General features: G+C 47.8%; 2 protein-coding genes across 3 annotated transcripts; one reads left to right on the forward strand and one right to left on the reverse strand.

Annotated features, from left to right (window-relative positions):
* Nucleotides 1–718: 718 nt before the first annotated feature.
* LOC309392681 (uncharacterized protein) lies at nt 719–27,351 on the reverse strand (the record flags this gene model as incomplete). Its single annotated transcript, XM_081954109.1, has 6 exons — nt 719–793; nt 1,746–1,784; nt 23,390–23,688; nt 23,799–23,919; nt 24,206–24,320; nt 27,269–27,351. The coding sequence occupies 6 exons, from the start codon at nt 27,349–27,351 to the stop codon at nt 719–721; spliced, it is 732 nt and encodes a 243-aa protein (XP_081810235.1).
* Nucleotides 27,352–33,490: 6,139 nt separating this feature from the next.
* CDK1 (cyclin dependent kinase 1) lies at nt 33,491–43,839 on the forward strand. Of its 2 annotated transcripts, none has more exons than XM_081955736.1 (8): nt 33,491–33,594; nt 34,627–34,681; nt 35,383–35,539; nt 36,897–37,020; nt 37,506–37,676; nt 38,702–38,865; nt 39,404–39,545; nt 43,496–43,839. In XM_081955736.1, exons 2-8 carry the CDS (start codon nt 34,645–34,647, stop codon nt 43,610–43,612), a joined length of 912 nt encoding a protein of 303 aa, XP_081811862.1. In that variant the 5' UTR covers nt 33,491–33,594; nt 34,627–34,644; the 3' UTR covers nt 43,613–43,839. The 2 variants fall into 2 exon arrangements, with proteins under 2 accessions (XP_081811862.1, XP_081811861.1); XM_081955735.1 differs by lacking the exon at nt 33,491–33,594 and adding an exon at nt 34,103–34,200.
* The last annotated feature ends 7,729 nt before the right edge of the window (nt 43,840–51,568 follow it).

The raw sequence follows: 51,568 nt of genomic DNA on the forward strand, positions 1-51,568 counted from the left end.
GTCTAGTGTGGAAATCAGAAACATAAAATATAAGCTCAGAATAAAACCACAAGACTAAAGCAAAATGAAAACAGCAGTTGTGCTTTTTAAAAACTCAAGCCAACCAAGATGAAGCTGGCTGCAGGGGAAGTCCCTTCCAAGGCTTTCCCAGGTGCTGAAAGGCAGCGGCTGCCAAGAGTGCTCAGGGGGAGACCCCAGACGAAAAGGGGTTCCCCTCATCTTAGATCCTTATGCAGAAATTGCTTCTCCTACCAGGGAGTACAACCATCCCCCCCACACACACAAACACACAATACACACAGAAACAGCCCCATCTTTCCAGGATTTCCACAGACAGCTTAAAAAAGGAAACCTAACAGTCTGCAACTTTAACTTTAGAAATAGATTTTATATCTTTGGGGCCCCTAAGCAGCTGAATTCGCCTCTCACTGGTTTGTTTCTCTTTTCCCTTTGGGAACACAGAAGGGATAGAGTGCTTCTGTGTGTTTCTTGTAGAGCAGAAGCATCAAGATTAAGCAAGATGCGTTCACCGATGCCTGCCCAAAGTTCAGCAGCTTTTGGAACGATTAAAAATAAAGTCATGTCATGACAAACGCAATAAAACTAAAGCAATTCAATCAAACGTGTGTGTGATGACTCGGGACGTGGCACAAAGGAAACACAGCCAGAGACCAGGTATGAGTCCCTTTATTGGCTCCAATTTTGCTCCCAATGTCCGTTACTCTCTGGCTTGGAGAAAAGCTCTCCCACAAACCTGCAGCAGCCTCTGGCTGTAGATACTCCAGTCCAAACGCTGTAAGCAGAATGACTGCAATCAATCACCCCAGCAGGGCAAGATAATGAGTCCAAGAAGTGAATAATTCCAACAAGGCAAGATAAGCACACAGAAGCACGGCAATGAATTCAAACAATCAAGAGGAATGCAGGCCGCAACTCTCAACACTAGGTGAATTCAGTGTTTGTTCCTGACCAATGCCCCTCCCAACTGCCTCTCCTTTAAGCTCCATCCCCAGGTGTGCCTTGTGAAGGGAATCAGGGTCCTTTCCTTCCTCGTAAGCCACGTAACCCACATTGCTCTCCTCTGTGTTCTTCCCTGCATGCCCTAGGATGAGGAGGGGCTGGGCCTTGATCTTCATTTGAACCCCCTCTCCCTTGTTCTGCATCTCCCCTGCTCTGCCCAGCCTGATTTTGCCCTTCCCCAGTTTCCTTCCCAGCCAACGGAGCCACTCTCCCGCTCTCTGTCAGCTGTTCGTCTTCCATCTCAGTGTCAGACTCCAACAGGGGTATGACACGTGTGTCTTGTGGTCAATCCCACTGGAAGGGCCATCTGGGAATGCAGGAGGAGGAGCTTGAAGACTGCCAAAATGGCAGGTGCAATGGCCTGTTTGAAACCTCACCCCCTTTTTCAGATGGAGATAAAATGGAGGACTTCAGTAAGGAGGTCCTTTTATTTATTTTTATTTATTTATCTAATTCTCCAATTATTCCTCTCCTGTCCTCTGTTATCGAGGGGAGATTTGGGCTATTCTTTTCCCCAGTGTATCTCCAACAGAGAATTTCTAATGGGAGTTGGAATATTTTAAGAAAGGCTATTTATTTCCCAAACCTCATCCACACAGATTGGCTCGTTTAGTGTAGACTTTCATTCACCGAGTGTGTACAAACTGTTCACCTCCAATACCAAAGAGTGAAAGCAGGGAGGCTGATTTTCCAAAGAAGCATTATTGATTTATTCATTGACTTACTTTTCTAGTGTTTCCAGGAGGATAGAATCTGTGGTAAACCTAAAACAAAGAAAGGGAGAAAGAAAGAAAAGAGCTTTAGTAAAAAGGGTGAGGTGGGGGGAATGAAAACCGGTTGTTAAAAAAGAACGCTTAAAGTCAGACCACTGTGACCCTCTGGAAATCCAGTGAATAAATCTTACACTCACAGGAATTAAAATGGCGAGCATCAACCGTAGCTCTAAAGTGGACCAGTGGACTTCAACTCCCAGAATTCTGGGAATTGAAGTCCACACATCTTAAAGTTGCCAAGGTTGGAGATCCCTGCTCTAAAGAGATAGGAAGATGGACTCTTCCAGGGAGCTCAAAGAAGAATCCATGGGCCCAATTCCTATCTGGGCTTCTCCATCCCTTTTCCCTTCGCTCCCAGTTTTCCCTTCAGTCCTTTCCTTACTCCTTGTTTAGTTTTTTCCTCAGTGCAGAATTACACCATAGATCCATCTGTACAACACGCATATCTCATAAACCCAGAGATGTCTACTTGTGTTTTTTTATAATGCAGAATGCACAAAAGCACCTTGAAGGATGCTGGCCTGAGGGGGCGTGAAGGATTGCATGGAACAGGTCACTTCACAGCCACTCCCTTCTTCTTAAGAAAGGGAGGCATCAGCGAGGGGACCTTGGTGTTCTTGGATCTTGGTTGTTTTCTTGCAGAGGTTTCACTGGTGATGTTACCTAGTATGGGTCATGAAAACATCTGCAAGAAAACAACCAAGCTCAGAGAGTACCAAGGACTCCTCATGTCAACCCTGAGCTACAAATATTCCCCTTTATTGGAGGAATCAGTTCTTTTTTTATTTAGTTTGTCAAACATGTAAAAGACAACAGGTATAAGTATGAATGTAAATATGAACACAGTAAATGGGTACGAATAAATGGGGACAGTAGGACAGGGACAGTAGGCACACTGGTGGGCTTACACACACACCCTTACAGACCTTTTAGGAATGGGGTGAGGTCAACAGTCTTAGGTTGAAATTATGGGGGCTTGGGGATGTAACAACAGAGTCAGGTAGAGCATGCCAGGCGTTGACCACTCTGTTGCTGAAGTTGTATTTTCTGCAATCAAGTTTGGAGCGATTTAGCTTGAGTTTGTATCTACTGTGTGTTCGTGTATTATTGTGGTTGAAGCTGAAGTAGGCATTCATGCTGCCAATATTTTTGTTCCTCCATTTCTGGGCTAACCCCAGGGATGCAGTTTCTGCCCATTCCTTGTTTGGAGGAAGGAGTGGAGGAAGAACAATAACTGCAGCAAAACTGAGATACAAAGCCCTGGACCGGTGCTTTTGAAATTCTGGCAAAGATGCCATGTGTGATGTCTTCTCACCTTCCAAATAATCAACCAGTTGTATGTATGTATGTGGTCGTCATGCCATAAAACAAAAGAATATTGGCGGAAAATTCAAAGGTAGCTGATAGAGATAACCGAAGAGGAAATAGAATTCAAACCAGAACTATTTATTTTGGTAATCATAAATGATAAACATAACAAGGGGGTAATCTACTTAAGAATGCATATTATTACGGCAGCAAGAATGGTCTTTGCCCAAAACTGGAAAAACAGGGACATTCCAAAAGAAGAGGAAGTAATTAGGAAAATTCTGATTTGTGCTGAAATGGATAAATGGACATGGGAATTGAAGAACAAAGACGAATCAGAATATTATAAGATCTGGGACAAATTGTATCGATGGTTGGAACAAAAAACAAAAAAAACCCAAATAAGCAATGACTAAGATTTATAGAATGGAGATTAGAATTATGTATAAAACTATAACAGTGAAAACGAATAAGATAAAAACAAAGCATCATGGTTGGAATTGCAATATTTTTATATTTGTAAATACGGAATAGATCAATTGTAAATAAGTATGGTGGTTATAATGTATAACTTTATATCTTAGTATGTATGGCAAAGACTTTGCCAGGACGGTTACACGGTATCCAATGTTTTAATCTGTGTTTAATTAAAAAAACTTTTAAAAAAAACAAATAATCAACCATTTGGAATCAAGAGGCTCAAGCTGTATTGTCAGCCTTGTGAGGCAGACCAGCCAGGATTCATGCCCATGGAAGCTAATTCTCCTTCATTGCAAGGTTCCATTAAATCTTCCACGTCTCAAAGAACCATTCTCATCTCCTCCTCCCCGTATCCTTTACAACCCCAAAAAACTAGGGAGGGCCCCTTCTGATCTGCTTGTCCCACCCACACACTTGCCAGGAACTGATCTGCCTTTTATCTGAGTGCTCCCTTGGCTGTGTCTCTTTGCTCTGCCTTCCCAAGGTCATTCCTACGTACTACCATTACACGTATAGCGCAGATTCTAATTAGGGAAGAAAAATACAACATGTTCTCCTTTTTAACAAAAGCTATTATGGGTGAGAGCTGAGGAATTTGAACTAGTTTTCTAAATGTAATGTTCTGGCATTCAGAGGCAAACTCAAGCAAGGATAATTGCATGGATTTATTTTTTTTAAAAAAATATCAAAGCATAAAACGCATCTGCATAAGATTTTCCAGTCTCTATTATAAAGATCATCCAGCTAAGTAGATTAATTTCCTCAGTTTCTCTAGAAATGGTTTAATCGATGCTGCGGGCATGGAAATAATCTTCAAGATAATCTTAGAGAAAGCTGTTCACCCACAACTCCTTCTTCATCTACTACATGCCACTAAGGTGGTCTGGTGATGGGGCCAGGGCCATCTGGGAGTTATGTGCTGCCTCCGGAGCCTCTGGAGTCTGACATCAGCGAGGCAGAGGAACAGGGGGAGGCTGTTCCCAGTGTGCGCATGCGCAGAGCTGCCAGGAGGCAAGAACAGTTCAGACAAAAGGGGTGACTCAGGAGTAAGGCTTGGAGATGATTGGCCCCTCCTATAAGACATAAAAGAGGAGCAAATGGACATGAGACTGCAGGAAGCAACTTTGTTCATTCTGGTCAGTTTAAACTCTGAAGCTCCATATTGACTCTGTGCTACTTGCAAAACTAATTGGCAATCAAGGGATTGTTTCAAGGGAGTTTCAAGGGAGATAAAAGAGAGTGCTTATCAGCCTTATCCCAAAAGACTGTGGCAGACTTATGTTGGACTCTTCACAAACTTTTTGTGACTCATTACAGGCTGTGAATGAACATAATTCACAGCCATTTAAATAAAAAGTGGGTTTTGGGGACTAAGCGTGTGATTTTTACTGTCTCAGGAAGCCTAGGTCAAAACATCAATATCCAGAGAAGCAGGGAAAAAACAGCACCGAATAACGGAAGGAACCCCACTTTAATCCAGGAACCACCAGGGAGAAGACCACAGCCCATCAAGACTGGAAAGTCAAGCTACTCTATATAAAACCCAGCAAGCTCCCTTTTCCCATGGAATGATGATATTGCTTGGTCTGGTAAAGAAATGTCTGCAGAAAAACAATCCAGCTCAGAGGACACCAAGAACTCTATCTGTTCTTCCCATTTTGTTCGTGATTCTCAAAGGCATTCTCACGTTATATTAATACATCGATATCAGCCAGAGACAATCCTTTGATCAAACTGGCATTCATTCAACTTTTTTCCAGAGACACCAAAGGTCCCTTCCAAATATTAATCCCACATAGAGTTAAATCTGAACCAGGGGTGAAATTCAGCAGGTTCTGACAGGTTCTAGAGAACTGGTAGTGGAAATTTTGAGTAGTTCGGAGAACCGGCAAATACCATCTCTGTCTGGCCCAGAGTGTGGTGGGAATGGAGATTTTGCAGTATTCTTCCCCTGCCATTCCCAGCAAGTCACGGCCATAGAACCAGTAGTAAAAAAAATGAATTTCACCACTGATCTGACCAGGTCCAGAGTGAGCCCATTGCAACTCCCTCCAGCTAGCCAGATTTAATGACAATGTGGCCACCTTTGGGCACTCCGAGATAGCTTGCCTTGTAACAAAGAGACCCCACTTAGATTCATTCATTCAGTGTTTTGTTTTAGTTTCATTCTTATCCTACAGCCACGATTGCCTCAGTCACAGCTGCTGTGAAGGTTTGAAATGTTTCCAGAAACTTTTCCATCTCCATCCTAAAAATCTTTTCCTAAATAACTGCAGCCTGGAGGGTGATTATCATCGGAGGAAGAACCGCCTCCCCAGAGATCAGAGACAGACTCCCACAGGCCATGACAACGGAATTGCTCTGAGCATCAAACTCTTCTGGAGAGTAACCAGGATTCCAGGATAAAGAGACAAGACACAGCCTTCTTGAATGTGTCTTCTCCGCCCTTTCACAGCTCCTAACCCTGTAGGGCTTTTGCTTTGAAAAGTTGCTGGAGAATATTATCCCGGGTAGGGTCACCTGTGGGTTTCCCTCATCCCCTGCCCTCCCCACTCCTGACCCAAGGCCCCTCTGGCATGGGAAGAGCTGCACCAACCAAGACTGGCAGCCAGCAGCTGCCGTGGGAATGCTCAAGAACCTCGGAAGCAGATCCGTGTTCAAAAAAGATGAGGAAACCCGGTCTTCCAAACCTATCATTTAAAACCCGCACAAACTGTAAATGTAGGCTGAATTCCCAACTGTGAAGCCATTTCTGAAATTTTATTATTTTTAGCAGGGCTGTTCCTGACCCCCAAACAACTTTCCCTTGGGAGTCTAAAGATAAATATCTGAGTTGTAGATTGAACACCCCACCTTAATTTCCCAGGCTTTAAATACTACTGTCATATTTCAGGCTTTCCCAAACAGATCTGCTAGCTGATCTATCAAAAGGTTCATAAGGATGGAGGGTAACTATGGAAACCTTGTACAACTACACATTTTTCCATGGCAACCAGGTCTCCATGGAATACTAATGAGTGACCATGGCAACAGCAAGTTAAAACGAGGATGTCTGGAGACAAAAATATTTCATGTCTCATTTATAGAGAAAAACTGATCTACTTACTTTATACAAATCTCCATTTCTGAAGCAAAACATAGAATCCATAACCCCACTGTGAAATGCTAAGCGCTATTTTAAGTAAAGCAGAGAGAAAAAATATCTCACTGCTGTATTAAATTAGACATTTCATATATTTCTGAAATCCTTTCAGTTACGGCAGGAGAAACGGCTCACTTCTGTGGAGCAAAATGCCTCCCATGTATGCTCCATAGGTGGAAGGTTGCCAAAGCATCTGTGGTCCAGCCTGGGATTGCAAAAGGTTTAAAAGGAAGCCAATTGGTCAATTGCAGCTGCCTGGACTCCAGCTATTTCCTGGTTCCACCCATCGCCATTTCGAACACTGGAATGGAAACGGAGAGGAGCAGCTGGCCCTTAGATTAACCCAGGAAGCAATTTGCTCCAAAAACAAAGAAAGAAGCTCTCCCCTCGCCACTGGTTCTGCAAACGTTAGCTTTGTCACCAACACTTTCCTTCCTTTCCATGATTTAAGATCTCCCTTGCTCTACTTATCGATTTTTTAAAGTGTCACAAATATATCAATCCATTCATTCATCTCCTATTTATTTTTAAAGGAACTTTCAAAAGGAGGCAGTTATATGGAGTTTCTTCAGTCCCTAAGCAGCTTGATATGCAGGAATGATCAAAGCTGCCCAAGAGGCTCCATGTTAGAAAAAATATATATACTGAACAGAATAAATGAGAACCTTTCCGGAATTCTCTGAATGCAACTGTAGACCTTCACCCTCAAGACGCAATAGGATTAGCCCTCTAATCATTTTACCACATGGCACCTGGGGAGATTACATCATCCAGCAAGAGTCAAACAAGCCTGGGACTCAAGACAACCTACAAAGTTACCCCTGCATGGCCCCATCTGACAATCAATCAAAATACATTTCTTTCACAGGAACAGGAAGCAGGTTCAAAAGCCCAAGAGAGGGTATAAATCTATCTCCCTCTCTCACCCATGTGCTCAATTGCCCAGGACCTCAAACCATGTGGTTGTGACCACCATGAAATCATCCTTCTTAGCAGCCTCCACATTTCCAGTGCCTTTTTCCCCACTTGGAACTGAACCCAGAAGGACATTTCTTCCAACACAACACAAGAAACTGCGTGCATCTTCTGTGCTCTTCGTCCAAGCTGCACAGTCAACACTGCTCTGATCTGGTACCATTTACCTCTCCCAGAAGCATCCAGTAGCCCATAAAAGCCAATATTTTTATTACAGATGTGCATACACTACCATATACTTCTTCTAAATTAAAGAAAGTCTTTTATTCATTAAGTGATACAGAGATTGATTCCACTGTAGGAAGTTAGCACCCACCCCTCTCCTAGAAGAATGAAATATCCTAGGAAATATTGAAAAGGCAGAATATTAAATTTCCCTGGATGAGAAATGGAGAATCATGTTTTTTAGGCAGGAAGCAGACTCTCTCTTAATAGTCCCCACCCTCCTCAATAGCCCGCAGCAGATGTCAGCACCTAAGAGGTAAAGAGCTAGCTGGGTCTATTCATAAGCAAATGCCCTCACCCAAGATCCAACAATGGTGGAATTAGCCCTCTACCCATCTAGCAACGGAACTCACCACATGGCACCTGGGGAGATTACATCACCCAAGCCTGGGACCAGGGGTGAAATTCAGCAGATTCTGGAGAACAGGTAGCGGAAATTTTGAATAGTTCGGAGAACCAGAAAATACCACCTCTGTCTGGCCGAGTGGGGTGGGAATGGGGATTTTACAGTATCCTTCCCCTGCCACGCCCACCAAGCCACGCCCACGGAACCAGCTATAACAAATTTTGAATTTCACCACTGCCTGGGGCACAGGCAGCCTACAAAGTTAGCTAAGACCCTCGCCCCCTGGGAGTCTGACAGCCAATGGGATAAATTTATTGTACAGGAACAGGAAACTCTAAGGCAGGGCCCAAGAGTTTGTATGAAAATATATCCCTCTCTCCACTCCATGTGCTTCTTTCTGCCCAGGATCTCAAACCACGCGTCCTGTCCACCATTAAAACCATCTTTCCAAGCAGCCTCCATATTTCCAGTATCTTTCTCCCCAATGGGAACTGAACCCGGATGGACGATTCTTCCAACACTACTAAGGTAGAATTCCATAAGACACCATTGGAAAAGATCCATTTCCTGAAACGTCTGTGTGGGACTCCCACCACCGCCTGGCTGCACACCTCCATCCCTTGGAGAGGATCATTCCTCCCACAACAGGCAAAATCTAAAAGTCAGGGCACAATTTTAAAAAATTCAACAGTGCTGCTGAACGTTGCAGGAACTGGGTATGTCTAGTTTAATAGAAAGAAGTACTAGGGGAGACATGATAGCAGTATTCCAATATCTCAGGAGTTGCCACAAAGAAGAGGGTGTCAAACTATTTTCCAAGGCACCTGAGGGTAGAACAAGAAGCAATGGGTGGAAACTAATCAAGGAGAGAAGCAACTTAGAACTGAGGAGAAACTTCCTGACAGTTAGAACAATAAATGAATGGAACAGCTTGCCTCCAGAAGTTGTGAATGCCCCAACACTGGAAGTCTTTAAGAAGATGTTGGATAGCCATCTGTCTGAAATGGTATAGGGTTTCCTGCCTAGGCAGGGGGTTGGACTAGAAGACCTCCAAGGCCCCTTCCAACTCTGCTATTATATTGTATTGTATTGTATTGAATCCACGAATTTGAATAGTAATGCCTCATGCCAGCAGTCGCTTCTTATGTCCTGCAAGTTAACGTTCTGCTTATTGGGTTAAGGACTTGCTTTCTGGAGTTGCTACATGAAGGTGAACCTATCCTAATTTGTTCCAATCCAATCCAAAAAAGCAATAGGCTGGTGTTTAGCCCCCCCCCCCTCCCAAATTCCCCCTTTGCCTCTGGTTCGATCGCAGCAAGGAGTTTTGCAGGTACAGATTCCTCTATAACAGGCGTATCAAACTCGATTTCATTGAGGGCAGCATCAGAGTTGTGTTTGACCTTGGGGGTCGTGGCCAGGGTGGGCATTGCCAGCTTGACATCACTTGTGTCAGGGGCGCCTGTGGTGGCCTGAGTGCTCTGCCAGTGAAAGCAGGCTCCTGAGCTCCGTTTTCAGCTGCCGCAGCCTCCTACAACCCTCTGCCAGTGAAAACAGAGCATGTGGCCCTCCCGAGCTCCCTTTTCACTGGCAGAGGGTTGCAGGAGGCTGCAGCAGCCGAAAACGGAGCTCAGGGGCCTGCTTTCACTGTCAGAAGCACCACGGGACGATCCTCTGCTGCTTCCAGGGTGGCAGTTGAGTGTGACACTCCTGCTCTATAACATCATGGCATTTTACCTTCTGCGGTTCTTCAGAGTGAGGGACAGAAAAACCCCTGGAGAAAACAGAAGTGAATCTCCACAGTTTAAAGCATCCACCAAGTTGGTTTTCCCATCTAGTCTCCTGACCAAAAGGAAGATAGAACACAATTACACCAATGAAGTTAGTGCCAAATCTATGGGAGCTGAAGAACCAGGAGAGGCCAACAAGGCAGGTTCAGCTGCTTCTCCCAATCCCCTCCTCCAGCTGGTCTCTGAGTGCTTGCATGAGACGAGGGCGCCCTCTGCTGTTCCTTGCCACATTATCTCCCAGCACTCAAAGCTGATCATGCTTGAAAACAAAGGAGCAAAATCATCAAAGAAGGAACTTAAGATTTGGGAAGGGAGGGAAAGAGGGAGGAAAGAAGGAAGGGAGGAAGTGTAGGAAGTTAGCACCCACCTCTCTCCTAGGAAAATGAGTTACTCCTGCATGTCCCCATATGAGTCTGACAACCAATCAGAATACAAGCTCAAATTCAAAAGCCCAGAGAGGGCATAAAACTCAGGCACTCTCAGCATCTCTCCCCTTTTTTCTTCTTCACCCAACATCTTCAAGGTACGTGATCCTGTCCACCATTAAACCATCTTTCCAAGCGGTCTCCATGTTTCCAGTGTCTTTCTTCCCACCTGGAACTGAACCCAGATGGACATTTCTTCCAACAGAAGGAAAGAAGGGAGGGAAGGAGGAAGGAAGGAAAAGATTATCTGTGTCTCTCATTAGTTTTTCTGAGTTCACCCCAAAATGGCTCAGTGTTCCCATTTAGTTATTTTGTTTATGAGAACTCTGTATATAAAAACCTGCATGATCAGTACAGGCCCTGTCATAAATCTACTGATCCAATGTATTAGGAAACCTCCATGCATTTTTTTTGCCCATGCAGTCCTGCCTTTAGTTCAGCTACATGGGCCTTGCTTGGTTGTGGCAAGTTTTCCTCTGGGGTGGCTCTTCTTACCAGAGTAGTATTGCCTGGCAGATGAATTCTCCTCACCCCCAAAGAGTTTGGGCAAGGGACAGGCCCCGTAGTCCAATAACTTAGATAGCCAACAGGCCAACATCTACAACTCAAATCTTCTGTATTCCCTCATTCAGCGGGCACAGATTGCCTGGACTGGATCTTTCCTAGCAGGCTCCAGTGTTCAGGTTTTGTGTATGACTGTGAGGCAGGCAGCAGAACTCGCCCCAGAAGAGTAGTATATCCTGCTCGCAATAATAGTGTCATAACAAGGCCAGCAGCCTGATATGGCAGAGCTGGTATTTGACTGGCCAAAGCAGATTTGACCAAGTGACTGGCCATCCGTGAATCTCCCCAGAGCGCAAGAGGCTGCCGGGGGATCTGGATCTCCTGCTATGGAAGCAAAATATTGCAGAAACAACAATGACGCTTTTTAAAATAATTGCTTTAGCCCGGTAGTCACTCAGCTGCAAAGTTTCTGAAAACATGAATGACTCACTAAACAGTTTTGGGTTTCAACTTAAAACTGAAGTAGAGTTACTTCCTGTTCAAAACCGAAATTAAGGCAGAGATAAAGTAGCTGCCACTAAAGGCAATCAGAATTCCCTTTTTAGGAGACTTTTGTGCTTTGAAATGAGGGCAGCCGGTTCTTCGGAGAACATTTGATTTGTCGGATTGGCAAAATCTCCTGAACTGAGCTTTACTCCCATTGATTAGATCCATGATGGCGAACCTGTGGCATGCACAGCTCTCTCCGTGGGCGTGTCTCTGTGTGGGCGTGTCCAGGTTCCGTCGCGTGAAGTCCATCTGTCCAGTGTGCATGCACATGATGGAACCCGGAAGAGCAGCAAGCCACAGTGCACATGTGCACCAGCCAGCTGCTCTCTTCTGGATTCCGGGGCTCCAGCACATGCACGCGCACACCAGGGGTGGGTCCCAGCTGCTGCTGCTGCCAATTCACTCAGGGACATGCTGTGTACATGCACAGTACTAAAAAATTGCTTCTGCACATGCGCAGAAGCAAAAAAACAAGATGGCAGTGTCTACGGCGCCACCGATAAAACCTGTTCAGGAGCGTGGCAGGCCGAGTTACTACCTACTCACCCAACTCAGTCCGAACTGGTAGGAACCCACCTCTGGCACAAAAGTGCTCTAGTTTTGGCACTCAGTGCCAAAAAGGTTAACCATCACTGGATAAGATGGATCCACAGCTGTGGTGGTGACAACAGCACATAAAGGGTTCCCGTGGCCTTCTTGGACGTCTGTTTTCCTTGGTCAATGATCTTCCCCTTCAGCCCATCCCAATCAGGTCCTCCAGAAGAACATGGAGGACAAGACCTTAAACTCTCCTTCCACCCCTAGAGGTGTGGGAAGACCTGGGGATGAGCAGGCGGATCTCTTCAGGGATGATGGTCTGCTTGGAAGGCTTACTTTAACCCAAGGGTGTCAAACTCGATTTCATTGAGGGCCGCATTAGGGTTGGATTCAGTGGTGGGTTCCAGAGCCCATTGCAACCGGTACGGTTGCAACGGGGCCCAGCATCCACCACATGAACGCGTGCAATGCATGCACGCAGCGCACACGTGTCCTTACCTCTTGTGATGCCTCCATGAGCCTCTGCGATGCTCCAGCTGCTTGGCGGAGCATCATGCAGGCGCCATGCGCTCCGTGTGTGTGCGCGCAGAGCTCAAATACAGGTAAGGAGCTTGGGCGCACAGGTGGGCCCTCCGGAGCACCGTACCAGAACGGTATCCGGTACTCCAGGCAGGCATCGGTACATCCATACTGGGGCGTATCGCCTGCAATCCACCACTGATTGTGTTTAACCTCAGGGGGGCAGAGTGGGTGTGACCAACTCAACATCACTCATGTTCGGGGCGCCTCTGATGACCCAAGCACTCTGCCAGTGAAAACAGGCTCCTGAGCTCCTTTTCCAGCTGCAATGGCCTCTTGCAATCCTCTGCCAACACAAATCCCGAGCTCTATTTGTGCTGGCAGAGGGTTGTAAGAGGCCATTGCAGCTGGAAACAGAGCTCGGGAGCCCGTTATCACTGGCAGAGGCACCGTGGGCCAGTCCTTCACTGTTTCCAGGGCAACCCCACGGGCCAGATCTATGCACCCCACGGGTCAGATCCGGTCCCCGGGCCTTGAGTTTGGCACCCCTGCTTTAGCTGTTCCTTCATGCTTTCTTTCTGGTCCAGCTGAAATACCACACAAGGGTGAGAAGGTGGGCATCCTGTCTAGCTTGGAGCCCTCCCCGTAAGTTTCTGGTGGGCTCCGTGCTGATGCGGAATCAGCCTTGTTCTGATCCAGCAGGCCCAGCCTTATGTTCTTCTGGGCACCCATCTAGAGACTGGGGCATTGTAAGGGAAATGCCTATCGTCCTAACTTTCCTCCTTCCCAGGGCCAAACTCCCACTGCTGCTTCCGCCCACACCACCCTGGAGAACTGGTTTCTCGTGGCTTTCTCACTCAGGAGCTGCCTTTGGATCTGCCCCAGGTTGCACCTGTGTCTTCTGCAGCCTCATTCAAATTCCCATTGAGTCATTACACGATGTAGAAAAGACATGGAGACTCTAGAAAGAGTGCAGAGAAGAGCAACAAAGATGATTAGGGGACTGGAGACTAAAACATATGAAGAACGGTTGCAGGAACTGGGTATGTTTAGCTTAAGAGAAAGAAGGACTAGAGGAGACATGATAGCATTGTTCCAATATCTCAGGGGTTGCCACAAAGAAGAGGGAGTCAAACTATTCTCCAAGGCACCTGAGGGTAGAACAAGAAGCAATGGGTGGAAACTAATCAAGGAGAGAAGCAACTTAGAACTGACGAGAAATTTCCTGATATGGAGAACAATTAGTCAGTAAAACCAGTTGCCTTCAGAAGTTGTGAACACTGGAAGTTTAAATTAAGATGTTGGATAACCATTTGTCTGAAGTGGTGCAGGGTTTCCTGCCTAAGCAGGGGGTTCGACTAGAAGACCTTCAAGGTCTCTTCCGACTCTGTTATTCTAGTCTATGATCACCACTGAATGCTGGAGAAATTCAAGTTTCCAATTAACATATATTTATCGCCATCTCCCTCTTGTTGCAAGACAGAACATTAATTTTGATCCAGTGCCGTGTAAAGAACGTTTCAGGAGCTAAAGGCTCCAATTTGGAAATAGCCAGACAAAGTCATTCCACAAAGGTAAGCTACTGTACTTCTTTGTTGAGAAACTGTCACCCTATTTCACTTGGGAAAAAAGTGAACACCAGACATGGCCTATAACGTTTTCATTTTTATCAAATGGAATAAAATTGCATGGAAATCTCTCAAATGATGCCCTTTGGAAATCTAAATCTTTTTTTTTTTTAGTGCTCTGTTCTTTTGAGAGGATATTGATTGAATTTGCAGCAGCAACAACAATGGTTTCTCTCATAGGGAATATCTGCCGTAAATTTCAGAAAAAGTAGCTATGCAGAGAAAACGAGTGGCGAGAAGGAGAAAATTACCCTGTTTCAGTGCAGGAGGAGGACTTTTGAAGATGGGAGAAATCAGTGGAGTGATCCTTCCCAGATGACAGACAAGTTGTGAAGCCGGTCAGCAATTTAAGATTGCTCACCAGTGGGAGTTTGCTGGGAAATAACCACTTCAACCTTCCCAAGACACCGTCACTATTGCAACTGATGGTTGTGTTTTTCCAAGAACTTTCTGAGTGAAGGAGTGGCCTGCAGAGCCCTAGAGCCAATCATTTCCTTCGGTGGTGGGTTCTGAATCCCATTGCAACCGGTATGGTACAACGGGGCCTGGCGTCCATGACATGAATGTGCGCACACATGTGCAGCGTGCGCATGCGTCCTTACCTCCTGTCATGGTCCATGACACATATGCGAATGATCCAGCTGCTTGGCGGAGCGTCACGCAGGCGCCATACGTTCCTTGCGTGTGCACGGGAGCGCCAAAGAGCTCAAATACAGATAAGGATGGCAGGCAGGTGGGTGGGCCCTCCGGAGCACTGTACTGGAACGATACCCAGTGCTTCGGGCAGGCTTCGGTACGCCCATACCGGGGCATACCTCCTGCAACCCACCACTGATTTCCTTCCTCTTCACCTCATTGTGGCACAGTTGCCTAAATGCTGATCATGTTGACAAGTCCTTAGGCCAGTGATGGCAAACCTTTTTGCCATCATGTGCCAAAAGCAGGGGAAGCGCGGGGGAGGGTCGTGTGTGCACATGGCCACACCCATAATTCTATGTGCCCTCCCCCCGCACATGTACATGCAACCCCCACTGCTCGCATGCATGCACGACCCCCCATTTGCCAACTTCCAGTCGGACCAGGTGGTCTGTTTTTCGCTCTCCCCAGGCTCCAGAGCCTTTCAGGGAGGCTGAAAACAGCCTGTTTCCCAACTTCTGGTGGGCCAAGAAGGCCCGAAAATCAGCTGGCTGACACGAGCATGCACAGCAGAGCTGAGCTCACGTGCCTACTGATATGGCCCCATGTGCCACCTGTGGCACATGTGCCATAGGTTCGCCATCACGGCCTTAGGCAATGCCACACCTCACCAAACACAACAGGAGGGCTGTTCATAGTGCCATGTAAGACGCAAGGTGATGCAATCGTTTGGATTCGGTTTGGGGGAGGCCTGGGAACACAAACACAGCGGCTACCTATTTGTATGGAAAGGAATTCAAAGTTGATCTTGAGGAAGGCAGGAGACACCTTGTTAGAGGAGGACTCGGAGAAAAGACTCCACAGCCCAGAGATGAGAAAAATGTGAGGAAGAAACTCACAACAACCCTGCCCTAACCTTGTTCCATATGAAATGGGGCCTCAAGAAGCCTGGATGCAATTTCACAATTCTGTTACTACACCCCAGTGTGATAGAATAGCATTCCTGGGATGCCTTTAGTGTTTCCACCTGCCCTGCCCTGAAGGCTCATTAAAGCAGTCGTATCCCTTTCTAGGACTCCTTGGCTGCTGCAGAAAGGGACCCTCTTCCAATATGCAGGCACCCAGGGGCCCTCCTAGTGGCTGACTTCCCATCGCAGGATTAGGGGGACAGTCATGCAACTGAACCTCCAGGGACTTTAACCGTGTGAATCTTTTGTTCTATCAAAAGCATCAAAGCTTGGCTTGTTTTCTTCTGACCCTGTAATCAGGATACCATAAGCAACTAAAGACAATAATAAAAATAATTCTTTAAGTTTAATGTATTTTCTCTAAAGGCACGCAAACAAACATACACACGAAGTCAGGGAGCAAGAAATTAACACTTTGAGGGACCTTAAATACCAGATCTTTATCTCCTCAAGAAGGTGACTGAGAATTGTATTTGCCCAAAACTGGAAAGCAGACAAAATCCCATCAGAAGGGGAGGTAGTAAAGAAGATATTAGACTGTGCAGAAATGAACAGGTTGACATTGAGAATAAAGGACAAGGAGGAATCAGTGTACTACAGGACATGGGGGCAATTTTATGATTGGTTAGAAAAGAGATACAAATAGAAAGAGAAAGGAACAAAACATGAAATAAGTATCTCAGACGACACATGATTAAAATAGGGAGAGGGGAAATAAGAAAATATCAAAATGTAAATATACAGGTGGAAAAATGGTATGAATTGACATATGTTAAATAACAATTATAAGAATGTATATTTACAAAAAAAAAGGTGACTGGATTTCAGACCAACTGGCAGCCTAAAGAAACACTGCAAAAATAAGTGTGTGTGTGTGTGTGTACGTGTTACGTCTTCTAGTCCTGACAACTACATGACATTTGCCTTTGCTCCCTTATTTCTAGGGCTGAGAGGTAGTGGCTGTCTTTAACTGCTGCACCAACCTGATTTTCTAAGTCAGGGGTGTCCAAACTTGGGAACTTTAAGACTTGTGGACTTCAACTCCCAGAATTCTCCGGCCAGCATGGCTGGCTGGGGAATTGAGTTGTTCTAACTTTTGATTGGTGGCTGATTGGTCATGGCATGGCTGGCTGGGGAATTCTGGGAGTTGAAGTCCACAAGTCTTAAAGTTCCCAAGTTTGGACACCCCTGTTCTAAGTCAACATATTACTTTAAAAGCATGCAACATCCTCCACATTCTCTTTAAAACGTTAATTCTGGTGCAGTTTGCAAGCTTTTCAACCAGGGCACCCAAGTTTTTCAGTCGGGGCTCCTTGTAGCAGAAGAACCTTAGACAGGTGACTGAGCTGCAGCTAAGGCGCAGCAGAAAACAGCTGGGCCTGGCTCTGCCCTGAATCTGGAGCAGGTGCTGGGGAAGAACAAAAAGGAAACTATTATCTCAGAAAAGAGCAAAGCGGATGAGAGGGAAACCTCAGCATTCCTCTTGGAGTTTAAAATTGACCCTTCTCTTCTGCATTGGTCTTCGGACCAGGAAGCTTTATTTTGTTTTGCTCTCCAGCTTCCAAACGCATCCGGAAGTAGGATGAATCAAGGAAGAAGCACGCAGACAACAACTGCAGATTTCTCATTTTTGTTATCCTGCCAGGAATCCTTTGAGTTGTTCTAACTTTTGATTGGTGGCTGATTGGTCAAGTTCTAAATCAGCTCTCCAAGAGTTTCTGTCCTGATTTCCTGGTGGCGCAGTAGTTAAGAGTGCAGTACTGCAGGCCAGTTCTGCCAACTACTCTGGCGCCAGCCAGAGGTGGTATTTGCTGGTTCTTTGAACTACTCAAAATTTCCGCTACCGGTTCTCCAGAACCTGCTGGATTTCACCCCTGTGCTCTAACTGTCATCCCATACATCCATCTTGTTTTACCACAACCCTACTCTTCTTTCCCTCTCCTTTTCTCCTTCCTCCTTTCTTCTCTCCTTTCTTCTTTCCTCCTCTCCTTTCCTTTTTCTTCTTCCCTTTCCTCTCCCCAACTCCTCTTGTCCTCCCCTTCCTGCCCTCTCTCCTACTCTTACTTCCCCTCCATGTCTTCCTCTCCTTTCTCCTTTCTTCTTTCCCTCTCCTTTCCTCTCTTCTCCTCTCCTCTCCTCTTCCTTTCTTTTCTTCATTCTTCATTCTCCCCCTTCCTGAGGCCAGCAGCTATCATCCCAGGTGGAATGTGGAAGCAACGGCAGTTGAAAAACCTGCTTTCCTGGGGGCAGGGGGGAGGGACTTGTTTCAATATTGAATTAAATTTCTCAGTTTGATATCTTAGATTCCTATCTTGCCTATCTTCTCCAGGAGTGGCTTGCTGTGCTTGAAGGGACATGATTTAGTACGAAGTACACAATCATTTCAGAAGGCTCCATATCAGGGGTCCCCAAACTTGGCAAATTTAAGACTTGTGGACTTCAACTCCCAGAATTCTCCAGCCAGCTCTGCTGGAGAATTCTGGGAGTTGAAGTCCACAGGTTTTAAAGTTGCCAAGTTTGAAGCCCTCTGCTCCAGACTATTGTGAAAGATTTTCTTCTTGAGCAACGTTTGAAAAAGATGCATACACAAATGTATTAAAGCAACAATGCACAAACCAAGCAAAGTTGAGATTGCTTCCAGACTGTGATGGGACAAAGGGAGGAGAGTCACCTTTAGAGAACTTTCCTTTTTATTATTCAAAGTTTTATTTATTTTTAAAGTAATTATGGTATGTTAATTGTAGAAAAAATTGAAAGAAATGCTAAGAGAACATTCCTCTGGGTATAAATAAGTCAACATGAATTAGTCACTTTGTGGACATAGCTACAGGCAAGACCAACCTTGTCCCAACAAGGAGGTCACCCTCCACACACAGACACACAAACACACCCAGGAGCAACCCAAACAATGCTCAGAAACAGCCCTGCCCCATCAAAGGCCCTGATGGTGTCTTCCTTGGGTGCTTCATCATCTCTCTGATGAGGATCTTCAGTATGAGCATGGAAAAGAGTCCTTCTGCATTCCACCTTCTTTTCTCAGTTTGGTATCTTAGATTCCTATCTTGCCTATTGTCTCCAAAAGTGGCTTACCATATTTTTTGGAGTATAAGACGCACCTTTTTCCCTCAAAAAAGAGGGTGAAAATCTGGGTGCATCTTATACACTGAATGTAGCATTTTTGGCCTCCCAAAATCCCACCCCCTTCACCAAAATGACCGTGCATTGCCTTTAGGAGGCTTTCGGAGTGCTCCTGGGGCCTAGGGAGGGCAAAAATGAGCGAAAAATGGGCTGTTTTAGGGAGGTCTGCAGGCTGCAAAAACTTTTTTTTAATTTGCCTATTCAAAATCTTAGTGCGTCTTATACTCCAGTGCATGTTATACTCCAAAAAATATGGTAAATGGATTCTCCTTGCTGTGCTTGAAGGAACATGATTTAGTACAAAGCACACAACTGTTTCAGAAGGCTCCAGACCAGGAGTCCCCAAACTTGGCAACTTGTAAGACTTGTGGACTTCAACCCCCAGAATTCTCCAGCCTTCTCCAGCCTCCAGGCCTTCAGTATCTCCTGAGCATAGAAAAGAGTCCTTCTGCATTCCACCTTCCTATCCAAGCCCCACCAGTGCTGGATGCTCCTTTCCTCCCTGCTCTAAGGCAGGAAAAGGAGGAGGATGCTTGAGCCGCAAGGGGGAATGGAGGACAGCAGGATGGCCCACTTGGAAACTGAGAGCTCCTCAGGGCCCCCATCAGAGAAACAAGCCCCACGTTGGAAGGGAAAACAGAGGAAACCCCTCCCTGGAACTCCTGGCAAAATCAATCTATTTTGTGTACAGAACTGAGGTGGGTTACTTGCACCAGTTTGGTGGAACCGGAAGTGGAAATGGTGACTGGGTTGCCGAACCAGTGGGGACAGCATGCTCGCCATGCCCCTGAAACTGGTTCCCCGGTTGCTGCAACATCTTTTTTTAATGTTGTGCACCTGCACAGACCTATTTATAGGCAACTACGCACACACACGTGAGTGAAGCAAAGGCACTTGTGCAAATCGTGTGTGCATCAAACCGTCAGTAATGCCTGCAGAAACCCACCTCTGGTAGAGAACATATTTTCGCAATGTGTTTTGTTGTGCATAAAACCAACTGGGGTTTTGCGTGTTTACATCCTACTCTCAACTTTACATACCTCTAACCAAGCATGAATTAATACCTTGAGGCTGTTTATAAGAGAGCAAATCTACATTAGATGAGAACCAAGCAAATTTCATGGGAAAAGCAGGTTCTGACATAGGTTAGGCTACAGCGCCACTATGTGGGAAGAAGCAAAAGTGCTGACATTTAAAAGCTTGGTCAGGTTTCTTCATTTGCTAAAAGTTTCTTTTATGAAAAACGTGTTTATTTCAAAATTACCTTTCATGCAAAAAGGATTTTTTTTCTAAATTATGTTTTATGGAAATATATAAGATATATATTTAATATATGTTTTTCATAAAGCACATGTATTTCCCAATGACTAAAAGGAAAATGTCACAAAGGGACTTGGGATCCTATAAGCTCTAAGGTTTAAATAATAAGACCAGCACATTTCAAAATGCACTCTCTATTTAATTTAGGAGAGACCGAGTGGTCCAACATTGGGCAAGGTCTAAGGAGACGGGTTGAAGGCCCCGTCAGGCACCGAACCACACCGGTCACTTTCCACCAGACAGTTCCTTTATGCCAGGGGTGTCCAAACTTGGCAACTTTTACCAACCGCCTTGAAAGAGGCGGTGGTGAGACCCCTGCTCAAGAAGCCTTCTCTGGACCCAATGGAGCTAGCAAATTATCGTCCTGTCTCCAACCTTCCTTTTTTAGCGAAGGTTGTTGAGAGTGTGGTGGCTCAGCAGTTCCCGCGTCACCTGGAGGAAGATGATTATCTAGACCCGTGCCAGTCCGGCTTCCGACCCGGTCACAGCACGGAGACGGCCTTGGTCGCGTTGGTGGATGATCTCTGGAGGGCAAAGGATGGGGGTTGTTCCTCCGTCCTTGTCCTATTAGACCTCTCGGCGGCTTTCGATACCATCGACCATGGTATCCTATTGCGCCGTCTGGAGGAGTTGGGGATCGGGGGCACCGTATTGCGGTGGTTCCGCTCCTACCTCTCTGGCCGGACACAATGTGTGTTGACAGGGGAGCAGAGGTTGACCCCGAGGCCCCTCACTTGTGGGGTCCCACAGGGGTCGATCCTCTCGCCTCTCCTGTTCAACACATATATGAAACCGCTGGGCGAGATCATCCGTGGTTTTGGGGTGAGATATCATCTGTACGCTGATGACACTCAGCTGTATATTTCCACCCCAAACCACCCCAACGAGGCTGTTGAAGTGATGTCCCGTTGTCTGGAAGCCGTGCGGGTCTGGATGGGTGACAACAGGCTCAAGCTCAACCCCTCCAAGACAGAGTGGCTGTGGCTTCCGGCACCCCGGTACAACCAGCACATTCCATCGCTGGCCATCGGGGATGAACAATTAGCCCCGGTGGAACGGGCACGCAATTTGGGCGTCCTCCTTGATGCCCGGCTGGCTATGGAAGATCATGTGGCAGCCGTGGCGAGGGGGACGTTCCACCAGGTTCGCCTGGTGCCCAATTGCGACCCCTTTTGGACCGGGAGGCCCTGCACACAGTCACTCACGCGCTGGTGATGTCTCGCCTGGACTACTGTAATGCTCTCTACATGGGGCTCCCCTTGAGGTGCACCCGGAGACTGCAGTTGGTCCAGAATGCAGCCGCGCGGGTAATTATGGGGAGATCGAGGTTCTCCCATATAACACCGCTCCTGCGCGAGCTGCACTGGCTTCCTGTGGCCTACCGGGTGCGCTTCAAGGTGTTAGTTACCATCTTCAAAGCGCTCCATGGCATAGGGCCTAGTTACCTGCGGGATCGTGTCCTGCCCCATACATCCCTGCGACCCATTCGCTCACACAGAGAGGGTCTCCTCCGGGTGCCGTCCTCTAGAGATTGTCAGAGGGCGGTGCCCAGGAGTAGGTCCTTCTCTGTGGCGGGCCCTACCCTTTGGAACGACCTCCCCCCAGACATTAGAACAACAACTGATCTCCGCTCCTTCCGCAGTAAACTGAAGACCCACCTGTTTCGGCTAGCCGGCCTGGCATAATTCGACAACTTTTCCACCCCTAGGTCATTTTTAATTGTCAATTTTAGTTTTTAAACTATTAATGTCATTGGGGTTTTAACCTTGTTCAGTATTGTAATTATTTATTTATTTTTTACCTCCTCTGTATGACACTGTGCTGACTGTTACTTATGTACGTCGCCCCGAGTCCCTGTGGGGAGAGGGGGCGACTAATAAGTTTAAATAAATAAATAAATAAATAAACTTTAAGACTTGTGGACTTCAACTCCCAGAATTCCCCAGCCAGCTGGCTGGGGAATTCTGGGAGTTGAAGTCCACAAGTCTTAAAGTTGCCAAGTTTGGACACCCCTGCTTTACGCCCAGCCCATCTCGCAGTGTGGTTGCTGTGAGGGAAGAGAACAGTGGCATACCCTGCCTGGAGAGCCTGAAGGAAAGCAGGAGATATACTGAACTTGGGTGAGGTTTAATTACTCCAACCACCCAGCCACATTTGGGAAGATGCCATAACATGCAGGGAAATAAGTCCCATGTTTGTTAAGGCTCTTTCTCCCAGGGGCCATTAAATCGCCTACCAAGTCCTCCTCCTCCTCCTCAGCCCTGAGATGACTGGGCTCTGATTTTCTTTGAGCGCTGAACACCCTTCTCAGCCCCTGAGGTTTCAAAACACTTTTCCTACTACAGGCTTTGGAGGGTTCAGGCTCAGATTTCAGCCCTTTTCTGCCCCAAAGGGAGAAGTCGCCCATCGCGCCTCTCCCAGCCCAAGACGGGGGGTGGGGGTGTTCGTTAAAGGAAAACTGGGGATCCCTTCCAGCTGTTTCCAGCCCTGGGAACCCCGGCCATCTGGACGCTCCGGGCGGGGCCGCTTTGGCGGAGGATCCCCAGCGCCTCCCTCCCTCCCTCCCTTGGCGGCTGAGCCGGCTTCTCTCGCTCTTCCCTCCCGCGCCCACCTTCCAGCCACGCCGGTCGCCCGCGCGCCTTGGGCCTCGGAACGGCCACCTGGCGGGGCCCCCGGAGAGCCTCCCGGCCGCCAGTCAGGCGGGGAACGTTCTCGGTGCCTGGGTCTCCCCTGGGCACCTGAAGGCTCCGCTCCAGGTTTCGCCTCGCCCTGCAAGCGGGGCTGGCGGGAGGAACGGACGGGGAACGGACGGGGCCCACGCCTTCGGAGGCGCCGGCGGGCAGGACCGGGAAGGCGCCCTGCACGGAATTCCGCCCGGCCCGCCTTCGCCCGGCTCTCCGGGAAGCTCCCCCTGGCCGCAGAGGCACCACCGGGCGAGGAGAGCCCAGGCACGGCCAGCCTGACTCCCGCCAGAGCTTCCCGGAGCGTCGCTCACACGCGCAGCCCTCGCCCAGCGGCCGTGGGAGCCGGGAGCCCGCAGGGAGCAGGAGGGCGGCGAGGGGCGACCCCGGCTCCCTTGGCCCGGAGGATTCCGGGGAGGGCGGCTCACCTGCTCGGCGCCCGAGGCCATGGCCGCGTCGGAAAGAGCCGCCGGGAACCCCAACGAGCGCGGCCGCTCCAGCTCCCGCCTGCCCGGGACCAACAGGTGGTGGCGGCGAAGGCAGCGGCGACCTCCGAGCGGTCGCCAGCAACCGGCAGATCCCAGCCGGGCGCCCCGCCCGAAAGCGAGGGCGTGGCGTGACTGGCCCGGCCCGGAGAGTCCTGGCAGGGCTGGGCGCCCATGGGCAGCTCCTCCGTTCAGCCCGGCTGAAGGGCCTCGGGGGCGGGCAGCGGATGGGCTGCTGCTCCCTCCTCACCGGAGGTTCCCCTGAGGAAAGGAACGGGGGGGGTGTCGCCCCCGACGTGTCCCTGGTTAGCGAGACCCTCCCCAGACCTCAGCGGAGCCTCTGCCTGTTTACAACCAGTCGGGAATTCCCGCTGGAAGCGCCGCTGGTCAGGAGGACCTGCCGCGTTTTGGGCTGGGGTCTTCAAGGTGAAGCTCCAAGCTCTCCGAGGGGGCGAGGGAGAATCCCCGCCTGACTGACGAGGTTGCGGCGCCTTTAACGTTGCACCTGCTTTGTTTGTGGCACCAACCCAGATCAGGTTACCTGCCTAGCTACCAGCGCCAACAAAAGAAGCCCCATTGTGCTGGGCTCCACTGCGCCCAGCTGGGCAATCCAGAAGCAGAGAAGGGCACCTGCCTTTCATCAGCCACCTGCACCTGGAATTGGCAGGCAGGGAAGGAGATGCTTTCCTCCCCCCCCCCCTTTCTCAGAGCACCCTCCGGTCTACTCCTTTAAACAAGAGGGGAGATGGAGGCCCACACCTGCCGGGTTCCCACGTGGGAGGGGCTGCTTTTGCAAAGCACAGCTTCATTCTTGGGGAGGAGCACCTTGGCCAGCTTCCCAATGGAGCCCTTGTCTGGGTGGCTCCTCCAATATCTTGTGCAGGAAATCAGAAGAAAATAAAATCTGCCTGAAAGTTTCCGGGATGAGAAGCAGAGGCCAAAAGGGCTGCACAGGTCCCCCCTCTAGCCCTGCACAAAACAGGCAAAGCAACCCAGGAGCCACAACCGCAGGGAAGACGGAGGGTGGGCTCTCCCTGCATTTCCAACAATGGGTGTGTGTGTGTGCAGCGTAGATTCTGGCTGTGTTGGTCTTGTCCCAAAGCAAAGAAGCTGGGAGGGAAGGTCTGTGAGTCCTTCCTTATCCTGCAATCCACCTTCAGCAGCCTCCAAAGCTCCTTTGGTGCATTTAGAAATAAATGTGCAGGCCGTAATAATATGCCAAGAGCGGAGGATTCAGACAAGGACTGGAGCCTCTTTGGAGCAGGAGGAGGCTGCCGCCCAGGTGAACCACAACTTCCCCAGAGCCAGGCAGAATGGAAATGCAGGCCTGAGGGGAAGCGGCTGATGAAAGGATCCACCGGGCTGTAATTGGCACCTGGATGGACGGATATTGGACTTTGAAAGTGTCCTGGGGGAATTCTCTCAGCCTCACCAGGGCTTCCTTTGCTAAACACCCCTCTTCCCACTGTCGGCAGACTGCTGTGGTCAGCAGCCATCCCACGTCCCCAGGCAGAGACGCTGCTGGGTGAGGCAAATGTCCCTCAGCCAGGCAGGAGGGCCAGTTGAAGACAGAGTGACGGCACAGGGCTGTGATGGGAAACGGCACCAACTTTGCCATTTGCATTATTGTATCATGCTGCTTGTGAGGACACCCCGAGGCCCTTACGGCAGCACCACAGGTGGCCCTCAATTTAAGACTGCATTAGGGGCCAGATTTCTGGCAGTAAGTCTAGGATCCCACGTGACCACACCGATTTTTACAACCTTTTTTTCTGTGATGGATGTTAAGTGAATACACACACGTTCAGCAAATGCCACGGTCATGAAGTGCAAATCTATTGTCTTGAATGGGCATATTTTGCCTCAAATGCAGTCATGAAATCGTAGACGTGTGTGTGTGTGTGTGTGTGTGTGTGTGTGTGTGTGTCCTGACATATTATGACTGTCAGAAGTGCTTTGTGCTCTAAGAAATAGGGGGAATATTAGTGTACACATTTTATATAATAGAATAAAAGCAATAACCAGGTGGAAAGATTAGAGGTTGAAAGATGGCATTACTAAGCATGCTCAAATAATATTGTGATTGTCATTACAATGGCACATTGAAACTCTGAACAACTAAATAATAAAGGACTGTATCTTAATACAAGGGACGTGGTGGCTCAGTGGCTAAGACGCTGAGCTTGTCAATCAGAAAAGTCAACAGCTCAGCAGTTTGAATCCCTAGCGCTGCATAACAGAGTGAGTTCCTGTTATTTGTCCCAGCTTCTGTCAACCTAACAGTTTGAAAGCACATAAAAAATGCAAGTAGAAAAATAGGAACCACCTTTGGTGGGAAGGTAACAGCGTTCTATGCACCTTTGGTGTTGAGTCATGCTAGCCACATGACAACAGAGAACATCTTTGGACAGCCGTGGTTCTTCGGCTTTGAAACTGAGATGAGCACCGCCCCCTAGATTCGGGAACGACTAGCACATATGTGCAAAGGGAACTTTTACCTTTATATCTTAATAAAAATATGTGTATTAACACTAGGATTACTTAAGTTTTACCAATGTAACAAATATTATTGATATCATTATTATTCATATCAAAATGAACGATACCCAGATACCACACTCTTCATGTATTGATGTTGACGTGTATAACCTGTTTCCCCGAAAATAAGACCTCTCCAGATAATAAGCCCAATCAGGCTTTTGACCACATGTGCTAAAATAAGCCCTTCCCGGAAAATAAGACCAAGCACTTATTTCAGGGGGTCAAAAGAAAATAAGACCGTCTTATTTTCAGGGAAAGTATGTATGTATGTATGTATGTATGTATGTATGTATGTATGTATGTATGTATGTATGTATACAGACACAGACACACAGACACACACACATATGCACAAAGTGCTTTGTGCTCTACATGCTGTAAAGGTAACTCAACATTTCCAATATTAGGCTAACCTGCAATTTGCTTTACCACAGATTTTAGAAGTCCCCCCCCCCCCCCCCGCAATGTCTTGCCATGAACCACAGGGTCCTGGTCTCCTCCTGGGCAGAACAGCAGCCGAAGCAAAACCTGCTGGAGAGCCACCACACCGGCAGCTCTTTCCCAACTCCTCTCGGTTTGCGCAAGGGAGAAACCACCCATTGGGCTGCATGGTTCAGCCTCTCCCTTCCGAGCCTCCCTGCTGCTTCAGCTCACAGGTGCCTCTCCCTGTCCTGGGCATGCAAAAACACAGGAACAGGTGGAGGTGGAAGGCCTTTCTCTCATCCGGAGGATAAAAGGAGCGGATGGAGGACAGATTGTTTCTTCTGCCTTGTATCCCTAAGGCAGGGGTGTCAAACTCGATTTCATTGAGGGCTGCATAAGGGTTGTATTTGACCTAGGGGCAGGGGGGGCATGGTGGGTGTGGCCAGTGTGACATCACTCGTGTCGGGGGCACCTGTGATGGCCAGAGTGCTCTCCCAGCTAAAACAGGCTCCCAAGCTCAATTTTCAGCTGCCACAGCCTCCTGCAACCCTCTGCATGCGGCCCTCCCAAGCTCCGTTTTCATTAGCAGAGTGTTGCAGGAGGCTGTGGCAGCCGAAAACAGAGCCCAGGAGCCGGTTTTCGCTAACAGAACACCCCCCCCCCCGAGATCAAACACAACCCTGATGCGTCCCTCAATGAAATCGAGTTTGACTGTTTCCAGGGTGGCCCTATGGGCCAGATGTAAGTACCCCACAGGCTGGATCCAGCCTTGAGTTTGTCACCTCTGCTCTAAGGGTTCAAATGTCGCCCAAAGGTTAAACAGTCGATTCAGAGCAATTATCGGGGTTGCTTCACTACCTTATCAAGGGCAAACCCATTGTGATGACCACCAGCTCAGGTGACTTCAAAGGAGATGAGGATTGGCTACTTGGACTTTCCATGGCTCTAGAGAGGCCTCCAGAAGCAATGTAGTCTTGCTTGCTGAGGACAAGCTCAATCTCCCCTTGAGAGCAGAATGAGAGCCGCCCCTACCAGGTATCCTCTGAGCAAAGACCCTGAGAGGCTTTGTCTGGAAGGACACATCGACCAATGCTCAACTTCCTCATGCTGGCAGAAGCAACCCAAGGGCCTGACTGCGTGCAACACAGAAGCACGCATGAAGCCCCTAGGCTAGGTTTCTACCTATCCCAGGCTCCCGTGGTTGGCTGGTTGGAATTCAGCATGCTTGCAATCACTACCAGGGTAAGATAGCAATAGCACTTAGATTTATATACTGCTTCATAGTGCTTTTACAGCCCTCTCTAAGCAGTTTTAGAGTCAGCCTCTTGCCCCCAACAATCTGGGTCCTCATTTTTACCCACTTTGAAGGATGGAAGGCTGAGTCAACCTTGAGCCAGTCAGGATCAAACTCCAGACTGTGGACAGAGTTAGCCTGCAATACTTCATTCCAACGACTGCCTAGAATAGAAATAGAATTTAGACTTATATACCGCTTCATGGAGCTTTACAGCCCTCTGTAAGTGGTTTACAGTCAGCCTCTTGCCCCCAACAATCAGGATCCTCATTTTACCCACCTCGGAAGGATGGAACAACCTTGAGCCAGTGACATTTGAACTGCCAAACTGCAGCTAGCAGTAAGATGAAGTAGCCTGCAGAATTGCACTATAACCACTGCGCTGCCTCAGCTCTTCCAAGATCATCGAAGCCATGGACCTGTGACCAAGGGAAGAGGGGAGACAGCAAGTCTTGTGACAGAACAGTATGTTATAAATGATGTCTCTCAAGACGCCAACACCCTGGGGGTAATCAGGGGTCCAGGGTGAGGGAATCTGCACATTCTTTCCTCCATCAGTTGGGGTTTATGCCCTCCCAAAACAGATGTTCATGCATATCCAGGTGAGAGCCTGCACCCTCAACTGAACATCTGGATTTCAGTTTTGCCACCCAGCACAGGCCCTTCTCTTCTAAGAGAAAAGCAGGTTCTTTCCCTCTGTGGGTGGGAGAAGAGATACCAGCAGGTGTCTTAGCAAAACCAATTGCAAAGCAGTGCAAGGGTAGGATTTGAGGTGGCAGCCTGGTTCCTGCTCCTCCTTGCGCCCAGAGGTCACAGAACAAATTCCCTGAATGTGGCTTTCGGCGACAGGCGGCCTTTTCTCTCTCCTTCCCCCTTCACTAACATTTCACTTCCATCCAACCCATTTGCTTCCTACTTCTCCAGCCCCCCCCCCCCCCATCAACCCCAGCCAGGACAAGGAAAGCTTAGCCTAAAACTTCTCTGGGACATCCGCTGAGTCAATAACTTCCTTTCACATTGCCCTCAAAGAGTTTTGAGAGCTGCTGTGAGCCTCTGTCTGCTGCTAAGCCAACATATATGCACAAGGAAGAGGGGACGTAAGGCCCTTGCTTTGTACTGGTTTCTGTGTTGGGGTTTTATACTTGGAAGCCACCAAGAATGAGTTGGGCAGCTATATCAACAACTACTACTACTACTACTACTACTACTACTTCTTCTTCTTCTTCTTCTTCTTCTTCTTCTTCTTCTTCTTCTTCTTCTTCTTCTTCTTCTTCTTCTTCTTCTTCTTCTTCTTCTTCTTCTTCTTCCATATTCGTCATTGGACGTTGGCAATCATGTTAGCAATCCTATTTTTGTCAACAGCCAGTTGAAAGGGTACTGCTGAGTTTTGTCCAAATCACTCCCTTAGATTTTGAAGCCATGATGTTGTTCTTCTGCCTGGACTCTGTTTGCCTTCAATCTTTCCTTGGAGGATTAAGTGAAAGATGCTGTATTTTTCTAGTGTCACATCAGATGTCCAAAGTATTCTAACTTTCCCTTGTTAATGGCTTTGATGATTTCCAGGGGTGAAATTCAGCAGGTTCTGACAGGTTCTGGAGAACCGGTAGCAGAAATTTTGAGTAGTTTGGAGAACCAGCAAATGCCACCTCTGGCTGGCCCCAGAGTCGGGTGGGAATGGGGATTTTGCAGTATCCTTCCCCTGCCATGCCCACCAAGCCACGCCCACAGAAACGCTAGTAAAAAAAAATTGAATTTCACCACTGATGATTTCCCTTGGCTTTCCCAGGCGACTTATCATCTCCTCATTTGTGATTTTGTCAACCCAGCTGATACGTAACAGCCGCCTGTAAATCTACATTTCAAATGCTCCTAGTTTCTTCTTCTTCTTTCTGTCACAGACCAACTCTCCACTCTGTAGAGCAGGATAGAAAAGATGTAACATCTGAGAAGCCTGATTTTCAGTCTTAGGCTTACGTCGTGACTGCAGAAGACCTTTCCATTTTGAAGAATGCGGGCATCTATATAAACTTTCTAAATAAAAAATAAATGAAAATGTCTTCCCTTTACTACAATTCCATTCCAGTTTGGGTGTATCATTACATTAGAGGGTAAATCCCTTGAGATCGTGATTTTCCATACAAAATGGATTCTCCAGCCGCTTATCCAGATACAGCACTGAAAGAAATGAGGAAGTAAGTGGACAGGAGGGGTTGCATTTGCAGAACCAATAGCAATAACAACAGCATTTAGGCTTGTATACCGCCCCATAGTGCTTTGCAGCACTTTCTGGGCAGTTCACAAAGTTGGCACATTGCCCCCCAACAATCTGGGTCCTTATTTTACCCACATCAGAAGGATGGAAGGCTGAGTCAACCTTGAGCCTCTCAGTATCGAACTGTTAGCAGTAGGCAAAGTTAGCCTGCAATACTGCATTCTACCCACTGCACCACCAGGGCTCTCATAATCAATAATCAATTTTACTAAATGTAATCTATTGTGATTTTGATTATTGATCATCTCCTTCAGGATTGGACCCAGCACATTTGCCACCCAACATTATTATGTTGCAAATACCACAATGCAGTTAGGTCCATCTGTGAGCAACACAAATGGACTTTTAAAAGTGTTTTCATTTGGTCACCTCCCCAATCCTTTTCTCTTTGTTCACTACCATGTATAGAAAAATCTTCAAGATTTCTTGGCAAATCTATCCAAACGTAGCATGGTACGTTAAAAGATAGAGTAACACAACACCCACAACTGCTTACAATAACTCAGCTATGGGAATTGAGCATTACAACTGTAAAGCAGAGGAACAGAAAGTCTGAGAATGTCTCAGTGGGGAATATATTTTGTGATAATGTGGTGTGAGGTACTCACACTAAACGGAATCAGTCTCAGCTCTGTAGTAATTTTGCAGCAGTAGTGAAATTCTGCTTTATTGTTTAGAAAGATACTCTGCCTTTCTGCCGAAACGAGCCAGCTAATAATAATAAAATAGAGATTACACCGAAGTTGTAAAAATCAAAACACGTAACTAAAAAAGGAATATACAACACAACTTTTTTTGTACAGTATGTAGCTCATCAAGCCAATTAACTCAACCAAGGAATATCCTTTGGGAAGGGAGGCCCTGCGCTGGCAGAGGCAGGGAGGAGCTGCATTTCCCAGGGAGGGGGAATCCCTGGGCTTCCCTGCCAGAGGGACCTCTCCTGCCTTCCCTCCAACATGGCAGGATCCCAAGAAGCATCAGGCCCTGGTGTAGATCTGGGCATGGGGTGTGGATTTTTCTAGAAACTAGATCCCAGTTGGGGCCTTGAAGCAGGCTAAAAATCACTCCAGTGAAATAACAAGGAAGGCTGGGTGGGGGGAGGCTGGTCAGTGGCAACACCCCAGAATTTGGCTTTCAAAGCCTCTTCCACTTTCCACCCCAGATTGTCCACCAAGGTGAAGACAGATAGAAATAAAGGGGAGAAGGTCCATGACATCCAGAAGCCTGGAGCCGAGATATCATGACCTGCTCTAGGCCGTCATAGAAGTTTTCAGAGATAGTCAAAAATTATCCCACTTACAGAGGGCTGTAACTAAAGTCTTTCTTATCCATTTTTCTGACCCTGGTCTTGAAAACAAAACCATTAATTCTCCCTCAGTTGGGCATCTCTTCATAAATTGTCTCCATGTCTTCTGCCACAGCAAGTGCAATGGAACCATAATCTCTTTCTCTCTCTCTTCTTTTTAACCTGATTGAGATTCTTCAATAGGCCAGCTTGGCTTAGGCATCAACATTGTGTAAAAAGCAGAATATACTTTCTGTTTCCTTTACAGAAGCATCATTACTGCAAGGGAATATAATATGTGCACTAGAGACAAAACTACATTGAATCCCGCAGCTGTAGAGAACAAAAGTTCCTTGTGATGGCAGTCTTGGAGGATTCCTGGCCATCAGTAGAAGGACCATCCTATGTTGGGCTGTTGGCTGATAGGGGAACAAGGTCCTCAGTGTTTAGGCCTGTGAAGAAGAGCCACCACATGGAACCAGGAGAATAGCCCACAAGCAGAAAGACCTGGAAAGGTTCAGTCTAGAAGACTCATCTATACTACAGATTTAAGTCTCTGCTGCAGACAAGACAATCGCTGCACAAAGTTTAAAAAAACTAACACAGAAGAGAAAAGGAAGCGGCTGAGAAGCAAGCAACCCACTTCTCCAACGTTGCTGATCACATTAGTTATTTTGGAGAACAATTGCCTTTGTTGTCCAGTAGAGGGCAGAGCATACTGCATATACTCTGCCCTCTACTGGACAAGCAGCTCAACTGTTCTGTTCTCCAAAATAACTAATCCAGTAATTAGGATGTTTCTATAACTCCTTCTGTAACTTCAGCATTAAAATAAGAATTGCCTCCATTCAACTCCCCAATATTTAAACTTTGCTTCAACTGTATATAATACAGTAAACCAAGAAAGAATGATAGTGGGTACATTTTAAAACTGATAACAAGTTTGTTGTCCTCCATTTGGCTCTAAACATAACACTGTTCCTTTACAGAAGCCTGTTCCTACCCATCTTGGGAATCAAAGCCTTTGAAGCAAAAAAATAAAAATGAAGACACAACTTTTCACTCACTATAAGCTATTTTGCTACTGAAAAATCTGTGTGGCGATTGCCACCAAGGCAGGCGTAGAGTTGGCTGCTGGTTCTCTTCTGCTCAATGCTCTGTGCAAAGAGGCTGATTTGGGGGTGGGCCTTGGCTCTGCCAGACTTACCAGCTCCTAAGAGACGGGCCATGGTTGGCAGTGAGTCATCAGAGGAGAGACCCCGCCTGGACTCTAGAGAGAATTTGTCCCGATTCCTCTACACGCAGGACCTTCCTTTGGCAGTGTTCATGCTTCTCTAAATGTCACTCCTGAAGATTACTAGATTCTTTCCAAGTGTTTGGTGTGACAGATAAAGGTAAAGGTTCCCCTCGCACACAGGTGCTAGTCATTCCCAACTCTAGGGTCATCTCCGTTTCAAAGCCGAAGAGCCAGCATTGCCCGAAGCCGTCTTTGTGGTCATGTGGCTGGCATGACTAAATGCCGAACGGAACGCTGTTACCTTCCCACCAAAATGGTCCCTATTTTTCTACTTGCATTTTTACATGCTTTCAAACTGATAGGCTGAGAGAAGCTGGGACAAGTAATGGGAGTTCATTGTGTTACGCGGTGCTGAATTGCCGACTTTTCTAATTGACAACCTCAGTGTCTTAGCCACTGAGCCACCATGTCCCTGGTGTGACAGATACAATTGGAAGCAACTGCAAATCGTTTCTAAGATGTGATTTCACAAACACACAGGCTGCTGTTTGGGCAAACCGAAATAAAATGAAGCTTCTATCAGGCCTGGTGCGTATTTCCTTGGCAAAAGTTGAGCCACGCTTCTCCCTTTGAAGACTTCCCAGGAACAGCTGCCTGAGGAGAAGCAGCCGGAAAGCCCTGGGAGCGCAAGACTGCCACCCTTTGCCAAGCCAGAGCAATTGCCAGCTGTTTATTCCAAGCCTCCGGAGACGCCCGAAACGCATGACAGCCACAACTGCGCCCCTTTGCCCAACTCTCAGCATTCTGGAAAAGTTTTGACAACTTTGCCAACTTCTGCTGGCAAGGCCGACCCAGCCAGGCAGAAGCGCCTTTGCAAGAAGCCTGGGCTGCCGGGAAGAGCCTGCCTTCCAGGGCCCATCATCCCCGGCCCTGCTGCCAGGAGCGCAGCGAAGGGGCAGAGGCACGTCAGGCGGGGGGGCGGGGGGTAGAAGAGCAGCGACCGCCGGAAGAGGCGGGAAGGAGCGCACCCGCAGACGAGCCGTCTTAGGATCAGAGGCTGCGCGGCTCCTCGCTCCGTCCTTCGGGAAGCGTCCAGGTGAGTTCGCCCCCTCGCCTCGCCGGGCCTCTGCAGGCGGGAAGGCGGGGAGGGAGGCGGGGAGGGTCTGGCGGGCCAGGCAGCCCCTCCGTCCAGCCAAGACCCCGGGGGGAGGGAGGGAGGTCCGGCTGCCCTTCCAGCGGACGGGGGGCTGCAGGGGCTGCCCGCAGTCGGGGCGCGCCAGGAGCGTCCGGGGAACGTGAGCCCAGCCCCCGGGGGTCTCCTTCCAAGCGGCACGGAGGAGTCGCGTGCAGAGGGAGGAGAATGGGGGAAGGCAACAGCGTCCCGGGCGCCCCCTCACCGGCCTTTTCCGGACGGGGAGCTGCGCCCTGCCTGCGACCGCCTGCCCGGCCCGGGCTCTTGCAAGGACGGAGAGCAGCAGCAGCAGCAGCGCCGGCTCGCCTAGCCAGGCTCGCCCGCTCCGGGCCCCCGCTTTGCCGCCGCGCGCCGATTGGCCCGTTTGAAAGCGGCGGCGCGGCGTCATTGGCGGGCGGGCGGCGGCGGAGCGACGCGGTTAATTTGAATCTGCCGGCGTTGCTCGCAGGGCGGCTGTGGCTCTTTCGGTCCGGGAGGCTCTTGCGCCGCGGAGGCACCGGCGGAGGAGCGGTAAGGGAGGCGCCCGCGGGCGCCAGGCTGCAAGGCCCGGGGAACAGGCGGCCCCCCGCCGTTATCCAGGCCAGCAAGCGAGGCGCCGGGCCCTCCCGCTGAGCGCTCGGCCCGGTGGCCCCCTCCCTCCGCCCCATGTGCCTGGGGAGTTTGTGCCCGGGATGCAGCTGCGAGAAGGATATTCCTCGATGTGTCCCCGGGGAAGTGACTTGGGGCCGGGCAGGCCTTTCCCAGGCGCTGCAGAGCTGCGTCTAATGGAGGGGGGGGGGGCTTTGCTGGGCAGCTCTTGACTGAAGGCAGGGGTCCCAGGGAGGAAAAGCAGCTGAGTTGGGTAGAGGAGGGCCTGTTGCCTCCCTGGGTGGGGGAAAACAAAGTATCCAAAGAGGGAAAATTGGCTACAAATGTTTCTCTCCTTGGTTCTTTCAGCTCAAATCTGTTGGAGTGATGGACGACTACACCAAGATAGAAAAGATTGGTGAAGGTAGGTTCCCCCTCCCCACCCTATCTGCTCCTCTGAGGCTTCCTACTTGTCTCTCCTGGAATTAGGCTGCAGAGAAGCATATGGGATGAAAGTTCTTGGAAATAAATGAATAAATGGGACAGAGGCTGTAGCAGCCAAAAGTTGCATTCCTTCCCCTTGGAGATGCCATGGAGCTTTGCAGCTTTTGAGAAAGTAGAGATCCACATCTCTACTTTCTCCCGGGAGCCCGACTTTTAATAACCAAACAACCAAAATTGTGGGAGATTAACACACCCTTGCACGATTGCGGTATACCCACCAAAAATCTTGCAAGAGAAAGCACAGAGTAGTTGCTTTGGGGAACACAATGGTCATCTTTGTGATTGACATCCTTAGTTCCTTGGAAGACAATATTTTGGCCTTGGTCAATTTGTTTTGGGCTCTTGCTGCACGAACTGACTCACTGCAAATTGTCCCTTGGCAGTACCTTTCATTTGGTAAATCGGATGCCTTTTCTCTTCCTGTGAGCTTCTGGAAGGAATTGGGGGGGGGGAGGGGCTTTGTGTGCTCTCCAAATCCATCCCTCTCATGTGCCAAGTTGCTTTATTTGATGTTCTTTCTTGGCTTCCCTCTACCAAGCCTTGGCAACCCCTCCTGACGCTTCATCCAGAATTACAAAGTCAACCAACACACACACACATTGCCTTTTCCCCTTGTGCTAGGAACGTATGGCGTGGTGTACAAAGGCAAGCACAAGGCCACTGGCCAAGTGGTGGCCATGAAGAAAATCCGCCTGGAAAGCGATGAAGAGGGTGTCCCCAGCACGGCCATCAGGGAAGTTTCCCTGCTGAAAGAGCTACACCATCCCAACATTGTGTGGTGAGTGTCACCCTCTGGCTCCATTGGGCAAAGAGGAGGCTTTGTGTATGTGGGGAGCGACACCCCTCTTGCTTTTTCACAGGGTTTACACAAACAGACGTCCCAAATAAGCCTCCTTCACGAAATGCAGGCAATATCAGTACATGTCGAGTACAGATAGTGCTTGACATGGCCACAATTGGGACCAGAATTTCTGTTGCTAAGAAAGGCAGTTTATTAAACTGTGCCCAATTTTACTACCGTACCTTTGGTTGTTAAGCAAATGATCACAGCTGTTAAGTGAATTACACAGGGCGCAAGTGAGTCCAGCTTTCCCCATTGACTTCACTTGTCAGATGCTGGCTGGGAAGGTTGCATATGGCGACCTCAGGACCCTGGCACACTGCAGCAGGGGTGTCAAACTCAAGGCCCCCGTCCCACATCCGTCCCACAGAGTGCTTAGATCTGGCCCACCCTGGAAACAGAGAAGGGCCGGCCCATGGTGCCTCTACCGGCAAAAACGGGGCTACAACTGGGCCTCCTGGGCTCAGTTTTCACTGGCAGAGAGCTGCAGGAGGCCATCACGGCTGAAAACGGAGCCTCGATGAGGTGCCCCCCCCCCAAGGCCAAACACAATCCTGATGTGGCCTTCAATGAAATTGAGTGTGACACCCCTGCACCACAGTCTCTGTGAATACATGCTGATCCACCCGTTTCCGCCCTTGAACCTTCAGATCTCCATGGCAGAAACACTATGGTTAAACTCAGGAGTTGAGTTTCTGAGACGGTGGAGCTCTTCTTTGCAACTGGACTGCCGCCCACTTGAGCCAGGCTTCTTTCCAAGGGGAGGGGCTTGGGGGGTTATGCTGCAGGGGGTTGATTTTATGGATAAGGATGGATGCTAATTGATCCCACCGTGTCTATTTGCACCTGGTGTGGTTCTGCCTTATTGCTACAAAACGTTTATTTAGTTAACTGGGAATACATCTAATGGGCTAGTAAAATTTCTTGCTTTTGAATGTTTATGTTGGCCTTTCCAGGGGGAAATGCAGAGAATATTAAGTGGAACAGGCGTTTGCATGGTATGAAAAATAAATGAAAATGTCTACACTGTTGCTGTAACAGCTTCTAGACATTATGCTAAACGAGATGTGTTTAATCTCCTCCAGAGTCGCCATTACTTCTCCCTGGCCCTTCCCTGCAGTGGGAGCATCTGAACAAACCAGAGAAGAGTATTAACGAATGAGACAATTAGAGAATCATTAATTTGGCACTTTGTGGGGAATGAGAGCTTGCAGAGTAGTTGAGAGGGAACTGTTGTGCTGACTAGAGTGAAGGAGTTTGAGTTCTCTTCATTTGTTCAAATAAATCTCTTTAGTCTTCAGGATGTGCTTATGCAAGACTCAAGGCTTTACCTTATCTTTGAATTTCTTTCCATGGATCTCAAGAAATACTTGGATTCTATTCCATTGGGACAATATTTAGATCGTATGCTCGTTAAGGTAAGAAAGAGTAAAACAAAACAAAACGGAGGGTCTGGAAAAATGTTCTTTTCTAGTTCATTTCTGCCACGAGCCTCTTAAAGTTGAGATTGGTGGAAGCAGCGCAAAAAGCATGTGGGTGCTTATAAAAAGTCATGGTCTTTTGGGGGGGTTTGGCCAAGGAATCCCTGCTTGTGAACTGCAAAGCGCCCCATCAGTTAAAGGCAGCTGTTGTGGAGTTCAACATGTGCCAAATAAGCTTAGATTTCCTTGTTGCTTTTGCAAAGTATCTGTCATCCATAATGACTCCTTGCTGAACGAGTCTTCACACAATCCTAGGACTTACAACAGGCTGGCACCGGGAATGCAAGTATGCAACCTTAGTGTTGCCTGATGCATGTCCATGCCTCATTTAACGATGCTGATTGGCTGTGGGTGCTACAGATGGTTCTCTTGGGAGGAGACGCGACCACTTTCTGAAGTCTTTGCTCTTGCAATTCTTTCAGAGTTACTTGTACCAAATCTTGCAAGGTATCGTGTTCTGCCATTCAAGAAGGGTTCTGCATAGAGACCTGAAACCTCAGAACCTGTTAATTGATGACAATGGTGTGATTAAACTAGCCGACTTCGGGCTGGCACGCGCTTTCGGCATCCCCGTGCGTGTCTATACACACGAGGTAAGGGTGGCTCTGCCTTCAGGACCAGATCTTCTCTGAAGAGGTTGAAGCACTTCCCTTGGGGAGGCGGGGGGCAGGGCCCAATGGGGAGAGGATACGGACACGCTGCAGATGGGGCCACTGGGAGTGGAAGGCGCTTCCCAAGATGGGCCCTGGGTGAGCAAGTTTTGGCAACAGTGAATGCCAGTCGTGTTCAACTTGAAATGGCCCTAAATCTACCGTATTTTTTTGGAGTAAAAGACGCACCTTTCCCCCCTAAAAGGGTGAAAATCTGGATGTGTCTGATACACTGAATACAGCATTTTTGGCCTACTGAAACCCCACCCCCTTTGCAACAATGGCCATGCAGAGCCTTTAGGAGGCTTCCAGAGTGCTCTTGGGGGCAAAAACGAGCAAAAATAGCCCATTTTTGCCCACCAGCCCTCTACAAGCCTTCCAAACCCTCTGCATGCCCCCCCCTTTTTTTTTTTTGCAAAAGGCCCATTTTTGTGAAAAACAGTCTGTTTTTTGCTCGTTTTTGTGGGGGGAGGCAGCCCCCAGGAACAAGAGCCTCCCAAAGCTCTGCATGCCCTTTGTTTTTGCAAAAAACTTTTTTTTAAAAAATTACCTCTTCAAAATCATGGTGCGTCTTATACTCCGGTGCGTCTTATAGTCCAAAAATGCGGTAGCTTCCCTTTTTTTTTTCTTTTGGAAACAACGGTGCTAACATGAGCTTGTTGAAGGGGGAAAATGGGCCTTAATCATTCATCCTGAACAGTTCAGGTGGTAGTCGGCTCCGGTCCAAACCTGCCTCTTAAATTTATGAGGCTCAAGCAGAAGGATGCTACCAGCAATCCTTTTGTGACTTGGATGATAATCCTACCCAGCACTTCCAAAATATGTGTGTGTGTGTGTTTGTTTTAAATCAGGAGCCTCCAGCCATGGCAACTGGGAGTTGAAGTCCGCAAGTCTTAAAGTTGCCAAGGTTGGAGGCCCCTGATTTAAATAGCAGGTAAAAATCTTCTAATTGCTGATTTCCTTTCTAGGTTGTCACCTTGTGGTACAGATCCCCAGAGGTCTTGCTTGGCTCTGCCCGCTATTCTACTCCTGTAGATATATGGAGCATCGGGACCATCTTTGCAGAAATGGCCACCAAGAAGCCGCTCTTCCACGGGGATTCAGAAATCGACCAGCTCTTCCGGATCTTCAGGTATCAAGGCAAACAATCGGCTGGGCAAGAAGAATCTGTGGCTTGTGTGTGTGTGTGTGTGTGTGTGTGTGTCTTTTGCACGCTCTTCCTTTGAGATAGGCACCTGTGGCATCCCCTGATGAATTGGGATTGGTCTGCTCATGATTCCTAGCCATTCTCACGGCAGACAGCTCTACAGGTGGTTGTATCCTAGAACACCTGCTGGGTTACTATGTCCCTCCTGCTGGACCAATGGAAGCAAAATTATATTTCCCACCCAGAAGGTGGCTGCCCATTTCTTCCCATCTTCTGGGGTGCCCAGATGATACGGAAAGACAGACCCACACAGGCACAGCTAAATGCTGATGTTGCCAAGGCCACAAAGTTTCAGTGTCAATTTGTGACAGGGAGGTGGGAGGGGGAGCCTCAACCAGCTGCCCTTCACCCTCCAAGGGTGGGACTCCGAAAGCCTCCCTCCCTCCCTCCCTCCCTCCCTCCCTCCCTCCCTCTGTGGTCTCTATGAGGGCAGATTCAACCCACTCTTTTCTCTCCCTGGCAGAGCATTGGGGACCCCCAACAATGACGTCTGGCCAGAAGTAGAATCCTTGCAGGATTACAAGAACACCTTCCCCAAATGGAAACCCAGCAGTCTGGCATCTCAGGTGAAGAATCTGGATGATGAAGGCCTCGATCTGCTCTCTGTAAGTGACAGCCTCACTCTTCTTCTGTGGGATCTGGGATTTTTCTTTTGGGTGTGAAACCTTTCACTGCTTATCCAAGTACCGTATTTTTTTGGAGTATAAGACGCACTACAATTTCGAAGAGGTAAGTAAGAAAAAAAGTTTTTTTTCCTCCCTGGCCCCCCACACTCTGCAGGCTTCAGCAGGGCTGGGGGGAGGAGGCAAAAATGCCCTCTTTTTTGTAGAAAATGGACCATTTTTCGCAGAAATGGGGATATTTTTGCCTTCCCTCAGTCCTGCTGAAGCCTACTGAGTACTTCTAGGGGCTTGGGAAAGGCAAAAACGCCTCAGTTTTTGCAAAAAAATGGCCTGTTTTTCAGCCCTTTTTCAAAAAAAATAGGATGCAGGAGTGGGACTTTGGGAGGTCAAAAATGGCTATATTCAGTGTATAAGACGCACCAACATTTCCACACTCTTTTGGGGGGGGGGGGAAGGTGAGTCTTATACTCTGAAAAATACGGTACCTTGAGTCTGACCTGTAGGGTCCCTCTAACCAATTTGCTGAGACTGGATAAATAGCAAAATGTTTCAAACTGAAAAGAAAAAGATGTCTAGTGGTTATAGCTCAACTTCCAGACAACTCTAGCTGGATGACTGAGAATCTTCATCCCCAACTGCACACCATTGAAAAGGCCCCATCCTCAAAATGGGCCTTTTGATTCTTCTGAAGGGGAAACGAGATCTCTCTCTCTCTCTCTCTCTCTCTTGGTTGTTAGACTGGGTAGCCAAGGCACTGAGCAGAAAGCAGGTGGTCAGGCTTGAGAAAATTGGCTGCAGGTCTGCAAATTGGTTTGGTGAATAGTTGCTTGGAGAAACCAGGATTTATAGTAGGTTATATTTACAAATAGTTTTTGTTGTAGCCATTTGTTTCAAACCCAACTATCCCTAATACAGGCAATAGAATAATAGGGTTGGAAGGGACCTTGGAGGTCCTTTAGTCCAACCACCACTTCAGACAAATGGTTATCCAACATCTTAAAAGCTTCCACTGTTGGAACATCCACAACTTCTGGAGGCAAGTTGTTCCACTGATTAATTGTTCTCACAGGAAATTTCTCCTCAGCTCTGTTTCCACCCATTGCTTCTTGTTCTATCCTCAGGTGCCTAGGAGAATAGTTTGACTCCCTCTTCTTTGTGGCAACCCTTGAGATATTGGAACACTGCTATCATGTCTCCCCTAGTCCTTCTTTCTCTTAAGCTAAACATACCCAGTTCTTGCAACCGTTCTTCATATGTTTTAGTCTCCAGTCCCCTAATCATCTTTGTTGCTCTTCTCTGCACTCTTTCTAGAGTCTCCACGTTGTTTTTTTACATCATGGCGACCAAAAGCGTGATGTCTGCTGTTAGGATAACAGTTTGGTTGGCTTGTTCCTTCTAGATTAAGGGAAATGTAGCTCCTAATGATGGAATCCTTGACTGTTAACACAGTTATTTTAATCATAAAATAGGGTTTTCCTGAGCCAGGCGCATGCAAATGAGGTGCATTTGTATAATCTGCCAGAGGAAAGGCTTCACAGATTTTAACAGAGTTGGAAGGGACCTTGTAGGTCATCTATTTCAACTCCTCCCCAAGCAGGAGGCCCTACACCCATGATGGTGAACCTATGGCCCGCGTGCCACAGGAGGCACATGGAGCCATATTTGGTGGCAAACCAGCCATCAGCTGATTTTTCACCCTTCCAGGGGGCCAGGAGAGGCCATTCTTTGTCCTCCTTGGGCTTCAGGAAAGCCTCTGAAGGCTGGGGAGGGCAAAAAACGGGCCCAACTGGAAGTTGAGGAACGATCCATTTCCGGCTTCGGGAGGGCCTCCGTAGCCTGGGGAGGGGTGGTGCGCGCATGCGCAAGTGGGCGGAGAGGGGCATACACACGTGCAATTTTGGCACACTATAAGGAAAAGGTTCGCCATCACTGCCTTACACACCATTTCTGACCGATGGCAGTCCAGTCTCTTCTTGAAAGCCTCCAGGGATAAAGCTCCCACAACTTCCGGTGGCAACTTCTGTTCCATTTGCTGATTGTTCCCACTGTCAGAAAGTTCCTCCTTAAGGTGCCCGGAAGGGCTCTGTTCGATGAGATCCCATCCTGAGTTTTCCTTCATTCAGCATTTTCTTTCTAGCCTCTTCCCACATGTGCAGGATCAGGGTGTGTTTTTTTTTGATCAATGGGGTGTCTGTTTTCTCCAGCTGCAGGGGATCGTCAGGATGGCTCAATAAGTCACTAGTACTCTAGTATATATTTGTGGTTCTGGATTTCCATGGTCCAACTTCTCATGAAGTTCTGTAGGATGGCAGTCCCCAACCCTTTTGGCACCAGGGGCCAGTTTCATGGAAGATAATGTTCCCACGGACCGGAGCGGGAGGGGAGTGTGCAACCTAGATCCCACATACTGTATGCGCAGTTTCCCTCGCCAGCCACTCGCCTCCAAATGTGCAGCCCAGTTCCTAAGAGGCCACAGGGCTTGGCAACCCCTGTGTAGGACAAAGCTCAAAATTGCCATCTATTATTTGTTCTACTGTCCAGAAGACATTGTATTTCTCACCTTGCATTAGGTGAAGGAGTTGACCGGTAGCTGTAGGGCGGTCACCACTCCCTTTTCTCTGCTCAACATCCACATAGGGCGACTGTGATTCTGCCATAGGGCTTGGGTCCCAACCAATATAACAGCTACCCAGCACCTTTCCCATCGGGGCCACTGGCTTCCCTGCCCTACTTTATTGGGGCTAACAGTTTAGACCAGCGGTGTCAAACTCAAGGCCTGTGGACCAAGGCCAGCCTGGAAATAGCAATGGGCCAGCCCACAGTGCCTCTGGCAGCCAAGATGGAGTCGGGGCCATGCAGAGCACTCCTCTGCTCCATTTTAGCCAGCAAGGGGCTGCAGGAGGCCATTCAGGCCAAAAACAGGTTGCGGGGGCCATACGCACCCCCTGTGCCCCCGTTTTGGCTGGCAGGGTGCTGCAGGAGGCGTCCCGTCTCCTCTCCCCTCCCCCTCGCCAGCCTACAGAAAACTGCAATGCTGATCCGGCCCTCGAAGACATCCGGTTTGACACCCCTCGTTTAGGCCCTTTGAATTGGTCGATTACACATTGGCCTGCTGCAGGGCAAGTGACCTCGCACTTTCAAGAACCCCCTTGGGCTCCAGAGGTACATTTAGAAAGTGAAAATGGGGGTTAGTTGCACCCAGTGCCTTGCTTGTGAGGGTCACACGCTCATGGGCAGAGGGAGGGAAAAAGCCTCCACAGACAATAATCCGAGGATATTTTCTTCCTGTCTCTGATGCTTTGTTTTACCTGGCCCTGCCCTCTGAGTCAGCTATTCTGTGGCCATTTTATGGCATCTCAGCAGCAAAATTGGCTGCAGAGATTGGAGACCTTCTGAACTGGGACTGAAGAGTATAGGTCCTATGATGGTGAACCTATGGCATGCCTGCCACAAGTGGCAAGTGGAGCCATTTCTTACGGCATGTGATTTTGACCTTCATTTTCAGCCGTTTTTTTTCCTTCAGGCGGCTTCCCTGAAGCCTCCGGAGGGCGAAAAACGTCTCAACACGTAAACCGGAAGTTGGAAAACTGGCCATTTTCGGCCTCCTGAGGACCTGCAGGGGAGGCCGTTTTCGCCCTCCCGGGCTCCTAGAAAGCCTCTGGAGCCTGGGGAGGGTGAAAAACAGGTCCACCATGCCATCACACACCAAAAGCGGGGAGGGGGCAGGGAGGTCATTCGCGCATGCGCGGGGGTGGGCACGCATGCACACGACCCCCTAGCGCTCCTTCCACTTTTGGCACACGATGGCAAAAAAGGTTAGCCATCCCTGGTACAGGTCCAAAGTTTCCTGCTCTACCATGGGCGCCCATCACTCTGTCCTTCCAGCCTGTGGGTGATGTGTCCCTTTTTTTTTTTTTTTTTTTTACTTGCAGAAAATGTTGATCTACGATCCTGCAAAAAGGATCTCTGGCCGTGTGGCCCTGAACCACCCTTACTTTGATGACCTGGATAAATCAAAACTCCCAGCCAACCGGCCCAAGAAATACTGACCATTGGTTTGTGGAGAAGCTGCTGCAAATGTCTTGCTGCGAGAGTATGCAGAAACTGTTGCTCTTGTTTTTTTTATATATGTCTGTCTTGATCTGTTCTAAAAGTGTAGCCCTGTTTAGTCCCGATGTAAAATCCTCTTCCAATGTAAATATTAAGGAATTCCCTCAATAAATTTGTGCACCATTAATTATTCCCACCATTATATAAATACATCCTTCAAAACTTGGGTGAGATGTTTGTTTCTTCCAGGTGCTCGCAGATGGTTGGTCTGTCTACCAGAGCCTTTAGGGCAGGGGTGTCCAAACTTGGGGACTTTAAGACTTGTGGACTTCAGCTCCCAGAATTCCTCTTTGTACAAAAAGCCGCCCCACCCCCCCCCTTTCCTAGGGAAACCAGCTGGACGAACCCGAAATTGCCAACAGCTGCAAGTCTGCCTTTGCCGAGGTCATCTTGGAGGACCTTCCACCTCCTGTAGGTGTCCCAGAGAAGTCCACGCAAGGCTTGAGGCTGGTCCTTACATGGCTCCCTTGATTGTGGGAGAGCCTGCTCAGTTCAGCTATACCTGGCTTTAGGGAAGGCGGTAGTCTCCCATCCTCTCCTCCCTGCCTGGAGAACACCTGGGCAGCCCCTGCTCTGATCTGCAACTCCCTGGCAGTGAGGACCAACCTCTAGACCAGCGGTCACCAACTGGGGGTCAATGGGCCACTGATGGTTCGCGAAAAAATGTTGGTGGTCCACAGAAAAATTATTTGCATTTTTTATATTGCACTGTCTCCCCCTTTTAAGGTCTTTTTGTGTGGGTTGGGGGGGGGGAATTCCGACTTGGGGTCTGCTTCAGCCTCCTGGTGCAGGGCTTTGGGCGAAGGCTGGAGGGAAGTGTCGCTGGTGGCAAAGAGCCGGAAGGCCTCGTTCCAGTGGGACTGCATCATGACCTGGAACTGACTGACCATCTTAGCCCATTGAGCCTCCAGGTGCTGGTACTTGGCCTTGCACTCCCTCAGGCCTTCCCTCTGCTTGGAAAGCCTATGCTCCTAATCCTCAGTGAAGTGCTTCTGCTGAGCCTCCTTCTCGGTCAGTTCCAATTTGAACAGAGCTATTTTGCCAACTCTTTCTCATGGTGGCTGCTTAGCTCCAGTGACTGCTTCCTGTTGGGGCCCTAAGGAGCCCAGTGGAGAGGCGAGGAGTGCCTGGGAGGGGAGGAGCGAGTAGAGGCCGGCGAGGTGCCCCTCGACGGGAGTGACATTGAGTTGACCACACCTACCCACCAGTCATTAGGCAGATCATATTAGTGGTCCACGGGATTTAAAATTATGAATTAAGTGGTCCCTGATGTCCGAAAGGTTGGTGGCCCCTGATCTAGATCATCAGACTGGGGAATGGTCCTCTACCTCAACTTGAAGGGCAGCAATAGAAGTTGCAGCAGACCATTGTTAATCCCATCTTCTAATTTATTCATATATATATATTGCCCCACCCTCCACCCTAACCCTCCCCCACCTCCCACACAAACCCACCCCCCTGACTTCCGCTGTATACCACTCTAACAATTCCAAACATCCCATATACTATTTACTCTGATCATCTATCGGTCTAAACATTCTTACCTAAAGACTAGATAATAACTCCTAGTCTGATATTTATTCTGTATATAATCAATCCATTTTGCCCACTCCTGTGTATATTCCTCCTGTTTCTGAGCTTTTAAGAAAGCTGAGATTTTTGCCATTTCGGCGAACCCCGCCACCTTCTGAATCCATTGATCAATTGTCGGTAAAAAATCTTTTTTCCAATGTTGCGCAATCAACAACCTAGCTGCTGTAACCATATACAAGGCCAATTTTGTTTCCCCTTTGGTAAAATCCTTAACTATACCCAATAAAAACATTTGCGGAGTGAATTGTATTCTTTTCTTAAATACATTCTGCATAACCCACCATATTTTTATCCAAAAAGCTTTCACCTTGTTACAAGTCCACCATACATGAAAAAAAGTAGCATCTAGGCACCCGCATCTCCAACATTTTGGTTGAACATTTGGGTACATGCATGATAATTTTTTAGGATCTAAATACCATCTGTAAAACATTTTATAAAAATTCTCCCTTAAATTCTGTGACTGTGTAAATTTAACATTCTGAACCCATATTTTTTCCCACGTTTCCAACATAACCACTTCACCAAAATTCTGAGCCCATTTAATCATACAATCCTTAACCAATTCATTTTCTGAGTCTCTTTCTAACAGTACATTATATATTCTTTTAACTTGTTTTGGACCAGTCTCTTTTATCTGCTTAATCAGTTCCACTTCTTTATCCATAAAACCGACCCTGCGATCTTCTTCCCATCTCTTCTGAAGCTGTATATAATGTAACCAATTTAAGGTAATTCCTTCTTCCAACAGCTGTTCCAAAGTTTTTAACTTCCATTCGCCCCCATCAGCAATAAGCACATCTTTATATAAACAACCCCCGAGTGACTTAATATTCATAATCCCCATGGTGTCTGCAAGATCCAACCAAAGCGGTATTTTATAATCCCAATTGGGCCGGTGCTTCTTCCATATTCTCATCAAGGCACTACGGAGAGCATGGTTGTTGAATACTTTATCCACCCTGTCTTCATAAAAAAGATATGCATGCCATCCCAGAGCAAGATCATGGCCTTCTATATTCAGCAATTCCATTTTTGTTTTCCCGAACCAATCTGCTACATGCGTTAATACATTGTTAAACCTTCTATTGAATGTTTGCTTCTCCTGTGAAACCCGGGATTTCAGTTACCAGCTACTTCCTGAGGTTCTCAATCCACGGAAACTCAGATTGTCACACTGCTGACAGGCAGACATTCAACCGAAGGAGCTCTGTCGAGCTGGCTTTATAGTGTTCTGTAGCAGAGGAGGAAATGAGGTCATTGCAAATGTAACCAATTCAAGTGAGAGATGGTGGCTGCTGCATCCATGACTCAACAAACCAATGTTTCAGTGTGCCATTTCCTCTTGAACCACAAGGTGTCAGCACAATACACAATCTATGTAATCATCTACCTAATGAAGGCTGGTGGGGGAGAAGGCTGCAGGATGAAGCTGAATCACCCTGGATGATTCAGGGAAGCTCGAAGGAAGATTAGAGGGGCATGTGCGCTTTTATGTGAATTTATGGGGCAGAATTAAAGGTAAGGTAAAGGTTCCCCTTGCACACATGTGCTAGTCGTTCCCGACTCTAGGGGGCGATGCTCATCTTCGTTTCAAAGCCGAAGAACCAGCACTGTCTGAAGATGTCTCTGGTCATGTGGCCGGCATGACTAAATGCTGAAGGTGTATTGAACACTGCTACCTTCCCACCAAAGGTGGTTCCTATTTTTCTACTTGCATTTTTACATGTTTTCAGACTGCTAGTTTGGCAGAAGCTGGGACAAGTAATGGGAGCTCACTCTGTTACGCAGCACTAGAGATTCGAACCACCGAACTGCCAACCTTTCTGATCGACAAACTCAGCATCTTAGCCACTGAGCCACCATGTCCCTCTGGGGCCGAATTACTACGCTTTAAAACGATTGTTTAAAAGATGGCAAACTGTTTAAAACCCTTTTCTCCCATCTCTGGTCCTGGGTTTTGCTTCCTGGGAGTAGCTGGTGGATTAGAAAATGATTGCCTGTGTGGAAGAGGGAGCGTTCATCAAACTAGGCAATTCTTATCAATGTGTATATTACTTTAATATATAAATCTAATATCTAAAGTTTTGCGCTGTTAGAGTGAAAAGGGCTGCATGTTTCATATGCAACATCTTCTGCACAAGCAGATTTGTGCATTCACTTGACCTGTGAAGGAACTTGTAGTCCTTTCCTCAACTGCAGAGCACCTTGAGCTCAAGAAGCAAGAATAGGAAAAGTATGCTTTTCCACTCCCGTTCACAGCTTCCCATCTTTGGCCAAGTGCGAAACCCCGACACTTTTCAACATATGTGGATACAATTCATTTGCACTTAATGCAGGTGGGGAAATTCTGCTCTTCCCCTTAATTAGAAGTGTGATACAGAAAATATTGTGCTTCCAGCTGGCCATTGCTTACCACAAAATGTTCAGAATTTCTGAACAAAGTTAAATGGAGGAATTTTAATCCAGTATAGATAAAATATGCCTCAATTCCAGGCTTTTAGTGTCTGCTTGGAAGAAAGGTCTATATAGCTTTGGTTTTATTTGTCATCCACATCTTAACATGTGGGGGAATCAACTGGTGTCCTCTGGCTGTGACAATTAAAACTTGCCCAAAAGACAAGGCAGCCTTCTAAAACTTTTACTTGCCACTTTAACTGCCTAGAGTTGGGATGGATTCTGGGAGCCTCCTTGTCTCAAACCATCCTAAACATGTATTGTCTCTCCTTTGCATATGGCCATCTTGTGACCTGTGGAGAAATATCTCACATACAAATAAATGTAGGCAAATAAAACACTTTGGGGCTTGTTGTTAGTCGTGATGTCGTGTCCAACCCATCGCGACCCCATGGACAACGGCCTTCCTGTCCTCTACAATCCCCCGGAATCCATTAAAGCTCATGCCTACTGATTCAGTGACTCCATCCAGCCACCTCATTCTCTGCCATCCCCTTCTTCTTTTACCCTCAGTCTTTCCCAGCATGAGGCTTTTCTCCAGGGAGTCCTTCCTTCTCATTAGGTGGCCAAAGTCTCTGAGTTTCCTCTTCAGGATCTGGCCTTCTAAAGAGCACTCAGGGTTGATCTCCCCTAGGATTGACCAGTTTGATCGCCTTGCAGTCCAAGGGACTCGCAGGAGTCTTCTCCAGTACCATAGCTCAAAGGCCTCCATTCTTTGGTGCTCCTTATGGTCCAACCTTCACAGCCATATATGGCAACTGGGAAAACCATAGCCTTGACTATACGCACTTTTGTTGGCCGGGAGATGTCTCTGCTTTTTAGTATGCTGTCTAGATTTGATGCCATAGCTTTCCTCCCCAGGAGCAAGCTTTTTTTAATTTCTTGGCTGCAGTCCCCATCTGCGGTGATCTTGGAGCCCAGGAAAGTAAAATCTGTCACTACCTCCATTTCTTCCCCACCTACGTGCCAGGAATTGAGAGGGCCGGATGCCATGATCTTAGTTTTCTTAATTTCTTTTCTTTCTTTGGTTGGTCAATCAGAAAAGACGTGCACGTCAAACTCCAGCAAAACGGAGGGGTAAGAAACAGCAGCAGAACCTTTTAAACATCTCCCAATTCAAATTAAATCTTGAAATTAAAGTTGATCCGCTCTTCAGGACTATTTAAAGGATGCATATTCCCCATCTAAGTGCACGACTGCAGCCAGCAACATTGTTTTTAGATATTTCACACTGGGCCCAATCCTCAACCCCTTAGTAGACATTGCCTTCTTTTAGGACGTCTTTTCCATGGACAACTTCAGGAAGACAAGTTGCAAGGCGACGTCATGGCCAGAGGGAGGAAATGAAGGTGGGTTCAGAGGGCTTCCTTGTGGCCTGCACTGCCATCCCAGAGCAACAGCTCCTTAGTTTCAAAGGGGAACCTGCAATTTGTGGAGCGGGGAGGAAGGGCTCAGAGCTGTCCAAGAGAGCACCAAGAGCCCCTGCACCTGAAGTGCTCTGTGTGACTTAAGGACGGGTGCTTGTGCAACAAACACAAGGCCGCAAATGTGACCTTTCGGGTGCGCCTGGGATGAAAGCTATAGTCATGCCCTTCATAAGCCTTGCAATCATACATGGCTGTGCAACCCAGTTGGGTCCTGGGAAAACAGTTCAAGAAATACTGTAGGGAAAAAAAAGAAATGAATTGCTTTTAACACATTCTTTAAAAGGAGGAGAGGCAATGATTAGGAAAGGTGGTGTAGCTAAACCATTTTATTGAGATGCTTTTCCCAAAATAGAAACAAAAGTAAGCCTCCCAGCAAGTTTAAAGGCCACAGGCAGAATTAAACCAAATGAACCAGCCATTTGGTTCCAGAAGCTCTTAAGTAGTTCACTCATTGGTTATTGCAAATAGCCCTGGTTCATTGACTCCTCTCCCTATGTCAAGAGCACCGCTGATATGGCCAGCCACAGCAGCGATGTTTATACAACACAGGGCGCAAACCTTTTGCAATAGGCTGCCTAGATTCAGGGCACAGGTGAGGAGCTGCTGAGCCCATAGCTCCCCTGTCCAGAGGTGGTTGCTAAACTGGACTCCAGAAGGATGCCATAAGCAGCCTTAGGCTCTCCTCCACATGAGTAAATTTCCCTTTGCGTCCATCGCTTTTGCTCTTAGGAGTCAAAAGGGATGAAATCAGAGTCACAGATTTTTTCCCCCTTGCTTGCTCTGCCTTCCTCTTGTGAACCTTGACCAAACATGACAGGTAGGTGCAAATACCCCTTTGCCTTCCCAGCCCTTTGTAACAAACAGTACAATGAGTTTTTGAAAATATGGATTATTTAATGTATACAGTGAAGATATTTCTGAGTCTCTCCTGGTGCCTGAAGCAGAGTCGGTGGTCTCCACTTCGGGTCCCTGGGCAGATGGAGGTGGTTTCCTGATTCAGCAGCAGCTGAGAAAGAGTTTCTTTCCCAAGTTGGCTCAAAAGTTGAGAACTCTGCCTCCCTAAGGATTCCTACCTATGTATTCACCTGCTTTACCTGTAAGTATGGAGGTCAATGGAGCAGGCTTTGAAAAAAGGACTTTATGCCCACAATATTCTTGTCTGGTAGAGGGTGAGCAGCCCAGGTTGACATCTACCTGAAGGGGAGATAGGTAGCTTTGGATTTATGGCCGTAATTGAGCCTGGTAATTACAGTCATAAATTGTGACAGTCATAAAGTGGATGACCATGTGATTACAACAGCTTTTATTTCCTTTTTCTTGCAGTGATTGCTAAGCGAATGCCACTGTAGCAAAGTGAACATCATTGCAGTTGCTAAGCAAACACCATGTTCATTAAGCAAACTCATTGTTTACTCTAGATGCTTTTTGACAGAAACTGGAAGTAAACATCTGGCTTCTGGCAAACATCGTAAATTATGGCCATGTGGCAGCAGTTGTAGTGTGACGGTTTGCTGAGCGTCCCAAAAGTCTGTTGGGACTTTGGAACCGACTCGTAAGTGCCTTGTGGTGGTGGTGGTGGGGGCGTCCATCTTAACTTTGAATGTTCATTAAGCAACTGGTTGTAAGTGAAGGATTAGCCATAACAGCCTCGGCTTTTCCAATCTAGTTCCCACTGTTCTGTCCCAGGAGGTAGCACATTTGTTCCTAGAGTATTTTTAAAAGCAGTTCTAATATAAGTTGCCTCAAAATGCTGGAAATCTGATGTCTACCTATATGGCTTTAGCAAAAGGTATTTACCAAAATGTCATGGGTTTAGAGGAAAGATTTCTCAACATTTTTAGAAGCAACAAGACACTCAGACAGCTTAGTTAAGAAGCTGTTGTTTCAAAAATGGAATCATTTGGCCCAGGGTGACGCTACTGAAATGCAGGTGGATGGTTGCACTTTTGTAGAATAATAAAAATGGAAGAAGTCATTTCATTTAAGGAGCCCTTCACATGTGAATATGTATAATGAACCAGGGAATATTATGCAGAAGTTTCTCCACAGAAAAGACCCAGAAAATTCTGAAGTTTACCCAAATTAGCAAATACAATACAATACAATATAATAGCAGAATTGGAAGAGACCTTGGAGGTTTTATAGTCCAACCCCCTGCCTAGGCAGGAAACCCTATACCCTTCCAGACAAATGGCTATCCAACATCTTCTTAAAGACTTCCAGTGTTGGGGCATTCACAACTTCTGGAGGCAAGCTGTTCCACTGATTAATTGTTCTAACTGTCAGGAAGTTTCTCCTCAGTTCTAAGTTGCTTCTCTCCTTGATTAGTTTCCACCCATTGCTTCTTGTTCTGCCCTCAGGTGCCTTGGAGAATAGTTTGACTCCCTCTTCTTTGGGGCAGCCCCTGAGATATTGGAA

Source organism: Natrix helvetica, assembly GCF_964273705.1.
Source record: "Natrix helvetica genome assembly, chromosome: 5".
NCBI classification, from domain to species: Eukaryota; Metazoa; Chordata; class Lepidosauria; order Squamata; family Natricidae; genus Natrix; species Natrix helvetica.

What these genes read in the sequence shown, in the direction of transcription:
- CDK1 (XM_081955736.1), top strand. Translation starts at nt 34,645, where the DNA reads ATGGACGACTACACCAAGATAGAAAAGATTGGTGAAG. An exon ending in CACCATCCCAACATTGTGTG is followed by an intron (nt 35,540 to 36,896) that starts GTGAGTGTCACC and finishes AAATCTCTTTAG; the next exon opens with TCTTCAGGATGTGCTTATGC. An exon ending in TAGATCGTATGCTCGTTAAG is followed by an intron (nt 37,021 to 37,505) that starts GTAAGAAAGAGT and finishes CAATTCTTTCAG; the next exon opens with AGTTACTTGTACCAAATCTT.